Below are 50,843 nucleotides of genomic sequence, written 5' to 3'. Positions count from 1 at the left end.
GAGTCTGGAGGTCATTTGTTTGCAAGAGACGTGTAAAGCTCTTGCTAAGTGTTAAGAATGTGTTTGCTCTTGCACCAAGATAACATGGACACCGTAGAAGGGAAATATAAATATCAGTCAGTGTCAATTAGACAATTGACATCCTGTGGACTTTGTGAATGAGTATGTGAACATGGGAAAAATGATGCAAATTCTGTTCATTCTTATGGTTAAGCTAGTAATGCAAAAGGTTCTGAATATTCAGGAGTCAGTGACGTGATGAAGTGATTAAAATTTTCGAAACAAAATTATGATATCACATTTTCTGTCTCAAAACTCGAAAGAATCTACTACTAAGATTTTTGTTACGTTACTTGTGTACGTCATTCTCAACGGTATGACATATACAACAAAACATGAAAGCATGTGTGAATCAGAGTCCTGAATCATCGATTGTGAGAAAAACTGATAAAAGATCAGCAGTTGCATATTAACGTCCTCTTAATAATCCAGACGTTAGCTTCCAAGAAGCATAGCTAACTAGGGTTTCTGCGGCTGCTCGCTGGCAGTCCTATCCTCTGCACGTGCATTGACAGTAGAAGCCATGGAAATTTTTCAAAAAAAAAACAGTAGAAAACCATGGAGAATCGCGTACGTGGCAGCGGTCCCACTGTTGGGAGGAGACCAAACAGAGCGGGCGGCTGACCATGTCCAGTGTAGGCCATAGAAGATGAGGTTATTGTTGTTTGGAATTCAGTCGCTCTCATACCTGTAAAACATTCTTCGGCGCAGCTGCTCTTCTGGAATCTTGAGCGCATCTCCTTTTTGCCACTGACGGGTGGGGCCATCATTTTTTTAACGGATCCGCGGCGGGGATCGGAGAAGAAATCGGGCCATCCATTCTTTTTTAGAAAAAGAAAATAAAGAAATTGAGCCGACCACACCTGCATAGCCCCCAAAGAATATCTCGTGTCGGCTGCATAAGGTAGGAGTATTCCATACTTAGATTCTTCCTACCTCCAACAATCAAAGTTTTTCTTAAAAAAAAAACTAACTGGAACTTGTGTAGCAGCTGCGTATGTGGATGTTACGTAGAAATCTCTGAGAATTCCTAATGACACAATCAATTTTTCTCTATGTGCTTTTTTCTTCTGAAAAATAGCAATGTGACCAATCTGTCCTATAAATGCCCATCACACGTCCTTTTAGTTTCTACAGTATATTGAAACATCAAGTTATGGTATATATTGTTTTGATTAAAGAAATGAAGAGCGCATAATTCTAACTTGTGTGAAATTATCATTTCACACAGAATAATTTGGGAGAAGTGCATGCTCATTATGGGGAGAAATGCCTGCAAAACCTGCTGCACAAACTCGATCCCTTGTTTCCACCTGCAGTAAATCCCCTTCCGTTATGAACCTTCTGGAAGATGCATGCGTGCTGCGCTACGTGTTAGTGTGCCCTGATCTAATTAATTAGTCATGATCTGACTTTCTACACCAAAGTCCAAAATGATTCTCCAATCGTATCAAAATGACATACTACAATACTGGTGTGGTGTTCAATTCCTTTGTCCACTTGTCTGTCTCGCAGTTTTAACTCGATTTAATTAAACAGATTTAGAAACAGTACGGTCCGTCCTTAAAACTCCTCTCTCTCTCTCTCTCTCTCTCTCGTCCGTCCTTTTGTGTTGTGCTAATCTGTAAATCATCCTTTCCCTTCCACAGGGACCGAGTCAAACTATGAGCTCAGGCCCTTTTGATTTCTCAGCAAAACCTTACACCAAGTGACTTGGACGTGGCACGAACTAGTGCTGCATGGCTACTCTTCTGAGGCGCCAGCAAGTCGCACGTAGCTTTCGCACATGTACAAACCACAATCAGCCATCTTTCAGAAGAAAAAACAAACCACAACCAACTGGTGAAAAGTAACACAGACTATAGTAACAAAGTGTCGGTGGTTGCTGTACTCATGGTTTTAAATCGCCGGCTAAGGTATTTAGCGGCAAGGTCACCGTTACAGTGTTTAGCGGGCTATAGCCGACATTTAGCGGACTATAGCCGGTTTTAGCGGGCTAAATGCCATAGCGGTTGTCCTTTCTAGAGACTATAGCCGTCTTTAGCGGAAGCTATAGCCGGCTATTTAGAACTCTGGCTGTACTACCCCTGGAGATTCGTCAAGATGGTAATTAATAGAATTCAAACATAGTGACTTGGACCAAAATAAATGACACCACTTGTAAGACCATGTCCGACCCCCTTTATAAGCCATGGAAGCCGTGCTAATCCATTTGGGAGTATGAACCACACCAGTACTAATTCCTTATCTCCTTGTTGAGTGGTCATCTAGAAGATCACATCAAGAAGCATCGAACATAGATCGAATTCCTAGTGAAAGTGCACACACACTAGTAGGAGATCATGGTGGCCAAGGAGTTTGGGAGAGAAGTAATAAGCATGGGCAAGGTGAAGACAGACGGAGAAGCGCTGATCGCCGCCGGAGACGAGGAGGAAGACGAAGTGGTGCTCCCGGGGTTCCGGTTCCACCCGACCGACGAGGAGCTCGTCACGTTCTACCTCCGCCGGAAGGTGGCGAGGAAGCCGCTCAGCATAGAGATCATCAAGGAGATGGACATCTACAAGCATGATCCATGGGACCTCCCTAGTAAGTGTGCGCACATATGCTAATCGGTCCCGGCCGGTTTCTTACTTTACTACTTTACTTCTCATACAATTCTTAGCAATTGATGAAGCATCCTAGAGGTTTAAAGTTCAAAAGTAATTTTTGTTCATGCTTATGTATGAAACTGAATCGGAATTTACTCCGGAAAAAAGAAGAAACTGAATCGAAATTGCAAACTTCAGAGGCGAGCACGGCTGCTGGAGAGAAGGAATGGTACTTCTTCTGCCTGAGAGGGAGGAAGTACCGGAACAGCATCAGGCCCAACAGGGTCACCGGCTCCGGGTTCTGGAAGGCCACCGGCATCGACCGCCCCATCTACTCCGCCACCAACTCCGGCGAGTCCATCGGCCTCAAGAAGTCCCTCGTGTACTACCGCGGCAGCGCCGGCAAGGGCACCAAGACCGACTGGATGATGCACGAGTTCCGCCTCCCGCCGGCCGCCGCCACCGCCAATTCCTCCCCGAGCATGCAAGAAGCAGTAAGCTCCATGCTCAAGCACACTCTATTTCCACCAATTCACACCCCCATTTCCAGCCATGCAATGCCACCAGGAGACTAGTACTAATTTTCACGCGTGTGAAAATCACAAGTCACGCTGCACTCCCGCACGTGTGGAGGAGAGCGCGAAATTCTCCGACGAACGTGAAGTGCAGCAAAATGTCAACACTGACAAGATATGGTGCTCTTCGTGTCTGAAAATGCAGGAGGTCTGGACCATCTGCAGGATCTTCAAGAGGAACATCACCTACAAGAGGCAGCAGCCGCAGCAGGTGTGGAGGCAGCCGGTGGCCGGCGGCAACGGTCTGCCGCCGGCCGACTCGAGCTCGAACACGGGGAGCTTCGAGTCCGACGGCGGGGACGAGTACATGAACTGCCTGCCGGCCGCCGCTCCGAGCGTGCCCCGGCAGCATCACTTCAGCAATCAGATGAACATCCTGAACGGCGGCGGCGGCGGCGGCTTCTTCAGGGAGAGCGTTCACAGCCACCAGCAGTTTCAGGGGCAGTGGTTCAACTCCCTACCTCCGCCGGCAATAGAGCAGAAGCCGCAGCTGAACTCGCCGGCGATGACCATTGCGTTCCATCAGAACGATCAGAGCCTGGCCGCGAACGATTGCTACAAAGACGGGTACTGGGACGAGATTGCCAGGTTCATGGAGGTCAACGATCCAGCAGTATTTCACGACTGTAGATATGCTTGATCGATAGGGAGATGCCTAGCTTCATCTTCAGAGCTCAGACTCCAAATTAGGGACTAGATACACAGGAACTCCAGTGTGTAAGACTGACATGCAGGGCCCGTGCCCCAGAGGCCGCTAGTCAGTTAGATTTTGCCTGCAATCTGCTCCCAACCAGACTTGTGTTTTCTTTTCCTGATTGAATATATACACCATATATATGTTGTGACAATGCTAGGTTTATGTGTGCACTGGCTAGATATAGTGGATGTGGATGTAAGTTGCAAAATAAACAAATGTTTGAGCCAGGAATCATGATTTTGGCAAAGCCTATTTTGCACCATAAACCATTTGTGAAACCTGTTACTGACTCAGCAAAGCAACCTAATGACAGTTTGTACCAATTTAAGGGCTACAACTCAAGCATTCTGCCCACAAAGTAACCTACATGCATCGTTTTTTAATGCTCCTTGTCACTTTCAGACATAAGTGATGTTAAGATGTAGACACCCTAGATATCAATTTTAACACTCCCCGCACCGTAGATTGATTTTGTGCCCACAAGTCACTCAAAGCTGCGCATGCGTAGGTGGTGCATCCGCACTCGGCCATGCGTGCTTGCGCCCGCAATTAGACATTTTGATGAGATACAAATTTGTCACTAGTGAACAAATATATCATCTGAGATTTTAATCGCATAAACAAACCATGAATCATTTTCAAACATTTCTTCTGCTGACCCCCTACTTTGACCCTTGCAGCACCTTAGTGGGGGGGACAAATCAATTGCTCCCAAGTTGATGTTGCAATTCAATGTTTCTGAACCAGTTACAGCATGACAGGGGGCACAATTTTACATTTTTAATCTCTAATCTGACGAGGAAGACGTCTTCCTTAGGTCACTGATGTGACAAGTTGTAAGAAAAGAGCTTAAAACACCATTCTGGAGGCTGAAGTGACTTCCTAGATGACAAAACAGCCATCTTTGTATTCAACACAGTAGCACGAATATGGCATGCAGGAAACACTCACCAAATGAAGCACTTTTCCCATGGTAACTAACCATTGGGATTATTGTATCGATGAGTTTATCACTATGTCTGGATGGTCAAGAAAACCAACAACCTGATTTTGCGGCTTCTCTGACCAAGTAAACCACATAGTTTTTGTTCAATGATCAAAATACTAAGATAATAAATAAAATGACCAAGCTAGAGGTGTTAGACCAGAAACAGTCCAAACCAGAACTACAGAATCACTGATCAGACAAGGACAAAGAGGTAAATTTCAAGTATGCAAATAAGGCGATAATCAAGAGATAATAATTTCAGGCAGGTTAAGGAATTCGACAGAGATTATATTCAGTTTTTTAAGGTAAAGCAGGAACAACTCATTTCTTGTATGTGGGTTAACATGCTATGGGACAACTAGGATTGCAGAGTGAGCATGCCAATCAAGCAGGAAGCCAGGAAAACAATAGATACCACTGCAAGCCAAATAGAACAGTAGAAGCTGCCAACAATACTTGAACCTTGGCAGCAACTATATCAACATTAATTTTATCTTAAACCATTGAGATAAGCACAAAGCAATCAACTGAAACATCACATCCGGATGCTACCTACTGGAGGACAGAGGGCTGTGCAAATGCCATCAATAAGGAGCATGACAGCAGGAAACATTATACTTGGACTGAAAGCTTCTGTAACTCGTGGAGCACAGAACTTTTCATGCATAAGCAGTAGCATATAGACGGTTGGATTCAGCGGTATCCCTCTCATCGTCTTCCACTCCCAAAAACTGAGACGGCTTTCCACTCGAGCAGTTCCTGTTGGAGCATTGAAAGGGGGAAAAAAAGTAAGACTACAGTATTAAGGGTTTCAACAAAACTCATGGCAGAGCTACATGCAATTTGATGACAATGAAATGTAATGCAAAATTCAACGAAAATATAAATACCTTTCAGATAGTAACTTCTCTTCAGATAAAGCCTTCTCAAGCCTCTCCTCAAATGGTGTTGCCTGCCAACTCACCTTTTGATCCTGCCCATGTAAACATTATTTACTCTAGCTAAGTCTGTTTTATTTGAGTGTTAGCAGAAATCAAGAAGAGTAGAGGCAGACTTTACTTCTTTGTACTTATTTGTTGAATTGGGGATGCCATTTCCATCAAACCATTTAGGAGTGAAATTTACTGGCTCTTTATCTTTCCAGTGTGCTGCGACCATTCCAATAATAGGCCTCTCCTCATCCGAACTCTTAGCTGAATGAGACCTATCGCCTGTCAAGGGCTCATCTCTGAATGGCTTCTTAGGATTTGGAGGCTTCAACCAATGGGACAAGCTTGGGAGCTCCAGCTCTGAATCATTGTTCTTCAGTACCTTCTTTCTGGTGGCATGAATAGTTGCCTCAGTTTCCAGGGACTTCTCCATAGATGGTGTGTTCACGCTGTCTCTTATCTTGTTAGAGGATGATATAGAATCCTCGGAACTCTGGAACAGGGAATATTCATCAGATATTGAAATTTCCATGGCAGCCACATTGTCATTCTTTGCACACTTTGGTTCCTCTGATTCAGGATGTAAGACTTCTTCTTTTGATACCCCACAGTGTTCAAAATCCTCAGCAGGATCTAAAGTTTGGTGTTCTTCATCCTGAGCATAAGCTTCAGTAATGTTCTCATTTGTCAACTCTTCCACATTAGTTGCAAGGGAAGTAGCTGAAGCCTGCAACTCATCATTTGTTTTTGAAGAACTGCAATGATGAAGCCCAAACATCCAGAATATTAAACTGGTTCGGCTACTACTTTCTACAATAGAGAGAGAGGAGAGAGAGCAGCAGCATCTTCAGACATAAATAGTTACATTTCTTATTCAGCTATGTCATCAGTATCAGTAGCAGAAGGAACAAAGTTTGCATACCTCATTGCATCTGGTTCAGTAGAGCTCTGATGAGACCTAGGAGTATCACAGTTCTCAACCTTCAGGGCTTCCATAAAATGCACATCATCAGATATGGCAGGAAGACATCCTGAGTGTGTTTCCTTCTGATGGACTGAATCTGCATTCTTGGGCATCCTTTGGGTTTCATTTGTAGTTTCCAGCAATGCACCATTGTGTTCTTGTATAATAGCCTGTCATCATGGTGAGAAATTAGTCTGCAGCTAAGAACCCAAGACCATGTGGTGTATGCGCCAATAAAAAGATAACTGATAGAATTCACGATTACGAAGCTGCTATTCTTTAACCACATCACACATGACAATATATGAGATAAAGTAACATACATAGGTTATCTACAAGAAATAACTGGTTTAAAGAAAAGAAGTGTTGTGTTTATACAACCAAAGTGAACGGGTGCCTAGCCGGATTGGTTAGGTGGCCTCAGTAGCACTCCTCAAGTCCTGGGTTCGACTCCCGGTGGGAGTGAATTTCAGGCTGGGGTTAAAAAAATCCCCTCGCCTACCACCATGCCAAATCACGAAAGGAAGGTCCCAGCCCACACTCACACGGGTAACGGCGGCCCGTGTAAGGGTGGGGCAAAGATTCGGAGGTTTTCTTGGCCTGCGTGAGAGATCTTCTCTTATTCAATGCTCGGGGTCACCCCCCCCCCCCCCCCCGCAGGCCGAGTTTATACAACCAAATTGGCTGCTGCATTGTCTTGAACTCCTTACCAATTACCAGCACAAGTTCAATCAAATGAGCAATGAATCAACATAAAAGTCCGTGCCAATTTATGTCCACGTAAAGTTGACGAGCCAGCATCCAAGAGAAATGAGCATGTCAACGTGTGTACATTGTTTCACTAACACCACAAGCATTATGTATGTAAAACTTTTTTAAGGAGCTTGTCACATATAATGAGAAATTTATGAAAAAAGGGAGGTAGCAGGACCTATAATAAAAAAGGATCCCCAACTGTATAGCTGAACTGAAACCATGAGATACAGCACCAATAACCAAGCGCATGGAGGGGGGAATCACTATTCACAACCGATAAAGGGGATAAATCAGTGCAGGGCCTGATTTTGTGAATGGCCGCACCTGAGGTTCAAGCTCCTGATCCATCCCCTTCCTCCAATCGCTCTGGTCGGCCCACGAGCTCGCTGTCTGCTCCGCCCTGGCTCCCTCGTCTTCAACCAACAACACAAGTCAGCAAAAACAAACAAAAGCAGAAGCAATCAGTAATCACCACCATCCAACTCAACAGTGACCGAAGGAGAACGAAGTACGGAAGGACAAAATTAAAAAAATAAATAGAAGGGCACCTTCTCTCTGGAACACAGCGGAGAGTGCGTTCCTCGACGGTGGCCTCGTCCTCCTCGCCGCAGCATCCTGACGAACAACAGCAAAAACCGGCAGAGTTAAGCACGCGCGGCTGCGTTCCCATCCCACCCCGCACAAATCCAGGCCTCATCCACCGCGGCGAGTATCACAGGCATCCCCCCAAGTGGATTCCGCGCGAAGGCGCAAGCAAACCGACCTTGTGGCTCGTCGCCGGGGCCAGGGACGTGGGCACGAGCCGGCCGCCGCCGCGGCCTCCGCCCTTCACCTCGCCGCCGTCGCCGGACGCGCGGAAGCAGCCGAACAGGCACCCCATCATCCCCCCGCTCCTCCTCCTCCGCCGCCGCCGCACGGCCGGGGTTCCGCCCGCTTCGAGGAGGAGCCGCGCCGCGCCTCGTGGCAGCTGGAGAGGAGAGGGGGGAGACGCGAGGTTTTAGGGGAGGAGCAGGTGGGTGGGAGGGGTTTGAAATTTAAAACGGAGAGAGAGAGAGAGAAGCAGGGCGGAGTCACCGCTGCAGAGTGGGCGGACGGCCCGGCCCGACCGGGCCCCTGTCTCACTCTCCACCTGCGCGGCCCCGCCGCATGCGTGGCTTTTTGAAATGGAAATGATTTTAATTCAGGGGAAAAGGCCGGGAAATCTATTCATCGCATATGCGATTTCCCGCTGATCCATCGCAGAAGCCCGTGAAAGCACTGTTCATCATCTTCCACCTTGAGCCAGGGCGGCGGGCGAGAGGTTGCGAGCTGAGATAGCTAGGGGAGGGGGAGAGGGTGGGCGGCGAGGGGTGGTTGGAGGGGGAGCGGTCGCCGGCGAGGTCGCCGACGGCCGGGGTGGTGGAGGGCGGCGGCGGCCTTAGGATCCGGGGTTGCTAGGGGTGGGGCGACTCCATGGCTACCGGACCTAGAAGAGAAGGTGGGGGGAGGAATCGACCGGCGGTGGGCGGATGGCGAGGCGGCGCAGCGGAGCGCCGCCGGCATGGGTGGCGGGCGCCGGCGGCCGGGCCAGGTCCCGGGCGGGGGCATGGCGCCAGAGACGTTAGGGGTGGGCGGGGATGCGTCGGTGGTGGTTGGTGGGCGGACGGCGCGGCGGCGAGAGCCGCCGGCCGGGGCGGAGGATGAGGGGGCGGAGGACGCGGGGCTGGGGTGAAGAAGCTGAACGGCGGTCTTCTGCGATAGGATTTGAGGAAATCGCTTAAAGCGATAAATAGACACCCCCGAAAAGGCTGGGGCTAGCACTGGGGGAATAGGCTTTCCTTTCTCATTGGAAGGGAAGGAAGCAATTTTAGGAGGCAATAAAATGGTGATAGTGAGAGATGACAGATGCGTATATATGGTAGCAGTGTGTTAATCCTCATAAATGCTGGTCTATTATTCTTAATTACATTTTGCAAGATTTCTTCCGCAGTTCCACCTGTATTTTCAAAAATAGTATCTTCTACCCAGCGGAATTTCACGGGCAACGATTCTATTTCTTATGAATTGATAAATTTTGACTGAACGGTCCTAAACCTCGGTATCATTGTAGTCAACTCAAGCTGGCAGCCTGGCACCAAGGATTTGTAGCCAATGCTTAAGCTTAAAACTATTTTCAATTTCCATGACTGTCTTCTTCTAGGAGTTTTTTTTCTTCTTATTCTGTTTTTATCATTTGAGCATCAGCATTTGAAATTTTGAATCCTACAGTCAAACTTAGTTGCCCGGATCAGAGACCATGAAAGACTAGTTCCCCATCCTCACAAATGGTAGAGTTTCAAATCACAACTAAATCCAGTCACATTATCAATCATGACGTAAACATGTACACAGAGGAGCTAATGCAATCTTGCCTGATACAACTATCTTGCTAGCAAGATGAAACTACTGCTTCATTACTAACATCATACAAAGAGAATAACTCTTCTTTCATCATCCAAACAATTTCACCATCCACAAACAGTAAAGGTTCCTCTTTAGAACATCCGGACAATAGCTAATCAAACCTTAATGACCTGAATGATTAGTGTCATCCTATGACCGTCTTAACACAGTTCTCACAAACAGCAACGGAAATATGGTACAAACATAATATAAATTTACTATGGACAAGTAAACCCGTGGCATGAGTCCGCCAACAAGAAACCTATTTGTTACCTCTAGTAACTCAAGCTCTTTGTGGGCTGTATTTGCAACGAGATGCCTGTTGCTACACAAATGTATCCAGGGCCATCCGCCAGTGTATTTGATTTACTACTCTATGTGTGCCTTGTATTATCAGGTTTCCATCCTAGTTCCCGAGCCCTTTGCTCCCACAAAGAAGTCAGTTTCCTTTGTTCGACCAATGCTTCCGCTGATTTCTCCCTAGCTTCTTCACAGGTGTCCATACCTGAGCTGCATTTGTCAGCTTCCTTTTGATACTGTGAAGCTAACTTCTTGGCCTCGAGCAATTTCACATCAGCCTCTTGCTGAGCTTGTGTTGCCTCCTCTTCTCTCTGCCTCAGTTCTTCTATAAGCAGCTCTGTGAAACTCTTTTCTGTTTCTTCACCGGAGGCACGACTCTTAACCCCTTTGAATTGTTTGGCACAGTCTGGAAACATGGAAACGAGCCACTATCAGTTAAAGCACAGTAACTGGAAAATGGATGAATATGGTTAAAAATATAAGCCGTTCATGTGCCTCAAATGAACCTTGTCATGTGTATAAAATCACAGACATAACTAGACCCAAATGTTTCACGACAAGATAATTCAAATATACCGTGGCTCAAAGATAAGGATCTATGTTGACGTATGGGTTATGTCTTGCTCTCAACATTGCTTTTATATTTTAGTTGAGGGTAACATCAAAATCCACATAGAGCAAAAAGGACATAAAGCACATACAGCACTTGCGAAACAAAGCTATTTGACAAGCCAATAATATCCAACAAGACTAGATACTAAACAGAGAAAATGATATGCAAGATAGTGGAGACTTCTCAAGTTCCATGGTTAGCACCTAGGCATCCTTGACATAGAGCATGATTAAGCCAAATTTTCAGTGGATGCTTGTGGGCTCTTATTCAAGTTCTAGTTCTAGGATAGGTAATAGCTAATTTGACACTTGGGAATTGGGATACTGGATCAATTTACAACAGCACGGGCAATAAAAGCCACAAGAGGGTTGATTCCAGTTTTATAGTACTGATTGACTCGTAACATTCATAGATAGGTAACAAAAGGTTAGTAACAATACAACATGGGCTTCACCAGTGATGGTAATGCATGATGTTGCTGAACAACACCTAGTTGGTTGGAGCGTCTAACTGCAGACAAGCAGAGATCCAACTTCCAGTTCTGTCTTAAATATTAGGCGAAAGAAATATAATCTTATCAGCTAAAATCATTTAATTATCACATGCCCAACATGTATAGACAATCTGATGCATATGGGTTGGAAATTTGAGCAACCAAAACAATTTTCTCTGGTTAGACAAGAAAAAAAAAGGATCAAGACTTACAGGTGCCCCCAAGCTAATTAGCAATATACGGAACTGTGGATCTAAACTTGAGTTGGCAACCCATAGTCCACTAATCACAAAATGTCTTCGGCCTAGCAAAATCTGATAGTAACTCACTACTACGGCCAGCACTGCTCGCCGTGCAGACAACAACAAAACGAACCACGCGGAAGGGAAATCGCATCGCCTCGGATCTAAAAGAGCGGCGGGGCCAAGATCTGAGGAAGCAGCGGGGGCGGCACCGGCACGGACCTTCCGGGAGGTCGAGGAGCGGGCGCGCGTCGCAGTTGCAGTCGCAGGCGGGGCACGCCCCGGCCGCCGTGAGCGCCTCCGCGGCGTGCCAGTAGAGCTGCGGCCCCACGATGTAGGCGGCGAGGCCGAGACCCAGCAGCGCCACCAGCGCGGTCACCAGCGCCGGGCTCGGGCCCCACGCCGACGGAGCCCCGGCTCCCGCCATTGCCTGAGCAGCCGCGCGAGGCGAGCAGCGTGTGGGGGTTGGACCGGTGGAGAGGCGAGTCGCCGGCGCGGCGCGGGGGTTAAAGGAGCTGGAAGGAGTGGGGCGGGCGAGTGGGGACTGGGGAGTGGTGGTGGGTCTGGGTCGGTCAGTGGAGGCGGAACGGACGCGCAAATGGAGACGGGCACGAACCGGAAATGGTGTGCGCCGGTGGGTTTGGCGGGGGTGGACTGACCGACACGGCGACACGATTGGTGAAGTAGAAAGAACAGCCAAAACTTTTCAAAAGAAAGAACAGCCAAAGCTAAACAAGTAAATTTATAGTTTTATTATATTACCATAGCAACGCACGAGCACTATGCTAATTTAAACTAAAAAAAAGTTAAAAGTGGGGTGATTTTCTGTTTCTGAACTCCGGTGGCGAAATGGATTATTTTTATTTGCTGCTCTCCGGTCCCCTTGCCAGGTCAGTACTCGCCAATCCCTATGTCAGGTGGGCCCACCACAGCCGTTCCCCAGAAAGGAAAAGATAAAAAAGCCGTGCCGGCCGTGCCACGGAGCGGAACGCCAAGCCCAAAACCCCGCATCGCCTCCGCCTAGAAACCCACGTCCACGGAGACGACTCCGATCCATTCCCCAGTTCTCACCACCACCGCCTCCCGTCCACGCCGAATCCGCCACTTACGCATGGACCCAGCGCGGGAGCCGCTCGCCGGCGGCCTCCAGCGCCGCCCCGCGGCGGCCGCGAGGGCCGGAGGGGGGCCACAGGAGCAGCCTCCGCGCGGGCAGCGTGCTATCCACGCCGATGTCGACCCGCAGCCGCGGCCGTGGCCCTGGATGCAGAAGGTGGCCATCGTCGCCATCGTGCTGCTCGGGTGCCTCCAGTTCCTGCCGGCCACGCACTTCCGGGACCCCAACGACCCGCACCGCAACTGGATCCCCTTCGACGGCTCGCGCAACTCGGCGGTACGGCACCGCGCGCCAGGCTTGACTTGCTCTCTCTGCTTGTGGAATTGCGGAAGCTACTTGCCATGCCGATCAATTTCTCGATTTCCGATCAGTAGACCCTGGTATTGCTAGCAATATGCAAAATACATAACTAATACTATGGACTATTGTAGACTTTTCATTTCTCACTAGATTTACGTGTTTTGGTGTAATGTTCCCCCTTTTAAAATGTATTTTTTATGGTTCCTGGGTCAGTAAACTGGACTGTTTTCGGTCATTTATATTACGAGTAGATTAAAGTTTACAACTATTTGGACACAGGTACGGCAGAACTACAACATTTCAGACACAGCACTGTGTTACGATTCTCTTATTGTTGTGCCTGGCATAGAACTATTACTCACTGTTCTAGAAGAACTAAAACTTCTAGCAAAAGCTGTATCTCTGAGAATGTTGTAGTTCTGTGGCCATAAAGGCTGTAATTCTGTGATATATACTTGAAAGTTGTAATTTGTGGTAATTAAGTCAAAACAGTTGTACTTTGGACATTGGGAGACGAAATGAGGAAACAAACTAACAACTTCAGTAATAGTCATTGGATCTTTGAAGCGTTATAACTCGAAATGTTTTAGTATTGGTTTGCAATGCTTTAGTGGGATGTCTCATGTCTTCGAATAGATGGCAGAGGAACTGACCCTAGCTCAGTTGGGTGAGGGCGTGGATGTATATCCAGAACACTCAAGTTCAAGCCCTTGTCGAAGCAAATTTGTGTGTTGTCTATTCTCTACTTAATATAAAGCTGCCTGGTTCCTCCTAGGTTGGTCTGGTCTTTTTTTCTTTTTCTTTTCTGAATTGATGGCGTCACTTTGCGCTGACTATTATCACTTTGTATGTGTGTGTTACTAGCTTTTTTGAAGTAAGTGTGTTACTAGCTTGCATTGTAGTCTGATTGACATAGGCTTTTGAAAAAAAAGTCTGAACTGAAATTAGGATAAGTGATTCTTAAGAGCTACTGATTTTTATTGCAGGATTTGTCAAATGTGGTTGGAAGTGTAGATGTCTTCTCTTGGATAAGCTGTCTGGATCTTCGTACTCTTGCTGTGCTCACAAATTCCACGCTGTCCAGCTCAAGGTTCTGCATCGTGTTTATTTCAGTAATAATGAGAAATTTGGTCTGATTAAAGTTGCCTTTAACTATATGAAATCTTCTTGGTTGATATATAAGAAATTTAGATAGCATAACAACTACTTTTTTCTGCACAGTTATTTTAAATTAAATACGACGCTGGATAATGTTACTTCTATGTTGGTTACACCAGTAATGATATGGAAATGAAATGAGGAATGAAATGTTTCATCAACATAACTTTTTTTCCCATTTGTTTGGCAGTGATCCACAGAATATATCTTTTCATTTCTTAATACCCAAAGGAGGCAACGATAAATTGCCCTACCACAAGTTAAAAGTAGTGCTACCCGATTCAGATCTCACTGTTACTAGGTGAGCACACAAACCTAGCTTCCTTCTGTCCTGTCATTGTGGCCATTCACACACTAGTGTCCCCTGCAGTCAGAAGCAAATCAAGGACAAGCTAAATGTTGCTACCCCAGAAGGAAACTTCCTTTGGTTATTCCACAAGGAACTGGCACCCCTCCTTATTGCAAAATCTCAGTTGTCCAAAAGGAGATATCTTCATATCTCTGCAGACTCCATTGTAAAGGTATTGGACATCCACTTTATACATTTACTCAAACCTGTCGCGGGACTCGTCAAAAAACTATAGTTGAACTGGTAAAGGAACATTACAGAAATTTCTCACAAAGTGTTAATACTTTGTTAGGTGGGCACGACATAGTACAATAAGATAGTCCCATTCCGTCACTAATCTGTTGGCCTCCATCTTGCTCATTCAGGCAAAGCACTCATGGTCCAACAGACTTGTCCTTGATTCTTTTTTTCTGTCCTATGCTGCTTTATGTGCTTAGTTGGTATGGTTGTGAGTTGTGACTGTGACCAATTTCCTGATAATTTAGAGGAAATTCCAGACATGCATAATCAAGCTTGCAAAAATGAAAAATCTCATTAGCATGAGTGATACTGACAGACGGTCCACTCATTTTCAATTTCATAGCTTTAAAACAATAAGCAAAGCAAAATGAAAATCTGGACTACAATAGAAATCGTTCAGGTATATCTCAACAGAAGTTTTAGAAAGTATTGATGTATCCATATCTAATTTCATGCACTTGACAGCATAACTCCGATGTTGTGTTCATGTGTTGAAAGTATAGCAAAGCATTTTATCAACACCTCTGGATTACCTGAAGCGTTGGTTTTTGTCCCTATCCACAGGGCAAAATTGAAGATCTTGGTCGCATGGATTTAGGCACTTATGCTGTTGCTGCCACTGAAGATTGCAGCAAGCGCTTTGGTGATTTTGTCAGCATGGACGTTCTAAGTGCCATACAAAGAGCAGCTGCAAAAAATTGGGTGTCTAAAGAGCCTTACGACAAGGATGCGTGCCTAGTTGACTTTGATGTGCTCTTGGTAGAGCCTCGCAAGCTCGAGAAGAACCTGGTTGAGTCCATCAAGTGGTGGACCGGAGTTGTTAATGTAGCCAATCCAAGGTAAGAGAAGCTCGTGACATTCTATTTTATGTGTAATAGGTACTAATATCCACTGCCGCCATACCTTATGAAACCACTTTTAAGTTTGCCTACTGTGTATTCACAACTTTCTTGCTTATGTTACAAATTTATTTGCAGGGACCACATTAGGTTGGCAATTGCTCTTGCCCTCTACGACAAGTATCTGAAGCTACCTTCGATTTGGAAGCGAGCAAATGCTAATGCAAACATTCTCAACTATGATGGACCGAAAAAAGTTTGCTCTGATGATGGTCGTCAACACGAGAAATCAAGCTATGGTGACAACTGGAAGGAATACCTTCATCAGAAATCTGAAGCCATACTGAACTCCTAAATAAAGATACTTCATGCTACAGTTTTTACACTGTCGTGAGTGGCAACTGATCATCTTGAGGCATATAATACGGGCATTTTACTAACTTGTAAAGCCCAGAATAGACTGCATATTGTCCTGCCATTTAGTCACTTGATGTTGTATTGAACTATTTTTTTCAGCATAGATATATCGAAGAATCATGTTTTTGCAACTGACCCATAAAATTCTTTCCTTCTTTCTGATGTCGGCTAAGTTTCGTTTCTATCCATTGTGGTCTCACTGAAATGTAGGCCCAAACAGTAGCAAACTGCTAAAGGCAGACAAAACAAATGCCACTGCCTAGATCTTTGATTGGCTTCATTTTGTGCTGACTTGCGCCAAACTCGGAACGTCCCGTTCAAATTTTACCATGCTCAACGATTTCATTGACATAAACATGTTGAGCAATCCAGAGCTGTTTCTACATTATTGGCTATTACATAATTTACAAATACACTGCTACGTTGGCATATGCCACATTATACATCACAGGAAATCCCAGACTGGAATGGTGTACTGGCCTTGATCCGTAGTCTGGTGCCCCAGTTGAGGGTTGCTGCTAATGAACTGGAGTGATTGTATGTCTGGAGGTGGAGCCTGCAGCAAAAAAAAGATAACCATGTGACTGTTAAGTTGGCTTCTTAAGCAATTCTTACATGATCTACATGTCAGAATACATGGTGCATCACCTAATAGTTACAATAGGTATTAATTAGTTCATGCCACGCTTTATGAATCTCTGATATTGGAGCGACATGCAAATAAAAATCGCTCCATGGATACAACTGGTTCTGTAGGGGAGAATGTACTATCAATTGCTGATAAAACCAGCAAATCTCTCAGTAATTACCTGGGGGATTTGAGGACCATTATGAAAGGGTGGTGGTTGCAGATGAGAAGCTTGTTGAAGTGATGTTGGTTCTTGAAGCTAGCAACATGTTAATTTGCAGCACATGAGTACAAAATTGTATACTTGTATTTTTTTTTAAAAAGTCTGAAAATCCAAGTTACCTGCCCAAATGGTGACATGCCTGGGAATCCCTGGAGAGAACCAAGACCAAACTGCTGGGCAACATATGGTGCCTACATACCAAAAGCATCAACATATCAGCTCTTCAGTGTGTGTAGTAACTGCAACTGATGTAATCATCTACCTTCACGTCTGTTCATCAATTCGTACTGAAAAAGCATAAAGGGTATAAATTTTACCTGCATTATATGGCTTGGTGCAAGAAATTGACTGGTTGGAGTTCTTAAATGATTTGGAATATCGTTTGATACTGTGGGAGGAACAACTCTTAGTGGGACATCAATTTCCTCAGGCTCCATTAGACCTGCAACAGATTAATCAGATCACACATTGATCATATAAAATCAAATACTAAAGCAACATAGCAATGACCAAACCTTGTCTAGCCTTTTTCTTATTTGAATCTAGAGGACTTTGTTGCTGGCGACGTGGCTCTATATTTTTATTTTTCTTAGCAGTTACTCTGCGAGGTTCACTGTTGCTGACTTCACTCTGAAGCAAATGTGGCTGATGGCCTTTCAGGATAGCACTTAAGGAAGATTTATCATGCAACTTTGCTTGCAAAAGTACCTCCACTTGTTCCACAAGCTGTTCATATTGGTTCTCCAGGAATGCATAAGCTTCAATGCTTTCAGAAGCTTTTGCTGCAATTTTGTATAAAGTTCGGCACAATGTATTATACCGCCTTGATGATGAAAACCTGGGATCTTCATCTATGGCTGCATAGCCATAGCTCTCTCCAGGAGCTTCGCTTTGAGCATCTTTTCTCCATCTTTTCAGAATATAGTGTGGTGGAAGTTCTTTGACATTTCTCAGTTCAAGAATTTTCAATACATGACAACATGGAAGGCCTGTGAATTCAAACTTCTTACAACTACAAACAGCCATACATTCAGTCGAATCAAACCTAACAAACTGACTCCGAGGCCTGTCTTTGACAGTTACCTGGTACTCAGATATCGGTCCAAGCTCACCACAGCTATAGACTATGCAGTCCGAAATCTGTTCAAATTCCGTCCTGAACATCTCAAAAAGTGATGGAGTATATGAATTAGCAGCTTGCCAAAGCAACCGCAGTGGTACTACCCTTTGTGTCATTTGAGCCCCAAGGTAGTCAGCTTGTTGTTCCGCTAGACGTTTTTCCTCCAAAAATTTATCATAACTGTTGAAGAAGGTTCGAAGATCTACTTCTGATTTAAGGAGATCTTTCAGGATAGTATCTGTGTTATCACTTCTTAATGTAGCTGCAATATCTGCACAAAATGTATCACGCCCATATGGCAAAGCCCATCTTTCCCTATCATCGTACAATTTACTTAACCACTCACTATCCTTTAAATTGTACTTCTCCGAAAGGATTTCCCAACTTGAAATGAAGTCCTCTTCCTCATAGTCATACAGCCACCTACTAAAATCAAGTGCAAAAGTTTCTGAATCTTGGAAGTTGTCCCTTAATGCATTGCTAGCAGTCAGAAATAGATGCAACAGTGAGAAGCGGTGGGTGGTCCCAGGCCAAACAGAAGAAATTGCATCAATAAGTGATGTAGATTGATCAGTCAAAACTGTTTTTGGCTGTTTTCCACTCATAGCTGATTTGAAGGTCTCTAACAACCATCTAAAGGATTGAACTGAGTCATCATAAATCAATGCTGTACCAAATATTATTGGCTGCCTATGATGGTTAACACCAATAAACAACAGTAGAGGTCTCCCATAATCATTTGTGCAATATCTTGTGTCGATGCACACTACATCGCCGAAGTAATTATAATCCATTATTGATTTAATGTCAGCCCAGAATACATTTGTGAATTGGTCATCTTCATCCACTTGAATGGCATAAAAGAAAGAAGGATTCTCGCCTTTCATCCTTCGTAAATATTCACTGATGGCCTGGGCATCACCTAATTGCATATCTTTTATGCGTTTTGTCCTTGTGTAATTTTTATACTCAATTGGAATCAAAACAACTTTTGGTGGATCGGGAGGCTGTTGTACCTTTGCTAACAATTTATGTGACTTCAAAATCTGAATGTCCACCAAAGGAGCTTCACGATCATGATTATGATCAGACACAAATTCAGTCACTACATATTTTCCACTTGCTGTAATTTTAATAGTCATGTGTGCCTGGCAACCGGTTCTTGTTTCTGGTCGTGGCTTCTTTGATTCAGCAGAACTATTTTTCGGACGAAATCCCTCCTTGGAACAAACATATGCTCGAGATTTTGTAACATTCTTCGCAGTTTTGTCCAAAAAGCCTTTTCGGACACTGAATCCTTCAGCTTCAGCATAGTTGACATAGAATTCATAGGCCTTATCCTCATTCAGGAAAACCATACCTATCTTCGGTTCTCCTCCAGGTCCAGCAACTACTTCGTCTTCTGGATCTGGTTCTGCTTCAATTATGTCATCTTCCTTGCCCTCTGCCTGGACGGGAAAATTATGAGTGGAGACAGGAGAATTAAATATAAAATATGCAATTGCAGCTGTTCATATGTTGTAAAACTCAACAATTACTATTCGCTTTTTTTACTAGACACGGAAAACTTAGGCAATGTGCTATGCAACACTTGCAGAATTCTTTTTTCCTTTTTGTTTTTGAGAGAATTATTTCCTTGGCCCTAAAACTAAAACATGTTGTGCTTAGTTTCTTGGACCTTTTTCTCTTGAACTTGGCTATTTGGCCCCCAAAACGAGTTAGAGAATTATTAATAACAATATCTACTTTTCAATAGCTCAAATGGCATGTTAGTGACTTTTGCTGGATCCAGCATGCTTAGATACTCTGTAACCCCGATACTTCAACATGACCCCGTATCACGTATCAGATACGTATCCGCGTATCCGTATCCGATACTCCGATACACCTTTGTGCCTTTAAGTTTTGCAGAAATTTGACGTATCTACGTATCCGTATCGGGCCGATACTGATACGCCTATCCGTATCGGTGCTACATAGCTTAGATATGACTCCAGTGAATTTTTCACTGTTTTACCGTGTTCTTGTGATTTTCTGTGATTTAAAAACTGAAAATAGATTATAAATGCCTAGAAATTATTTTACTAGTGGGAAAAATACCAAAAATTCATGAAAATTCCTTTATGTTATCGTTTTTCTGGTTAAAAAATAAACTGATGTGTTTGAATATAATAAGACTGTAGACCTAACTGCAGGTGACGGAAGGGCCAAGAAACTAAACGAAACTTGTTTTGGAGGCCAAGAGAAAAAGGACCAAGAAACTAAGCACAACTTCTTTTAGGGCAAAGGAAATAATTCTCTCTTGTTTTTTAGGTATGGAATTCAATGGATCAACCCATCCTAGATGGAATAGTCCATCCTATTTTTTTTCTCTCGAGTATACATGAGAGAGTCGCATCATTGCATTAAGAGTACAAACAAAATATACACAAACACACTCCATCACATCAGCACTTAAAACATTTGTGCCACAAAGATAAAATCGACCCACAACCAAACCAAGACCAACTAGGTCTCAAACATGAATTTGGTAGGATTACTCAATGTAATAAAGTAGTAAATTACACAAACCATGTGCCTGTGAGGAATGAGGTGGTGATAGATCAACCCATTGATTCCTCAAACCAAACAAGTGGGTAGGTCTGGAGTTAGGACTGGATGACCCATCACCATTCCATTACTCAAGCCAAAAGATCTATACATTTCTGGTGGGATCTTACCTTCTCTTCCAGTTTGAGATTTTGCTTCTCAAGACGTTTGGAGCGTCTTTCTGAAGGCTGCTGTGAAGGCTGCAGAGCACAAGATTAAGTAAACATAAGAATGAAAAACAAATTTGTAAATTTCTTCATTTGTAGTGGAAATCTAATAAGTAAATGGAAGCAAGTTAGTGGCTATTGAATAAGAGAATTTCATCCGGTTCACCAAAGATCAGAATAATAAATACTTGCCAGGTTAGAAACAATTAAAGAGGTGGACCTCTAAAGCCTGTTTTATGGAGATAAGAGGTGGACCTCTAAAGCCTCTAAAGTCCTTAGAAACAATTAAAGAGGTTAGAAACAATTAAAGAGTAAAAGGACGTTTCGGGTTGTTCCGCTAACAAGATCGAGCAATCTATTCCCCAATCTCTTATCTCTAAGAACTAATTAATATTCATACATAATATGGACAAATTTACCGAGCCCTAGGCACAGCCACAGTAGCACACATTGGATAAAATTATGGAGTGGATTCACTTCCAAACATGATAACTTTCATCAGCAACCAATCACAACTTAATGACAATTTTCGAGAGGTACTAGAAAAACATCAGAATTGCTTCATTCTAATGGAACAACTGTGACCAAACAAACACATTTCCATACTGTTACTAAGCTTAGAAATAGCTAATTCTGACATTAATGGCTTAATCCCCAACCCAAATGAGAAGAGAAGTCTACACATGAGATCATCTTGGTGACCCACACATCTATACAATGATCTCTGTCCTCTCATGTCATCAAAATGACTCGTTCGAACAATTGTTGCATCTAACAGTGATCAGACAGTTATATATGGTGAAATAAATTGTATGTTGCATATCGCTGTGTGAATGAGAAAGAACAGATAATTCTGCTCCTAACACTGGTAACTTGTTTAATTTATTTTGCTTCTAGTAAAAATATGGAAACTCCGCATATGCTGACTGGAAGATTTTCTCTCTCCTGAGTCGTCTCAGCATAGCCGGTCCCAAGCCCGGGTAAAGGAGGAGGATTGCGTTAGGTTTTGGCAAACCAGCATAAAAAATAGCCATTCTAATGGATTTGAAACCCACAAGAAACTCGTTGGGGCGTAACCCTCTTAGCGACGCGCTACATCAGAACCCGGGCGTGGTGATAAATGGGCAAGGGCCGGGTCGCCATCCCCCCAAAGGCGCGTCGTATCGTGACCTGGGTACGATGATAAGTGAGCAAGGGTCGGGTCGTCACCTGAATGGCGCGCTACATCTACGCCCGGGTGTAGTGAAAAATGAGCAAGGGTCTTCGCACTTCCCTCGACGGGTGCGAAGGATAAGGAAGCTAGCCGAGCCAACTAGGATTCGTATAGGTAGCTGGAACGTAGGGTCCCTAACGGGTAAGTTGCGAGAGCTAGTTGATACAGCAATTAGGAGGCGTGTAAATATTCTATGCGTTCAGGAGACTAAATGGAATGGTCAGAAGGCGAAGGAGGTTGAGGATACTGGCTTCAAGCTTTGGTACACGGGAGCAACTCCGGGTAGAAATGGTGTAGGCATCTTGATTGATAGGAGCCTTAAGGATGAAATCGTAGAGGTTAGAAGGTAAGGCGACCGGATTATCCTAATCCGGTTGGTAGTTGGAGATTCGGTTTTGAATGTGATCAGTGACTATGCCCCTCAGGTAGGCCTTAGTGAGAGCACCAAGATGCAATTCTGGGAAGATCTAGATAGCATGGTTAGTACCGTGCCTACCAGGGAGAAACTCTTCATAGGAGATCTCAACGGCCATGTGGGAGCGACTAATGTAGGGTTCGAGCGAGTGCACGGGGGTTTTGGGTATGGTAGCAGGAGTCAAGAAAGGGAGGATGTGTTGAACTTTGCGTTAGCCTATGACTTGTTGATAGCGAATACCGTGTTTAAGAAGAGGGAATCCCATCTTGTGACGTTTCGTAGTGGACAACACTCGAGCCAGATCGACTTTATCCTTGCTAGGAGGAAGGATAGACGTGATTGCTTAGATTGTAAGGTGATACCTGGGGAGTGTGTTGTCCCTCAACACAAGCTTGTGGTGGCGGACTTTCGCCTTCGGGTACGTGTCCACCGGGACAAACGTGCAAAGATTGCGAGAACAAAGTGGTGGAAGCTTAGAGGGGAAGCGGCACAAGCGTTTAAGGAAAGAATGCTAGGTGATGGGCCTTGGGAAGAAGGAGAAGATGCAGATGACATGTGGCTAAAGATGGCAATATGTGTTCGGAAGGTGGCCCCAGAGGTGTTTGGCGTGAGTAGGGGAGACAAACAGGAGGGGAAAGACACCTAGTGGTGGAACGACGAGGTGCAAAGGGCTATTAAGGAGAAGGAGTGTTTCAAGCGCCTCCACTTTGACAAGAGTGCAGCCAACATCGAGGGCTATAAATTAGCGAAGAAGGTTGCAAAGCGAGCTGTGAGTGTAGCAAAGGGTAAGGCGTATGATGACCTGTATCAGCGGCTAGGCACGAAAAAAGGGGAGAATGACATTTATAGGATGGCTAGGATCCGCGAGCGGAAGACAAGGGACATCAACCAAATCAAATGCATTAAGGATGGGACAGATCGACTGCTAGTGAAGGATGAGGAGATCATGGATAGATGGAGAGAGTACTTCAACAAGTTGTTTAATGGGGAGAGTGAGGGCCCTACCCTTGAGTTAGATTATTCTTTTGACGATGCCAACAGACGTTTTGTGAGGAGAATTCAGGAGGTAGAGATCGGGGAGGCTTTGAAGAGGATGAAGGGAGGTAAAGCGATGGGCCCTGATGGTATCCCTATTGAGGTGTGGAGATGACTAGGAGATAGAGCAATAGTATGGTTAAGTAAGCTTTTTAATCTTATTTTTCGGTCAAACAAGATGCCGGAAGAATGGAGGAGAAGTATATTATTACCTATCTTCAAAAACAAGGGCGATGTTCAAAGTTGTACTAACTACCGTGGGATTAAGCTGATGAGCCATACGATGAAGATTTGGGAGAGGGTTATCGAGCATCGCCTAAGAAGAGTGACCCAAAATCAATTTGGATTCATGCCTGGAAGGTCAACCATGGAGACGATTTTCTTAATACGACAATTGATGGAGAGATATAGGGAGCAGAAGAAGGACTTGCACATGGTCTTCATTGACATTGAGAAGGCATATGACAAAGTACCGAGAAATATCATGTGGTGGGCCTTGGAGAAGCACAAAGTCCCAACTAAGTACATTATCCTCATTAAGGATATGTACAAGGATGCGACGACGTTTGTCCGGACATGTGATGGCAACACCACTGACTTTCCTATTAACATAGGCCTACACCAGGGGTCAGCATTGAGCCCTTATTTATTTGCTTTAGTGATGGATGAGGTCACAAGGGATATACAAGGTGAGATCCCTTGATGTATGCTCTTTGCTGATGATGTGGTGCTAGTTGACAAGAGTAGGGCAGGGGTTAATAGTAAGTTAGAGCTGTGGAGACGCACGTTAGAATAGAAAGGGTTCAGACTTAGTAGGACCAAGACTGAGTACATGATGTGCGATTTCAGCGCGACTAGGCATGAGGGGGGAGACGTTAGTCTAGATGGGCAAGTGGTGGTCCAGAAGAATACTTTTCGGTATTTAAGATCGGTGCTACAAAAGGATGACGACATTGATGAAGATGTTAGGCATAGAATTTCAGCTGGCTGGTTGAAATGGCGGCAAGCTTCTAGCACCTTTGTGACAAGAGGGTGCCACAAAAGCTAAAAAGCAAATTCTATAGGACAACAATTCGTTCGGCGATGTTATACGGTGCTGAATGTTGGCCTACAAAAAAGGCGACATGTCTAGCAACTGAGTGTAGCAGAGATGTGGATGTTGTGGTGGTTTTGCGGGCACACAAGGAGGGATAGAGTCCGGAACGAAGTTATTCGGGATAGGGTCGGGGTGGCACCAATTGTGGAGAAACTTACCCAGCATCGGCTGAGATGGTTTGGACATGTCCAACAAAGGCCTCCTGAGGCGCCGGTGCGTAATGGGGTTCTTGAGCGGGTCGATAATGTAAAGAGGGGTAGAGGTAGACCTAAACTGACGTGGGATGAGTCGGTTAAGAGACCTTAAGGATTGGAATATCTCTAAAGAGATAGCTTTGGATAGGAGCGCTTGGAGACTAGCTATCAATGTGCCTGAACCTTGAACTTATTTCTTTCGGGTTTCATCTCTAGCCTACCCCAACTTTCTTGGAAAAAAAGGTATGTTGTTGTTGTTCTAGTAAAAAGGTGGAAGATGGGCATCACAAATGTCAATGTACCAAGTATCACAATCTCATCATGTTCACAATGCCTACATACATTCTACTCTATAGTAGACAGTATCAGTATCATAATTTATAGTATGTCATTCATCACAACTAGTAGCAAAATCTAAGGTGTTTACCTTGGTAGGCCTGCTTGAGGCAGGTCTGCTCTGTCGCTTCGAGAGGTACTTACTGAGTATCTTCTTCCTCTCCTCATGATTGTACTGCGACGCCCTCACACCGAGCTCCCTCAACACATGTGCCTGCAGGGCGTCATCCTCCGTAACAGCCTTCCTGGGCCTCCCCCTCCCTCTCTTCACTTCCACCTGGACCTCCTCTTCCACTCCCTCCTGATCCTTCCCTTCATCCTCCAATTCCTCCTTATCGTGTACCCTATCGTTCTCCACCTCCAACCCAGCAACAGACTTCCCATCCTGCTCCACCATACCCTTCTTACTCCTACCCCTCCTGGAACTGGAACCCCTCCCATTCTGCACCTCTAGCCCATTCCCAGGACCTCCCACCCCAACACCCTTCACCTCAACGACTTCAGCATCCTTCTTCCCAGCATTGCGGCTTCTCGTCTTATAAGGCTCCCTCTTCCTCTTCCTGGCAGCAGCCTCCACCATCTCCTCTGCTTCCTTCCCCTCATCCGAATCCTTCCCTTTACCCCTCCTGCTTGAGTAATTGCCCCTCCAGCACTGGAAACGCTGCATGATCTTCTCGCCATCACCCACCGAGCGGCGGTTAGAGCCCGGACGCGCCTTGAACCCCACCCGCTCGCCGTATCTGTAGTAGAATTCCTTGGCGGCGTCCACGGAGTCGAACTCCATACCGAGCGCCGGCACGGTCGCCGCGACCTCACTGGGGGCGACCTGCAGCTCGTGGTTGTGCTCCACCACCAGCTTGGACACCTTCCACTTGCCCCCGCCGCCGTCCTTCCCCACCACCTCCATCATCGCCCCGCACCGCCCACCCAGGGGGGCCGCCGGCGAACCCGAAACGTCCTCCCCCTCATCAGCGTCGCCGGCCTGCTGCGGAGGAGGCGGGGGCCCCGCTGCCGCTCCCGCCTGAGCGTCGTCCTGCTCATCGGCGGCACCGACCTGGAGGGACGGCGCATCGGGCTCCGGCGGCGGGTCGCAGCTCGCCGCCTCCGCCGTCGCGGCGGCCCGACCGACCATGCGGGGCAGGGGGTCTAGGGTTTGGGCGGGATTTGAAATGGCGAGGGTTTGCGCGGCAAGCGAAGCGGGAGGAGGAGGAGGTGGGGTTTACGTAGCGATCGGAGGTGGGAGGGGAGATCGGGTGTGGGGAGGAGGCGTCTTGCCTTGGCTGCGGCGGCCGGCGAGCGAGACAGAGTGGGATGCGGGGGGGAGGGCCGGAAGCGGCGTGGCCTCTGTGGGGATCCGATGGGAGCCCAGGAAGGAGCAGCTTCCAGGGCTGCGCGCACCGGAGCTATTTCACTGGGAGGTGGGCCGAGGAGAGGTCTGGCCCACATGTCATTGTCAATGTTCTCGATAGTGATTGTGACGTTAGAGGGGCTCTGATGGGGGTCGTGGCGCCCACCGGATGAGGGCGACAGTGCGGCGCCAGTGAGCGTGCGACGCGTGTGCCATGGTTCCATAGCGCGCGGTCGAGGGAGCGCCAGCGGGCCGGAATGTCAGTGACACGATTCGCGTGGTTGGTGACATGGCAAGCGGGTGATGGATGTGATTGTACAGCGTGGCAGTCAGCGGGTCAACAAGCTGTTCTCTAGGTCCACGTAGGAGCCAGCCGGACTGGAGCGCACGTTGATGACCCCGTGCAGAGTCGTGTCGATCAGTGATGAACTGATCATTCGCATGCGATTCAGGGGAGCCGGATTGCTGGCAAAAGCCATGCGTTTTTTTCTTCGGAAGCGGACAGGTTAAAGGAGGATCTTTTTTTCTTCTACGAGTTTTACGGAATATCAGGCATTGCCACATATTTTGGACAGTTTGTAATTGTGTGACACGTTCAACAAGTTTAAAAGATTGATTTTAATCTAAAGTTTCCAAATTTTATGGAACTAGATTGCACTCATAAGAGCAACTCCAAGAAACTCTCTATATTCATCCTAATTGTTAGAAATAGAGATTTTGATGAAAAAATAGCCTCCAAGAGCTTCTTTAAGTTGTTATCTAAATATAGTCATCATCTATTCCGGATTTCTCGTTAGCCAAAGATAGATAGTGAAAATAGCTCTCTAGAGTATAAACAAGATATAGAAAAACTGTTGAGAGTGAAGATGTATATAGAGCGATTTTTATGCACATGACTCTCCAAATGATGATTTAGAGAGTGAAATTTAGAAAGACTCTTGGAGATGCTCTAACAAATTTAAGAATTGCTCATGACAAAAGCTTTTTCCGTCTCAATAAAAACAAGCTTTTATTTAACCCTATCGAATTATTGTCCGTGAAATCCGCCAAAGATAAGGTTTTGGTAGGCAATCCTAATAGGTACTTCCTTTTGAGTTTCGAATATGTCAGTACCTCTATTTAGAAGCACATAGTGTTTAATTGTTTGAGGCGTATTTTATATCCAGAAAGTAAAATGAAAATCATATTCTGAGTTTTTATTGATAAAACATATATTTACCCGAGCAAAATGCATTCAGTTTACACTTATCAAGTTTCATCTGCGAAATCATTGTTACTTTCTTGTGAATGTGTTCTGGTCTTGTTCATCACCAAAGGCAAAGCGTATCCAACATCTCGATGTTTCCCTCTAGTTGAGTTTGAGCACTCGAGCTTCAATGCTTTTATATGCTCTGGTAACAGAGAACTTATATCTGGCTTTGCGATGACGGCTATAACATGCAAAGTGGAACGCAATGCAAAATGAAATCGTTCTCAAGAATTTTCAAGAAGGTGAATACACACAAGAGATCGAGAGGTACAGTTATACAAGGCTTCGTCCAGTTTCTTAAGTACAGCAGAGCTTCCATTCCCCCATCATCCTATCAGCTCCTACACCACAAGCCATCTTCCCCGACGCAGTCGCTGCCCAACTGCAAAAAGCAAAGACGAAGAACACTAAGGCGCGTTAGTTAATCTTCCATAAGTTATCATCAACTAAACAATCACAAGAAGCAAGCTGTTCATGAGCCATGCATATGGATGGGAATGGGATGCTTACCTCGCCGGTCGCCAGCAGCCATGCAGGTGCGCTAGCTTAGTAGTAGCCGATGTCCTTGTCGTCGACGACGAGGTCTCCGTTGATGAGCTCGCGGTAGGCTGCGACGGGCCAGATGAACCCCCTGGGGAGGAGCCTTGTGGCGAGCTCGACGTCGATGATGATCTCCCTCATGGCGGGCTTCTTCTCGCCGCTGATGGCGATGAGGTAGCTCCTGCCGACCCACCCGATCCACCCGGCGATGTAGAGGAAGAGCAGGCCCGGGGTGATGAACTCGCCCCAGTGCCGCTGGTCGCCGCTGACGATGAGGTGCGGCAGGCCGTCGGCGCCGCAGAGCAGGCCGAACTTGCCGTAGTTCTCGAAGCGGCGCTTGGTCTTCTCGATGGTGGCGTTGATGGCGAGCGCGGGGGCGCTGTCGGGGGCGTACTTGTTGAGCGAGGCGGTGAGCTTCTTGATCGAGTTCTTCTCGCGCTTGGCGAAGGCCTTGGACTCCTTGCACGGGGTGAGGCCGGCGATGTCGGCGGCCGCGGGCGGAGGGGAGGTGGCGGCCGAGGAGAGGATCACCGACGACAGCGCCAGCGCGGCCGAGAAGGTCTTGACGGAGGAGGCGAGCGAGACACTGCTGCTGCTGCTGCTGCTGCTGCCGGGGCCGCCGGTCGCGGAGCAGGCCACGGAGAGGCGCGCGCGGGGCAGGCGCGGCTTGGCGGCGAAGGCGGCCGTGGAGGAGGCGGCGAGGGCGGCCATCTCTGCGGCTGGTGCGTCCGGCGCGCGCGAGGGCGAGCGAGGTGTGGAGCTGAGGAGAAAGAGGCGACGAGCTCTGGGATCAGGCGGCGCGGGCTGGAGATTTCATTTGGGATCAGAAAGAAACGTGCTTGGGATAAGGGGCGCGGCGCGAGTGGGTGAGACGGGGATAAGAGGTACTGAGGTGGGCGCCGCGGATTGGCGCGGGAAAATCCGGCGTGGCGCGTGGGCGCGGCCCGGCAGATTTTGTGGGGGCTGGGGGGGGGGGGGGGGTGGGCGCTTGTGCGGTCAGGCTTGCTGCTGCTTGCGCGCCCGCCGCTATAGCGGCCCAACGGGCCGCACGGCACGGGCCGATTATGGCACGGCACGGGCACAAGTGGCACGACTGGCAACCCGTGCCGTGCCGTGCCGGTCCACGGGCTGACCTCCAGGCCCGGGCACGGCTCCTGGAGGTCTTAGCCGTGCCGTGCCCCTGAGCACGCCGAGCCAGGAGGTACGGCTTACAAATCACAGAATCATTAAAAGTTTATTAAGGAAATCAAAGGAAGAAATTCAACAGATCTCAAATTCATTCAACAGATCTCAACTTCATCTAGTTCATAGCAAACAAAGACACAATTCAAAGGAAAATCAAATTTTATTGGAGCTGTTTATAGTGCTGCCTCATTAAAAATCTTTGTAGGTAAAAACTCTCACCTCGAGAGAAAACCCTACAAAGAAAAAAAAGAGTACAACCAGCTCAAGTTTAAGTTCTTAAGTGTCCATTACAAACCACAAGTTCAACTTGGAACAGCCTCCAAGGGTTACATAAATGGGTTACACAGCACTACTCCAGGTCCAGTACTCCACCTCCTTGTCTTGATCATTCAGTTCCAGCCGTCGAGTTGTTCTCATAATCAAGGACCAGATCCTCAAATGCCGCCTCCAGCTCCTTGTCTTCCACGGTGTGCTGCATCCTTGCATCGCCTTGCTCCCAATCTTTCAGCAGTGCTAGCATCTCCACCATGTCAAATCCCAAGCTTCTGCGTCGCTCCTCAACGATCCTGCCAGTGGTGCTAAAAGCAGACTCTGAACTAATAGTAGAAACAGGAACAGTGAAGATGTCTCTAGCCAAGATGGATAAAACAGGATAAGTTAGTCTGTGATCTCGCCACCAAGATAAAACACTAAACTCTTCATCAAAAAAATTAACTGGGTCACTGTCAAGGTAGCTAGTCAGCTCAGAGCCAGCAAGAGAAGAAGCTGCATGTACTGCCTGGAGCAAAGCACTAGCAGATGAACCTCTCCGAGACAGAGAGGCAGCACTAGCACTACCACCAGAACAAAAACCAGTAGCACCAGAACCAAACCCAAGCATAGAATGAACCAAAGATCCAGAACTAGAAGTATCTGACCCACCACCATCATCAGCAAATATCTTACCCCATGAATACTTCGTCTTACCAGCTGTGACTGGTTGAGTAGGCCTCTGCACTCTCATTGAACCAAACTTAGTTTCATATTTTTTTGTAAGTCTCAGTCAGTTCAGCTCTTACCTCAGTTAAATAGGAAGAATAATCAACATCATTGAATCTAGATAATAGTCTAAGAACACTGGTAAAACCCTTTATCTTAGCCCTAGGATCCAAGATAAAAGCAAAGGAGTACAGCATAGGTATATCAGACTAGTAGGCTAGGAACTTATCTTTCATGGGGTTAACAACAAACCTTAGATCATTATCAAACTGGTACTGACTCAAATGACTAGCAATCTCAAGAACATGATGCAAGATTAATGGAGAGGTTGGATAATAAACACCAGACAGAACAACTGTAGAATCATGAAACTGTTCAAGAAAAGCAAGTATTTTTTCAGCAATATCCCAGTGCTTATTAGTTAGCAGAGACTCACCATCCTTCAAAGGGTAATTAGTGGTGACCCACACAGAAAATGTCTCTCTATGTGGCATTAAATGTTTAAGTATGAGATAAGTTGCATTCCATCTAACATCCCTATCCAAACCAAATTTTCTAGGGTTAACACCCATAGAAATGCAATAACTCTTGTATGCAGCAATGTGTTGATTAGATGCATTCAAGAATGATATAGCAGTTCGAAAGTTAGTCAACATATCCTTAAATGAATCAAGACCAGCCTTAACTATCAGATTAATGATATGGCAGGCACATCTCTGATGCAACAGTAAAGAACCAACATAACCAGATAGCAAAGAAGTTAATTTTTCCATGGCTTTAGTGTTTGCAGATGCATTATCAAGAGTAATAGAAAAAATCTTATTAGATATGCCAAAATCAGATGCAACACAAGCAACACGTTCAGCAATATTTTCAGCATTGTGTGAGCAATCAATTAACCTCATGCCAAGAATCCTTTTCTCTAATTGCCCATCAGAATTAATGAAATGAGCAACAACAGATAGATAATCTTCCTTGGCATTACCAGACCAGATATCAGAGGTCAGAGCAACAGATGAAACAGCTTTTAAAGTGTCCATAAGTTTATCACGACGTTCATTGAAGTATTTAGTTAGATCCCTAGTTGTAGTTTGCCTAGAAACAGGATTAAACCTAGGATTGTGAGCAGTGGTAATGTAGTCATCAAATGCTTCTGACTCACCAAATCCTAAAGGCAGATCAAGTCTAGCAATGAGCCTAACCAATTGAACTCTAGCAACCTCGGGACTGTACTCCCAATTAGCAACAGAACCATCAGAATTCAACTGAAGCAAAGATTGAGCACCAGTAGCACGACGCCCTTTCAACACTGGACATTTAAGAATGTGTCTAGACAAGTGTCAAGTGCCACCAGAGCTAAGACCAGAGTAGAGTTTCTTGCAGTGCTTACACTTTGCGCCGACTCTTACCTTCTTACCTCTCCTCATCTCGAAGATCTCCTCAAAGTGTTCCCAGACCGGAGAACTGGACTTCCTCCTCCTCTTGTTGCCAGCCGTGCTCTGGGTCGTGCAGGCATCGACGTCGATGACCGGCTCGAGTTCCTCGGCGGTGGCGGCGGGAGCAGCGTGACCCGCAGCGTCAGTGGGGTTGTCGTCGCCCGCGCCACCATCCTGAGGAGCAACGCAGCTCCCAAACAACTCCTCCCACTCGGCATCCATGTCGTCCTCATCGTCTCCGGCTTGACCTAGCAACCGGAGCTCATAGTTGCTGGACGTCGGATCCAACTCTCCGGCTTGACCTAGCAACCGGAGCTCATAGTTGCTGGACGTCGGATCCAACTTCGGCACTCGGTTCCTCGACGGTGCATGCAAAATAGAGAGAGAGGAGAGTGAGACGAGTGAGATCCAACCCTAACCCTAACCCTAACCCTAACTGTACAGACTACAGTGACTCATCGGAGCGCCGGAGCACCGTAGTCGCCGTCGTGGATCCGTTGGAGGACAACGAGAAGCCAGGGAGACCGGAGCGGGAGAAGACGGAGCACAGAGAGGAGGTGGGGGCCAGATCTGAGAGAGAGAGAAAGAGAGAGAGAGAGAGAGAGAGGGAAAGTCGAGATCATAGAGTGGACGGTGCCGTAGATCTTGCGCGGCGGCCGGCGGTCAGTGGCATCTCGGCGGTGAGGTCGACAATTTGGAGTCGGAGAGCCGAGAGCGGACTAGCGGAGGCGGCGTGAGTTGAGAGAATGGACGAGGCGGCGAGCGGGGGGCGGACTGGCGGAGGGCGGAGGATAGGGTTTGCCTCCCCGCTCCCCATCCCCCCTTTTTATATAGCCGGGGAAGGAAAATAGCCGTTGGGCCGGGAGGGGGGAGAGAGCCGTTGGGGTGTTGGGCTGGGCCAGGGGTGGGGTGGGGGCCGTGCCTAGCGGGCCGACGGGCCAAATCTGTTCGCGGGCTAATTCTCGTTCTAGACGGGCCAAGATTTAATCGTGCCGGGCCGGGCCGGCCCATCGTGCTGAATGTACGCCCCAGGCACGGTTTGTAGGCGTGCTCGTGCCGGCCCGGGCCCACGAAGCCACGTGCCGGACCGTGCCTGGGCCGTGCCATTTTTTTCATGCCACAGGCCAGCCCATCGTGCCTCGTGCTGCATGGCTAGCTATACCCGCCGCCCGGGAGTGATCGGGTTGGGCCGTGTGCTTGCCACAGGAAGTTTGGGCTGCACTGTACGACAAGTGTGGATCAATTGTAGGCGTGGCTAGAGCTTTTCTTACCGTTCAATCCTACTCCATTTTTTTCAGATACTAATACTATGTTAATCATCGTTTTATATCCTGAGCTAATTTTTGGTCCTCTAATTTGACAAGTAAATAGGAGGATCAAATACGGGCCAATTTGCACGAATAGTGGCTAACTCATGTTTAGATCCCATTAACTCTAATTAGTCCACATTTACTATGTTTAGCCTATTATTATCATAGGCAGGGTTAATTTTTAGCCCATCCAAACAGGACCTTAAGCATCTTGTTCAAATGCAGCAACGAGGCTGAACTGCATGGTTAGACTCTCCACAATGTGTTGCTAGAGTGATGCCTAAATAGGAGAGAGAGGAGATTTAAGCATCACTCCATCCGATGCTTGAGAAAATGGGAGCCAGGCACCTATAAGGGCCGGTGCTAGATATTAAACAATGATAAATTTGCAGTAAACTTTCACATTAGCCCCTTTCAAATACTGCAATTGAAGTAACTCTCCACAGTAAACAATATTATTTTATTCCATCATGGGTCCCAGCAGTTCTTGCACACTCTAGCTCTCTAGGATTTGATGGGGTGGAGGAGGGGATTTTTGGTCATTTGCTCTCTTGCTTATTTAGCTTGCTTCCTTCTCACTATGTCACTCAAATGTTAATCAGTTGAGCTTGGACCTCCCTTTACCTTTTCTGCTTGGTTTCGGCTCGTCCAATCCCACCGAACTGCTTCGGTGCTTCAACTCACACACTGCACCTCTCTAGGATTCGATGCTTATTTTACCGTGGGGTCCAATTTTTTCCTAGCACCACTCTCACATTGTGGAGGGCCTTATTGCAGAAAGGGCTCTGTCACAATTGACAAGTAACGTTTAACGTCCAGAAAATCTATATGTTGTTCGTACCGACATAGTTGTCCTGCTCTCTTCTAGAGTTGTCATGGCTAGTTTCCCTATGTCTCGCGTTCCAAATAGTAGCTGCAGGAGGCTTCATCACCACGTGGAGCCACACCCCCACACACACAAAAAAAAAAAAGAATATCCGAGACGGCGGTGGCAAAGAAGAAGAAGCAGACTCTCTGGGTTGAATGATCGCAGAGGGATACTACTACATGAGCATGACACCACGGAAGCTTTCGGCAACGGCAGTCCCAGCAATTATAGGTGGCCAAACGGGCGGCCCGGCCCGGCCCGACACGGGCCCGTCTAGGCACGGCTCGCTTAAGTACGAAATTATTAACGGGTTGTGCCGTGCCTGTCCATGGACTGAATTGCCGGCCCAGGCACAGCCCGAAATTGATTAAATAGGGCCAGGCCGGCCCGTTTGGCCCGGCAGTCTGAAAATATTTAAATAGGGTTTGATAATGGGATAACCTGGTATTTAAACGGGTCTATCGTGCTACCCATCAGGCCGATCGGGCCGCCTATTTTCGGACCGTGCCTGGACGCGTCCATGGGCCGACAGTGAGGCCCAGGCACGGCCCGGGTATTGGGCCCGTGCCACCTGGAGCCCAATAATAATCGGGCCCGGGTCGTGCTCGGGTCGAGCTAAATTGGGCCGGACCTCGGGCCTCCATGGGCATCGGGCCAAACGGCCAACTATACCAGCAATATATAGCGGCATCAGATGGCCAGTTGTTAAGACACTTTGGAGGAGCCTGAACGAGGCAGGTGGTGCATAAATAGTGACATGTGTATGTAGTGATGACTACTCTTCTACTCCCTCCGTTCCAAATTATAAGTCATTCCGAGAATCTTGGAGAGTCAAAGTTTTTCAAATTTGACCAAATTTATATAACAAGATAATAACATTTATGATACCAATTAAGTATTATTAGATTCTTTGTTAGCTATATTTTCATAGGATACCTATTTGATGTCATAAATTTTTGTGTTTCTCTCTATAATTTTGGTCAAACTTTGAGATGATTTGACTCTCCAAGATTTTTGGAATGACTTATAGTTTGGAACAGAGGGAGTATCACTGTAGCAGCACATGGCAGAAGCTGAAGCTCATTCATCAGCAGGCCTGGCTGGCAAAACTGCTTCAATTGGCCAATGCCGTCTGCCGATTTTTTTTTCGGGTAGGAATCACCTTTTGGTATTCCTAACGCTGAACCAGAGTATTTAATCAAGAATATAGATAACAGATAGCTAAAATTATAGATAGCAGACTCAAGAATATCGATAACAGATAGCTAAAAATATAGATAACAGATAGCTACTATATGTCTCGGAATTATTGGGATTGCCTCTGTGTGAACTGATCCTTTTTTTTCCTTGAAACCTCTATGGAACCATTCTTTTTTTATAACATATTGGAACTATCTATCTATTATTTTATTATTTGGTCAACAAACAGAGACTCCACGTTCGGTCTCAAGGTCTAGAAATTCCCACGTTAATCGGAAAAAATAAAAAAAAAAAATTACCCACCACTGCCATTATGATAAATAGCCTAAAATACCCCTGTATCTAATTAAAAATCACCCATCAATGCCATTACAAAAAATTAAATATAAATATCATTTAGCTACGTATCAGTTACAAACATATATTATTAATAAAAACTAAAGCTAATAACAATCAATCAAAATAAAACAAAAAATTAGAATAACTATATGCATAATATTATTAAAGCTCAACAAATCAAATTGTTATTTATTATAGGTAGATCATATTTGAATTGTTTTAACCAACAATAAGATATAATTCACGATAATGAACAAGATGATAGGATGATGTATGGTAAAAATTTTAAGTAAAGATACAAGAACATGCAAATTTTTGAATTTTCAATACTAGCCACGCAAATGCGCGGGCTATACGCCTAGTTCTTGTTATTTCTGAAGTACATTCTTGCCATCGTTTGCATGCATATAACAAAAATAAAGTGGTACAAACCTTAATTAGCTACCGTGTTCAAAGAACTACGATCTGTCCTTGATGATCCCTGAAGCGGAGTAGCAGAAACAGTTCCGTGCTTTCTGGTCAAGTCGCCATGTCTGATTTCCCAATGTCTCGCATTCAAACCAGTTCATGCGTCCATCTCATGAACTGCAAAGAATGAAAAGAAGCCGGCTGGGACGGAAGGTTGCAGAGTGGAGGAACACATTCAGGCAGGATGTGTGTGATTGGCCAACCTAACCATCAATCTATCTACATATATGCGTGCACTTTTCCATGGAACGGTGGCGCACCACTCAGGTCTTGCAACCACGACACGAGAACGAGATGAACAAGTAAAGCAAGAATGCAAGATTGGAGTGGCTCGCGAAAGGCAGTGGTGTATAAATAGGGCAGAGGTGTAGGGTTGCAGAGGACTATCTAAATAGGGGCATGTGCTTCTGGCTTCTTCTGGCTTCTGTCCTTTTGGTCATCGAGATGCCTGGTTTCCTAATGCCTCACATTCCAATCCAGTTCAATATGTTCATTACATGGATTGCCAAGATGATGATCACGTGAAGCGACGACCCCTAGGAAGCTCCAGCAGCAGCATATGACTATATGAGGATAGAATGAAAGAAATTGGCAGGGAAGAAGAAAGCCCGTCGAGGAAAAAATATGCTAGATGTGATTGACCAGACTATCACTGGTGAAGCCTTCAACAAACAACTCAAACGCAGGTTCATATGAACTGGATTAAAAGCTAAAACAACCTATGATTTGGAATGAGGGGAGTAGTAGTTTTTAATTAATGTATACCAGCAGTTATAGCACACATGTTAACATGTCGTCTTTTTTTTCCAGCTATTTACTTTAAGATCAAAGTGAGTTTTTCTTCTTTTGCTAAAAAGATAACATGGTTATTTTCAGGAGGAACATAGCAAAGTTATTGTAGCAGCTTGTGTAGGCAGAGTTGATTTGATCATGAAGGGAGTGCATTTATGTGGGCCACTGCTCACCAATAAAGCGAAGCACTGGCCTATTCAGAAAAAAGGAAAAAAAACTATATATATAGTTCGTTGGGTATGCCTTCTTTTTTTTTAAGACCACAATGTGACTGCGATCAGGCTGCTGATTACGAGTCGGTTGGGCCATGCATGCGCTTGCCAAACGCTGATGATGCGCCGTTGTCTGTTGAACTTCGGCTGGTTTCGTTGGGTATCAGCTCCTACACCACAAGCCATCTTCCCCCGACACAGTCGATGCGCAACTGCAAAAAAGCAAAGACGAAGAACACAACTAGTCAACTACACAAGGCACATCAGTTAATCTTCCATAAGTTATCATCAACTAAACAAACACAAGAAGCAAGCTGTTCACGAGCTATATGGATGGGATGCTTATCGACATTATTAATCACACGGAGAATATGTAGATGAACTCACCCTCACCCATACCATACGCCATACGCTTGTGTTTTGTCGAGCAGAGCACGCAAGAATAAGCTGCTTTTGGAAACTCAAGGGGTTAAGTAAACAGTTTTATAGTTTAGGAGGTTATGTGAACTTCATGAGGAATGTTGAGTACTCTATTCTGCTTGTGATGAGTGAATTATCAACCGTGCGGTGTGATCGTGCGCTTGATCTTTGGATTGCAGGTACACGGGCGTCGAGTGTCGACGGAGAGTTGCCGTGGAGGAGCTCGGGCCGGGCGGCAGCTGTGGCGTCCACTCCTGGATCAAGGGCGCAAGCGGCGACGGAAGGCGGGTTTCTTGGTTTGCACCACAAAACCAAGGAGGCGGACGGCGGTTGAAGACGCCAAGTCGTGGAGGCACGGGCGTCGGTCTCGGGACTGACGGAGGCGACGGGCGTCGACGGCGTCTAGGGCCTCGCCGCGGGCGAGGAGGTGACGGGTGTCGGGCGGCGTCTAGGGCCGTCAGAAGGCCGAGGCGGGAACGGCGTCTAGGGCCACGGCGTGGAGGCGGGAATCTTCCCGCGCGTGGAGTTTTGGCGGTTTTCTCAAAACCGGCCACCTACTCGGGGTTCGTGGACCCTTCCAAAACCGCGGACCGGATCTTCATCCACACGGCGGCATCGCGGAGAAGACTTCGACTCGAAGAAAGAACCTCGACCGTCGGATGAGTCCTTGTATCTTTTTTCCAGTTGTGCCCCTACGGGCTTTCTAGTGTCTATTTGAGTCTAGGGGTATTTTAGTCTTTAGTCTAGAGAGTTAGTGGGGTTAAAAGGGAGAGGAGGGCAGCCAACTCACCGGCCCTAGGAGCCTGGAACCCAGACGCACGCCTTCCTCCTCCCTGGCGCCACCTCCCTGTCTCCTCCCTGTTCTTCTTCCCTCTCCTCTCTAGGGGTTAGGATTTTTGCCATGGAGTTGTGAAGAATTTGTACGTGAATTGATCGGGAAAGGAGGCCCATCCCTCTTTGTGCCCTCTGGGGTTTTGAATTCAATTCAATCTCGTACGTTTTGTGCTTCGTTTTGAATGATTTCGATTTTCCTTTGTCGATTCTCAAACTCAAGATGACGGGTGGTTTCTTGACGAGTTTGTGACTCCTTGAGGTGTTCCTAACTCATCTTGCCTAGCCCTAAAACCCTCGGATTCACGAGCTCATTTGATTTGAAGTTTTGGCGTTCTTGAGAAAACCCCAATCTTGTTTAGGATTTCGTCGATTTCTCCCAAACCATGGAGTAATTTGTCGATTCCTTCCGTGGATGTGTTCACAAGTCCCTTGTGATCATGCCTGCAAAATTAATGAGATTTGGACTTGATTTGGCCACTCGATCATCGAGTTCTTGGAAGAACGCGGGCTGAAAAACGTTTCTGGACAGAGTTCTTCCAAGAACCAGTTAAACCGACGCTTGTGCTCATTGGCGTCGGTTCAACCGGTGAGTGGGTTTTTCCTGCATTAGGGTTTTCTGTTCTTCGTCTGGTTGCACCGGTGCATTTTCTCTCTTGTGCATCGGTTCAACCGGCGATACCGGCCCAGTGCTTCTCTGATTTGCTGCTTGATTCGTTTAACCGATGAGTTCATTTTACTCCTCACCGGTTTAACCGGTGAGCGTTTCTGTGCTTTGACTGTTGTAGCACATCGGTTAAACCGACGAGGTGCCCTTTGTGCACGTCGGTTCAACCGGTGCTCACAGGCCCGTTTGAGCTCTCTCTGGACAACTGCACCGATGTTTAAGTCGAATTTGTCGGATCATCCGGTGAAGGATCGTCGGTTGAACCGACACTGTCTAAGCCATTGCATCGGTTCAACCGGTGCTTGTCTTTCTCTACTGCCGGCTCTGCTCATCGGTTGAACCGACACTGTTCAAATCTGTGCATCGGATCAACCGGTGAGTTGTACCGTGCTGTGTCTTGCGCTGTTTCCTCGCGTATGCTTCCGCGTTACTTCTCGCTTGTTCCTAGGATTGTTTTGTGTTAGTGTAGCTTCTCTATAGCTACTCTACACTTCACCTAGTACTTGAGGGTTGGGTGAGAACTTGGGATCTTACGCCGAGCTTTCGATTGCGAAAATTTTCAATCGACTCCCATTCACCCCCCCTCTGGTCGCCACTTCGGTCCCTCACTTCAGCCATAGTTGGAGGGAGTAATTTGGACATTTTCCTTATCTTGTTTAGTGTTGCAACATGGAAATCTTAAGCTTGTTGTGCACCGCCATGCTGTCTATAAAACTTGCTTGAGTGCCATGGGATCCTGGTGGTTGGAGGTGCCTTCAGCTTGCAATTTATGAGAAACTAGGCGTATAGTCCGCGCTTTTGCACGGCTAGTATGGAAAATTCAAAAATTTGCATGTCGTTGTATCCTTACTTAAAAATTATACTATTTTTTTTATCATACATCATCCTATTCATTATTATAAATTATGTCTTATTGTTGGTTAAAACAATTCAAATATGATCTATCTATAATAACAATTTGCTTTGTTGAGCTTTAATTTAATAATATTATGCATATAATTATTCTTATTTTTGTTTTATTTTGATTGATTGTTGTTAGCTTTAGTTTTTATTAATAATATATATTTGTAACTGATACATAGTTAAATAGTATTTTGTATTTAATTTTTTTATAAAGGTTAATTGGAGTGGTACCATTACAATTTCTCAAGATTGGAGATATACAATTATAATCTATTATATTATTAAAGGAGTGTTAAAAGAAGCCACCACGTTCGCCGAGAGGGTCTAGAAATTCCCACGTTAATCTAAAAAAGAGAAGGATTTGCACTGTTGGATTTTATGAAGATCTAACGGTCAAGATTAATCCAAAGAGTCCACATCAAATACGATAGCCACCACGTTCGCCGAGAGGGTCTAGAAATTCCCACGTTAATCTAAAAAAGAGAAGGATTTGCACTGTTGGATTTTATGAAGATCTAACGGTCAAGATTAATCCAAAGAGTCCACATCAAATACGATTAGTAACAAAGAGTCCACATCAAATACGATTAGTATATATAATTTCGGAATTTATAAATTAATAAAACTTGCCTTCGATTAAAAATCCTTACCGAATACGATAAGTAAATAGCTACTAAAAATTATTTTGCTGTACGCCTAGAGAAACTGATTAGGCTAACGGGCGAGTCCACATCAAATACGGGTAGTATATATAATTTCAGAATTGATAAATTAATAAAACTTGCTTTCGATTAAAAATCCTTACCGAATACGAAAAGTAAATAGCTACTAAAAATTAGCACTCCAACAAAACGACGGGAATGACTTGCATATGCCCGTATTGGGCTATGGAATTGTAGTTCAAATATTTGTGATACATGTATCCATATCAGATTGTTTCAATTTGGGCATCGTGCGGGTGTGTTCTTTCATGCTGTGGAGTGTGGCTTCCATCGCCAAACTGTACGTCTGTATGTCGAGCTGAAGCATTACGAAGATCTAACTATCTAGACTAACTCAAAAAATCCATATCAAATAAGAATACTATATATATTTAAAATTTTAAAAATTAGGAAATTATCGTAAAGAAATTAGCAGTTTACACAATGGCTCCATGTCAAATCAGACTAATAAAAAATTAAATATGGAATTAAAGGATAAAGAAAATTAGCAATCAATTTGCATACCAATTGGGATGCAAAATAGCTACAATAGAAGTCTATGACAAATACAATTACTAAATAGATATTTTTAGAATTTTATTTTATGAAATAAATTACAAACACACATGCTCACAAACATGCACACATACTCACCTCTATGAATACGTGCACGCAACTCTACCACTCTCGAGCACCTCCAGGGGATTGAGCAAGTAGATCCTAAAGTCACTACAAGCATCTCGCTGTCGACTGGCATATCTACTACCACTAAATGTGAGGACTCATGCTGAGTCGAGAACTTTTAGTCTTGAACACAAGTGGACAAGTTCTACCATATGAGCTAATCTTAGTTTACATCTAATTTTAGAATTATAAATAACACAAAATATTATTGTGATACTTTGATTAGTAAAAAGCTAAATTTAGAATAAAATTATAAAACTTAGTAATAATAGTATGAACAGTTGGTTCCATCGAAGTAGAAATAAATGGCCCTACTTCTGGAATGCTTAAAAAAATGTACACATATACCTCATCACTATGAGAAAAAAAAGAAACTACCTAGATAAAAAAAATGAATTTTATGTACATATTACTATGATAGTTGAAATCAGACTAGCCGCGCTATTAGCGCGGGCCACCTTGCTAGTTCTTCATATTGAAAATATCTTACTAGAATACATCTTTCTCCATTTTGAATCCACTCGCAAAGTATACGAGTTTGATATTTTCACGTATGTACCTATTTGGCCCTCTCTCCGTAACTCGCTCTGCTCCAGTACGTGCGCAGGCCTGCCGCGGGCGCACGCAGGTCTGCCTGCCGCGGGCGCAGGCCCCTGCCTCCGCCCCAGCGCCTCCCGCATGCAAGCCTGCGGTCGCCTGCCCTGCCGCCCGCATGCATGAGCTAGTAGGAGATGTAGAGACCGAGCGTGGTGATGGACGTAGGGCGATGCCGTTCTCTCGTGTTTGGCACCGGGTGAACAGGCAGGAGGTGCCCCTGAACGTCGTCTGGCTCTCTGTCCTGGTGGCGTTCGTCACGGCCCTCACGGTGCGTGCATCTCTGAACTGCAACAGGATCATCCCATCTCTGAACTGCAACTGATCTCTTTCTCGACATGACATGCGGTCGCTGGGGAGCCAGGTGGCGTTCCAGGCCATGGTGTCCCTCACCACGCTCGGTACCCGCGCGCCGTGGCCGAGCTCGCCACGGGCGCGGGGCCGCGGCGGCGCATCGGGTGGGGTCGGGGCGCGGCGCGGTGCAGTGCCCCTCCTCTGCTTTGCCACCGTCGGCGAGCGCCCCTCCCCTGCTTCCCTCCGCTCGCACGAGGCGGAGGAGCAGCGGGGCGAGGGCAGGCGAGACGGCGGTGGCGCGGGCGGGCAGGCGGACGGGACGGCGGAGCGTCCTCCCCGCTCCTCTCTCCCCCTCCCTACGGCGCGGCGCGGCGGACGGGGCGGTGCGGTGCACGGCCGGCGCGGGCGGGCAGCTGGCACAGGCGAGCTGCCGTTGCGGCGGGCCACCGGAGCGGCGCGAGATCGAGCTCGGCTCGCGGCGGAGGAGCTCGGCTCGCGCGGGGGCGAAGCGTCGCGGGCGAGGCGAGCGAGGGCGGGCGGAGCGACGCGGGCGCTCCTCCCTGGGGCCAGGCGGCGCCCCACCCCTGCGTCGCCTCCGCTGGCGAGCGCCCCTCCCCTGCTTCCCTCCTTGCGCGCAAGGCGGAGGAGCGGCGGGGCGAGGGCGGGCCCACGGCCGATTCCGTCGCCGATTCGAAGCTCGCCGGGGAGGAGGAGGCCCGCCGCCGATTTGAAGCTCGCCGGGGAGGAGGCCCGCCGTCGATTCGAAGCTCGCCGGGGAGCTCGCCCGCCCGCGGGCTGCGGAGGCGCGGAGGAGCCCCCCCCCCCCCCGCCCCGCCCGCGCTCGCCGACGAGGGAGCAGGGGAGGGTCGCCGCCCTGCGCCCGCGCACGGAGGAGGATGGGGAGCAGAGGGCCACCGCCGGAGCTCGGGAGGGAGGTGGCGCAGGGGAGGGGGAAGGAGACCGCCGTGCTTGGCCCTCGCCGGCCCGGCCGCCGCACAGTTCCTCAGGCCCGGCGCAGCCCCGCGAGGCCCGCCGCGGAGCTCCATGGGCGAGCGGGAGCGCAGGAGAGGACGCGGCGGCGGCGAAGCGGCGGCAGGCGCAGGCGGCGGCGAGGCAGCGGCAGACGCATGGCCCACCTGTCTGTGAGAGAAAGAGAGAGGAGAGGTGCCACGTTGGATGGGTGACGTGGACAAAACTGGATGACATGGACCAAAACCGGGTCGTTTCGGTTCGAGGGGGTAATCTGCACGGTTTTGAAGAGTTGAGGGTGTAGGATGTCCGGTTTTGTAGTTCTGGGTTGAAAATCGGACTATCGTGATAGTTCAGGGTTGAAAAATAGACTTTTACCTATTTAATAAGAATAGTTTGGTGTGGTTTTGGTTTGGATCCTAAACCATTAGCACCTTGGGCAGCGACCTGCGGCGTGCAGAAAGTAGGGGCGCGTGGAAAGACAGCGGAAGATTTAGGTCAGGATCTGAAACCCTAATCTCTGATACCATGTAGGAGGGAATAGAGACGTATAATGTTGTGGATTGTATTAGCCTGAGCCTTGGGGCTGAATATATAGGAGTACATGACTTGGAGGGGAAGAAGCCTCTCCTACAGATATGGTAGGATACAAATACAATCATAATCTACCTAATATAGAGATATCTCTAATATACCCTAACAGGTCTGACCAATTTGTGCATACCGCTGTGCTAATTTTGGAATCAACAAATAGTACATGTTGCAGAAAACAGAGTTGCAGACTCGCAGTACTCCATTATTGCTCACTATCTGCAAACACCAAGGCTGTGTTTAGCTCCCCTGGAATCTACTGTAGAGCTGGAAAAAATACTGTAGCACACTGTAGCACTTTTCGTTGTTTGTGGTAGATATTGTCCTACCATGACCTAACTAGGCTCAAAAGATTCGTCTCGCAACGTACATCAAAACTATGCAATTAGTTTTTTTAATTACCTATATTTAGAACTCCATGCATAGGTCATTTGCTACATTTAATGTTTCGATGTGATGGAGATGTGATGGGAAGTGATGTGATGTTTTTGTGGGGGTTTTTGGTGGATGTAAACGGGGCACAAATGGCATTCAGATTTCAGGGTGTGTTTAGTTCATTTTGCAAAAACTTGTAAAGATGTAAAGAATGCATTTGAAGTATTAAATGAAGTCTATTTGTAAAACTTTTTGCATAGATGTGTTGTAAATCGCGAGACGAATCTAATGATGCTAATTAATTCATATTTAATCAATAATTAGCGGATGGTTACTGTAGCATCACTGTTGCAAATCATGGATTAAGTAGACTCATTAGAATCGTCTCGCGATTTACAGCCCATCCATGCAAAAAAGTTTTATAAATAGACTTCATTTAGTACTTCAAATTAGTAAGATTCTGTTTCACTTTAATGCGTTTACGGCTTTTTTGCGTTTACATCTAAAGATCTGTGCCTCAGAAGCAGCCCGTCAGCATCGATCTGTTGCGATAGCTGATCTAGCCAGGTACCTCCGCGTCGGCGACGTTGACGACGAAGGCGCCGTCGAGGGCCGAGCTCGCACACGGCGAGCCACCTGCCGTCGTCTTGCTGACCTGCAGTTAGCCCGTTCGGGTTGGTATGTGCGGCGACAGGCCCAGCACCCGGACCGCCGCATGCTGGCATGGTGGGTAGTACGCCACTTCACCCCTCATGCCCCTTCAAAAACGCCTCGTCGCGACGCTGGCTCGGCGTCCACGCCCTTGGCCATAAACTCCAGCTAGCAGCCGGTACGCTACCTGCCTGACCTCCGAGGAGTATGCATCTACGAAATGCCTGAAGAATTCACATAAAAAAAACTGAGATAGATGAGGCCCGATTGTGGGATAACTTTCAAAGTCTTGATCGTGGGTTACACCTGAAGGATTCCGGCCGTGCGTGTCGGCCAGAACCGCATGTCCCTGGAGGCCTGGACTCGGTTGGATGGATGGACGCCCTCGGCATTGTAGCGTTGCTCCCCTGCGTCCAACTATCCACGGCGATCTCCCAACTTCCCAAGCTCTCACGCGTGACCACGCACCTCCTGTTGCCGCGCTCCGCTCGCGTCGGCGTCGCGTGCCGGCCTTGCAGCACACCGCACCGCGGTGATCTCGGCGGAGCAGATGCTGCCTTTCCGGCGGAGCGCATGCTGCCGTGCGGTGCCGCGGCAAGCCAGCGCAAGCTTTCCAGGTCAGGGTGTACGTCCAGGTTCACGACCCGCTCCTGCCGCCTTTCCGGCCGGCGGCGAGGACTCCAACAGTCCAGTCGTCCGGCCGCGGCAGCGCGCCCTATAATGAAGCACCACCAGCCGCCTTAGCTATTGAACGCGCTTCCATCTGAGCGAGTAGCTCCACCAGCACATGCAGCAGCTCAAGGACGACGGTGCCCATGCTAGCGGCACCCAGGCTGCGCACGCCCAACCGCGGGCCGCGACGCCCTCCTCTCATCCTTAAGCACAGCGATGTCTCTCACCGTCTTAGGCCTAGGATAGCTGGTGGTGGAGGTTATGATGGCGTGGCTACCATCAATGGCGCCGGCCGGCCAGAACAGGGGGCAGACGTATTTCATTCCCCGTCCAAAGGGTGGACGGTAAATGAAATACCGTCCACCCCTAGACCTCTAACAACCGTTGGATCGTAGTCGTGCGGACGAGATCGATGGGGCGTATAACTGCAGGAGGCAGCGACGGCCTCTTCGTCTTCCTCCGGCGACGGGCCGCGCGCGTTCCATCCCCTCGACGACGCGCTTCTGCAACGTTCCCGCGCAGACCTCCCATGAGCCGTATGCGGCGCCGCCCAGAAAGTCAGCTAGGAATCGCCGACGAAGCAGCGGAGCTTAGCTGCCAGCCAGAAAGAAGCGATCGGCAGGGCCGCGTTCCAGTCGTCGTTCGCTCATCGCTGTCCCTCTGAATGCGGTGCTACGTAAGCTCGCCGGAGGGGTCCGATCCGTCCGTCTACCTCTTGCATTGCAGCTGTATGCAGCCACAGTTACAGCCTCGGCTCCTCGGCTAGTTGATCGTCGTCGTGGACTCGTGGTGGTCGAAGTCGTCAACCAGCGCAAGAGGTCGCTAGACGACGCCATCCTGTCCTTCATTCCTGGCCGGTGATCGATCTTGATGGACCTGAAGGTAGAGAATGTCCACCCATCTTGCTTTGAGGGCTGTACGGTCCGCCGAGGCGCCGACGTTCACGGCGGTTCTACGGGACTCTGACGCCTGCAGCATCCACCTTTCATCAGCTCCGCCGCTAACTCCCATGCAGCTGCGGAATGTCGTGGCCACGGTGGTGGCAATCGAGGCAGTGCTTCTGCGGGGCATGAGCTAGCGCGTGCTTGACGACGCGACCTCCAACCCAAACACAGAACCTGACTCCGATGTTAATTGCATGAGGAATTGGTGGTGCTAAAACCGCAGTTCTTTTGGACCAAGAATAGTTTGCAGCAGCTTCGATTATGACAAGACTGACGAGGTCACGAGGGAGTTCAAAATGAATTTGATATTCATAGCCTGTTTTTTTGCCATGTTAAGAAACAGGAAATGAACAAAGATAGAGACATACAGTTCGTGAATACGTTGCCAAGAGGAAGTCCCTCTAAACCTTTTCATCTTCTTGTATCAAAAGTCACACCAAGATCACTAATAAAATCATATGATTGGCATGCATGTTCTAATTTCTAAACAGTACAGTCTCTTGCATGTGTTGTATCGCGTTTATTTGAACTCATCGGAAGGTTAACTACAAATCGACCATCAGAAAAACATTCAAGATATTATTGCCACATATGGTTTTTAGATTCTACTAATCATGGATCAGATGACAATTTCAATGTGTTGTACATGGACGTGGATCAAAACTTCGTTGAGAAACAACTGTGGCGCCAACTTATGCATCGGTGGATTGCATTTGCCCGATGCAACTCATTCCGAATCCTGGGAGAAGAGTAGGTGAAGAAACATAGGTAAAAGAAGTGATGAGGTGAAGAGGAGCATGATGCACCGGATCGCATGAGCTGGAGTGTGTGGAGTGAGCCGGTTACTAGTTATAGCACAGAGGTGAAAGACGCATGTCATTCTACTTTTGTGACGTTTATTCGCTTTTTATATGTTTTATTACACTTTGATTAATTGTTTGGTTGGTTGGTTTCTTTATTGGGGTTGTTTGTTTATTTTGGTAACATAAATAAAATCAACTACTTGCCTATCTTTTATGTTGAAACGCACCGCCGAGGACAAGATTGGTATACTCATCAACAAGAGTACATGATAGGTCTAGTTTTTACCTATCTGTTCTTGGGAAGGGCCCCTGACCTTTAGGTACTCTTTGTATCCAAAACGGCATGCGCATTTCAAATCCAATTTACCGTTTCCAAAGTAGCATAGCTGGTCGCATTGACGGTTAGAGAGACCCATCGAACGCGCGCAGAACATGCTAGCGAACTCTGAATCAGTGCGTGGAATGTAATTTACCAATGACTCTCAATCCGAAGCTAACAATCTGCTAATGATGAACACATAGCACATTTACTGCCGCAGCGATGGAGAACTAAGAGGATAAAATGAACGTGCGCTCATGCAACTATCCAAGAGCTTTTTGCGTGGGTAACAAGGCACACACGTCCACATTTTTTTGTTTTGGAAACGCACACGTCCACATTAGTTATAGCACACAAGTGGATAATATACAATTTCATTTAGTTTTTTTTAGATGAGGAAGATACGTGAAAGAAATTATTTCCACTACATGTACTTCACTGATCAGAGTAGGACATTTTTATGTAAACATCGGAGCAGACCTTATTGCGCATGGCCAAGTATAATTTATAGTAGCTTTGACTATATACAACTACACCCTCCATTCCAAATTATAATTTGTTTGATTTTTCCAACCCTAAATTTGATAACTTGTCTTAATTATTCAAAAAAAGTTATGCAAATATAGTTAAATTTAAGTTATTCTTGAAGATTTTTTATTAATAAAGCAAGCCACAACAAAAGAAGTGTTATTTTGCACAATTTTTTAAATAAGATAAGTGATCAAACTTATATTAAAAAAATTAAATGAAATATAATTTGGAACGGAGGGAGTAGATCCCAAAAGAGGGTTGTTCTAAGTATCTGTACTGGTGTTGGTCCGGTTGTTAGATGCCTCTCCATTGCGACCCAAAACTAGTGCGCTGAAACGACTACCATGCTCGCCCACTACCCACGCGAGGCCAAACTGTTTGTCATAACTGAATATCCGATCTAGAAGATTAAATCCATAGCAATTCATATTTCACTGTTTAGAATGTTCTTTATTTGACTCCTCGTGAAAAGGTGAATTTTGAGAATTTTTTTTTGAAAGGGCATGAGGGTATGCGCCTACTGATTATAGGGTTTAGGACACAAGTTATTTCATTAACCCATTGGAGGAAAAGTGCATATTGCATAAATTATTCCCACATGTATATATTGTGCAGCTATCCCCAATTAATAATATCATACTGACCTGCAACACCAGTCCCAGCCAGCATTCTGTCCACAACCTGTAAATTTGAAATAATCGCTACCAATTAAGCATCCCCTAAAGGTACGGTACTAAGTTACATAGAAAAATCGCAATGATACTCTAAAATAATCGTGCAAGATACATACAGTCGAACGTAAAATCAACTTGCAAAATTCATGGAGTCAATTTAAAGTAAGATACTTCTGTTAAGTTCGATTTAATCCCTAGCTTGCTAGAAGCAAAACAATCAAATACCTAGCAGGGCAGAATTGTTGAAGAATTCATCCAATTGCGTCCCATCAGTGCAACATTATTAATTGTCAGAACGTACAGTCTCAATAGCCAACAAAAGCCATCTATAGCAGCTCCGATGATAAGTTACAACTTTGATCTGTTCTTGAGGATCAGCAAAAAACACCGTGGTAGAATGCAACTCAGATCTTGGCGCACTGTGTAATCCCAGCCTTAGGTAGCGTTTGCGCAGCTGAACCTGAATCGGGCCGACACACCATGTCGAGAACCATGAGAAACCTCTTGCCTCGTGCAAATCTGAGCACCACGACATATCATTATAGATGTCCTTCGCGATGGTGCTGAGCATAGACTGGACTGTGCCGAACCACGACTACTGGAAGCACGACTGGAATACGTCTGCCTGATGCCACTCATTCCAAAGGCAGTGCAACGGTGAGGCACGACTTCCATGGAGTGCTTACGGCTTTAGTGGTGGAACGAAGAAAAGATATATATAAAAGGAGCATGTACTGGATTGCGAGAGCAGAAATGTGTGAGGTGAGGTGCCGGTAAATACTCCTTTTATGTAGCTGCTGGTAGGACTTATTTTATACCAAAGTATTAAAACCGCAGAGCAAAAGATGATGCACCTGACCAAGTTGGGATTTTTCTATGGAAAAAAAAACTCGAAACAAATATCTTGCACATGGCCAAAATCATAGTATTTTAGCATATTTTTAGCACAGCAAAACATGACATCTCGCAAGTTATGATCTATGTATGGGGGTGTTTTTTGTTTTAAACCTCAAGAGTAACATAACATGACTGCCCATGGCAAGTAGTAATCCACAACAACTGCAATTGCAGTGTGAACTGGTTACAGTCACGGTGGATCAGGCTGCCAGATCTTACAAGTCGGCCAAAATCGCTGCAAGGCCGCACATCTACTACTTACGACCCATCCATGTCTCGATCGAGCTTCTTCTCTAGTTCTGAAGCCGAACATCGTGCTAGACCGATCCCCATCTTGCATTGGCCACAGTCCTAGCCACCAAGGGGCGACCCCATCCACGTGTCGCCGTGTAGAAACTGTGATGATATATGGCTCCGGTCATGCACGGCCATCTCAATCTTGGCAGCAGCGCGACTGAGCTGTACCAAACACGCCATGCCCTGCCTAGAATAAAATGCTTCCTGCTCCATGAAAACCTGAGCTCGATCGGCGTCAGGAAGATAAATATTGCTTGGACTGCGTGCGCTAACCGCTAAGCATCAATTGTGGTTCAGAGCTGTGACAGCGACCGCAACCGAAGGATATATTCCTATGATGCCACTCGTTCCTAAGGCAGGCAGGCAGCAGCGAAGTGCGGAGGCACATCACCCATCTATTGAGAGCTTGGTGGTGGAAGAAATCAGAAAAAGTTTAAAGGAACATCGTAGAGGTAAAAGGAGAGCATGCATGATGCACCCAATTGCGAGAGATGGAATTTATGAAGTGAGCTGCTGGAAGGTGGCAGTTATAGCTAATCTTAGCGTAGGACTTGTTTTATACTAGCTAGTACAGTAGTACTACTATGCTAGTGTTAATATGATGAGAGGGAGCCCTCAAAAAATGACGAGAGAGAGAGAGAGAGAGAGAGAGAGAGAGAGAGAGAGAGAGGAGAGAGAGAGAGAGAGAGAGAGAGAGATCCCAAGGTGCAACAAAGTCACTATTTTTTTTCTTGTATCCAAAATTACACCACGATCACCAATAAAATCGTATATATGATTGACCTGTTCTAAATGAAAAGAAACAATCAAATCTCAATTTAGGTTCAAAAAGAAGGCATGCATAGACTGAAGGTGTAAATAAGTTAAGTTCATGTGCATATGCTGATATGCATTTCAATTTTCGGTTACAAACAGAACAGTCAGATCTCTTGTAACAGTTGGTTGCAACTCCATCTAAGCCTAGCTTTCTTTGAATTTATAAGAACAATTGTTGGAACTGTTGCACATGGCCAAGTAATCTATCTACGATCGATTAAGAGTA

General features: G+C 46.4%; 6 protein-coding genes across 7 annotated transcripts; 2 read left to right on the top strand and 4 right to left on the bottom strand.

Moving 5' to 3' along the window:
- Nucleotides 1-2,263: 2,263 nt before the first annotated feature.
- Nucleotides 2,264-4,167, top strand: LOC120689896 (transcription factor JUNGBRUNNEN 1-like). The gene is made up of 3 exons (XM_039972342.1): nucleotides 2,264-2,646; nucleotides 2,847-3,142; nucleotides 3,369-4,167. The coding sequence occupies exons 1-3, from the start codon at nucleotides 2,403-2,405 to the stop codon at nucleotides 3,861-3,863; spliced, it is 1,035 nt and encodes a 344-aa protein (XP_039828276.1). The 5' UTR covers nucleotides 2,264-2,402; the 3' UTR covers nucleotides 3,864-4,167.
- A 1,125-nt stretch (nucleotides 4,168-5,292) lies between these two features.
- LOC120689895 (protein JASON-like) lies at nucleotides 5,293-8,535 on the bottom strand. The gene is made up of 7 exons (XM_039972340.1): nucleotides 8,321-8,535; nucleotides 8,106-8,172; nucleotides 7,882-7,970; nucleotides 6,760-6,971; nucleotides 5,968-6,592; nucleotides 5,799-5,881; nucleotides 5,293-5,667 (listed from the first exon to the last, which is right to left on the bottom strand). Exons 1-7 carry the CDS (start codon nucleotides 8,438-8,440, stop codon nucleotides 5,568-5,570), a joined length of 1,296 nt encoding a protein of 431 aa, XP_039828274.1. The 5' UTR covers nucleotides 8,441-8,535; the 3' UTR covers nucleotides 5,293-5,567.
- A 1,344-nt stretch (nucleotides 8,536-9,879) lies between these two features.
- LOC120689894 lies at nucleotides 9,880-12,208 on the bottom strand. The gene is made up of 2 exons (XM_039972339.1): nucleotides 11,849-12,208; nucleotides 9,880-10,684 (listed from the first exon to the last, which is right to left on the bottom strand). The coding sequence occupies exons 1-2, from the start codon at nucleotides 12,051-12,053 to the stop codon at nucleotides 10,353-10,355; spliced, it is 537 nt and encodes a 178-aa protein (XP_039828273.1). The 5' UTR covers nucleotides 12,054-12,208; the 3' UTR covers nucleotides 9,880-10,352.
- A 404-nt stretch (nucleotides 12,209-12,612) lies between these two features.
- LOC120689891 lies at nucleotides 12,613-16,202 on the top strand. Its single transcript, XM_039972336.1, has 6 exons — nucleotides 12,613-13,016; nucleotides 14,027-14,130; nucleotides 14,389-14,499; nucleotides 14,569-14,719; nucleotides 15,352-15,626; nucleotides 15,765-16,202. The coding sequence occupies exons 1-6, from the start codon at nucleotides 12,738-12,740 to the stop codon at nucleotides 15,979-15,981; spliced, it is 1,137 nt and encodes a 378-aa protein (XP_039828270.1). The 5' UTR covers nucleotides 12,613-12,737; the 3' UTR covers nucleotides 15,982-16,202.
- LOC120689890 (protein FAR1-RELATED SEQUENCE 5-like) lies at nucleotides 16,120-26,423 on the bottom strand. The gene is made up of 7 exons (XM_039972335.1): nucleotides 25,151-26,423; nucleotides 20,735-20,803; nucleotides 17,410-19,462; nucleotides 17,212-17,336; nucleotides 17,014-17,085; nucleotides 16,853-16,930; nucleotides 16,120-16,599 (listed from the first exon to the last, which is right to left on the bottom strand). Exons 1-7 carry the CDS (start codon nucleotides 26,189-26,191, stop codon nucleotides 16,489-16,491), a joined length of 3,549 nt encoding a protein of 1,182 aa, XP_039828269.1. The 5' UTR covers nucleotides 26,192-26,423; the 3' UTR covers nucleotides 16,120-16,488.
- A 1,429-nt stretch (nucleotides 26,424-27,852) lies between these two features.
- LOC120689892 (photosystem I reaction center subunit III, chloroplastic-like) lies at nucleotides 27,853-29,044 on the bottom strand. 2 transcript variants are annotated; one of them, XM_039972337.1, is made up of 2 exons: nucleotides 28,167-29,044; nucleotides 27,853-28,038 (listed from the first exon to the last, which is right to left on the bottom strand). In XM_039972337.1, the coding sequence occupies exon 1, from the start codon at nucleotides 28,905-28,907 to the stop codon at nucleotides 28,203-28,205; it is 705 nt and encodes a 234-aa protein (XP_039828271.1). In that variant the 5' UTR covers nucleotides 28,908-29,044; the 3' UTR covers nucleotides 27,853-28,038; nucleotides 28,167-28,202. The 2 variants fall into 2 exon arrangements, with proteins under 2 accessions (XP_039828271.1, XP_039828272.1); XM_039972338.1 differs by having other exon boundaries at nucleotides 27,853-28,063; nucleotides 28,167-29,016.
- Between the last annotated feature and the right edge of the window lie 21,799 nt (nucleotides 29,045-50,843).

The sequence above is a fragment of the Panicum virgatum genome, chromosome 9N (genome assembly GCF_016808335.1).
Source record: "Panicum virgatum strain AP13 chromosome 9N, P.virgatum_v5, whole genome shotgun sequence".
NCBI lineage: Eukaryota > Viridiplantae > Streptophyta > Magnoliopsida > Poales > Poaceae > Panicum > Panicum virgatum.
This window is presented reverse-complemented; position numbering and strand designations above follow the sequence as displayed.

Coding starts and splice junctions, on each gene's coding strand:
- LOC120689891 (XM_039972336.1), top strand. CDS start 12,738: ATGGACCCAGCGCGGGAGCCGCTCGCCGGCGGCCTCCAGCGCCGCCCC. Junction 14,500..14,568: donor TCAGATCTCACTGTTACTAG/GTGAGCACACAA, acceptor TGTCCCCTGCAG/TCAGAAGCAAATCAAGGACA. Junction 15,627..15,764: donor GTTAATGTAGCCAATCCAAG/GTAAGAGAAGCT, acceptor ATTTATTTGCAG/GGACCACATTAGGTTGGCAA.
- LOC120689892 (XM_039972337.1), bottom strand. CDS start 28,907: ATGGCCGCCCTCGCCGCCTCCTCCACGGCCGCCTTCGCCGCCAAGCCG.
- LOC120689896 (XM_039972342.1), top strand. CDS start 2,403: ATGGTGGCCAAGGAGTTTGGGAGAGAAGTAATAAGCATGGGCAAGGTG. Junction 2,647..2,846: donor TGATCCATGGGACCTCCCTA/GTAAGTGTGCGC, acceptor TGCAAACTTCAG/AGGCGAGCACGGCTGCTGGA. Junction 3,143..3,368: donor CCCCGAGCATGCAAGAAGCA/GTAAGCTCCATG, acceptor CTGAAAATGCAG/GAGGTCTGGACCATCTGCAG.
- LOC120689890 (XM_039972335.1), bottom strand. CDS start 26,191: ATGGTCGGTCGGGCCGCCGCGACGGCGGAGGCGGCGAGCTGCGACCCG. Junction 17,337..17,409: donor TAAGAAAAAGGCTAGACAAG/GTTTGGTCATTG, acceptor AATCTGTTGCAG/GTCTAATGGAGCCTGAGGAA. Junction 16,931..17,013: donor GCATGTCACCATTTGGGCAG/GTAACTTGGATT, acceptor ACATGTTGCTAG/CTTCAAGAACCAACATCACT.
- LOC120689894 (XM_039972339.1), bottom strand. CDS start 12,053: ATGGCGGGAGCCGGGGCTCCGTCGGCGTGGGGCCCGAGCCCGGCGCTG. Junction 10,685..11,848: donor GCTCCTCGACCTCCCGGAAG/GTCCGTGCCGGT, acceptor CCATGTTTCCAG/ACTGTGCCAAACAATTCAAA.
- LOC120689895 (XM_039972340.1), bottom strand. CDS start 8,440: ATGATGGGGTGCCTGTTCGGCTGCTTCCGCGCGTCCGGCGACGGCGGC. Junction 8,173..8,320: donor CCCCGGCGACGAGCCACAAG/GTCGGTTTGCTT, acceptor GTTGTTCGTCAG/GATGCTGCGGCGAGGAGGAC. Junction 5,668..5,798: donor GAGAAGTTACTATCTGAAAG/GTATTTATATTT, acceptor ATGCTCCAACAG/GAACTGCTCGAGTGGAAAGC.